The following is a 72,089-nucleotide window of genomic DNA, read 5'->3' on the forward strand; positions in this document are numbered from 1 at the left end:
TTAAAATCCAATTTAAAGGAAGGCTCAGACCAAAGACTGAACTGATCAGCTGCAGATCCTACGCCGATAGTAAGAGCCGATGCATGCTGTCCTGCAGAATAAACACAGGGCAAGTCTGTAAATTTCCCCTGCATTATTATGATGATCATCATCATCATCATCATCATCATCATTATCATTATTATTATTATCATCATCGTCGTCATTATTGTCACTGATAGTGGTGGTATTATTATTATTTCACTGTCTGAGTGCAGAGTGGGCCGGCGATGGCCTCCCCGGCGCGGGACAGGCCGGCGTTATCACCGCCGATCGCCAGGTGCATCAGCTGAAAGGGAGAAAGCAGCTTCCACCAGAAACAATACACAAAAGAGCAGAGAGGGAAGCATGCAGTGCTGCACACACACACACACACACACACACACACACACACAGGGACGTGTGTGTTTGTCTGACTGAAGGAAATGCAACAATTCTCTCTCCTCATAAGTGAATCGTTAACTTATGTCCACATAATTCGTGTGATATAATAAACCTAATAACTAAATGATAGTGTAGTTTTACTGTTATTATGAATATTACAATTATTATTATTATTATTATTATTATTATTATTATTATTATTATTATTATTACTATCGCACCGTCGTCAGGGTCATGCCAGGCCCCTGCGTAAAAAAATAAATCATTTTTCTCTTTCTCGTCCTCTTGCGTGTGTGTGTGTGTGTGTGCGCGTGCGCGCGCGTGTGCGCGCGTGTTGTTATTGGACTGTGCTGAGCTGGACTGTACTCTGCTCCAATAGCATCCCAATGGCGGTGAATGGGGGACTGGAAGAGAGAGGGGAGGAAAAAAAAAAGAAAAAAAAAGTGTAGCCATGCATGCAGGAGTGGGAGGATCCACTCGCTTCAATTCTCGATCTCAGACTTTTTCGCCGCGACAGGAGCACAACCGACCAACCAAGCGTCTCTGTTGCTTCCAGCGAGTTACTGCCGGGACATCCACACACACACACACACACAACACACACACAAACAACACACACACACACACACGCACACTTTTCTGCTGTCTTTGGATTTGCTGTCAACTTTTTTCTTCCTCGTGTGTGTGTGTGTGCGGTGGGTTGTTGTTGTTGTTGTTTTTTTTGTTGTTTTTTTTTGGGGAGGGGTTGTTGTTGCTCCTGCTCCTCTCCCTCCGCGCTTGACGAAAACCGCGAAGCCATTTTTCCCTGCAGCCTTCTCCCGTCGGCTCGAGGACGCAGCAGAAGGCGCTCGCTCGCTCCTCCGATCACAACAGGTGACTGCTCCGCGACAGTTGTCCACGCGTACTGTTTCTGCCTTGCCTCCCCGACACGCCGGGGACCCGTGTCGCCGGCTCCAGACTGCCACCTTCCCTTCCAACTGTTGCGAGCATCCGATTCGACTCTTTTTTTTTGTGGTCTTTTTTGCATTTTGATCTGGTTAACTTTCACTTTGTGCACTCGTCCTCCTGCGGGCTGCGCGTCAGACAGTCAACGGGTCGTCCTCGCGTCCCTCCCTGCAGACAGCTCTGCGTGCCGGGGACCCCTTTTTTTTTTCCTTCTTTTTTTTTTTTTTTTGTTCCCCCTTGTCACGTCTGACCGTGTTCTTATGGATATTGCAACAGGTCTGGTGTCGCTGGAGCGCCTCTCCGCGGGAGAACAGTCCGAGACTTGCATCATGCTGGACGGCATCAAAATCGAAGATCACCCCCTGAGATCGGGACAGGCCACTCTCGGAGTCATGCTCGGTGAGTCTCGCTCCTTCCGTCTGCATCCCTTCTTCCTATTTCCCTTACTGTACGCGCCTCTGCACATCACTCGGATCTGCATGCTGGTCGGACACCAGGCTGTTATTCCTGCCTGGATGCCATTATTTCTGCAGGCATGTCCACTTGCTGCTTTGTTTTTATGTTTTAGTTTTTTATTTTTTATTTTTGTATTCTTTTACCCCTAACTAATAAGTCACATTGATGCATACAAATGGATAAAAAACAACAGAGACAGTGATGACAACAGTGTCAAGGAAACGCATCCCGAGCGATTGGCCTCGCTGGAGAGAGAACTATCAAATTCCTCCATTAAGACCTGCTCTTACTCTATTGAATCGGATCAGTCGCCGTGCACCCCTTTTTTAATTGATGGCTTTAAGCGCCCAGTGTTGTTGGCCTGCGTAGACTTGTGAAATCAGACACCGCAGCACCGCGATTTCGGGCCTTCATCTCGTTTCCTGACGGGCCGCAAACTCCTCATCCCGTTTTTGCAGGGGCTGACTGTCACCATCCGTCCGTGTGTGAGGGATGCCAGCGGCCCATCTCCGACCGCTTCCTGATGCGAGTCAACGATTCCTCGTGGCACGAGGAGTGTTTGCAGTGCACCGTGTGTCAACAGCCCCTCACCACCAGCTGTTACTTCAGAGAAAGGAAACTTTACTGCAAACACGACTACCAACAGTAAGCTGCGTTTCAGGGGGGGTCACACTCCTGCTTTCCTTTTTGCATTTCTTTGCATTGCTTTGGTTGGTGTGCAGTGATTTCTTTTTCTTTCTGTTTTTTTTTAAGAGAGAGACAGTGTTGTGTGATGGCTTTGGCTGGCCCGAAGGCCTCGCGCAGCGTGCGTGTGTGTGTGTGTGTGTCACGGTACAAAGAAAAAATGTATTATTATTATTATTATTATTTTAATTTTACAAGATTTAATCAAGTTGGGGGCAAGCATAGAGATTATTTACATAAAGTAACCTGTTGTCTGTTGCTTTTACAGCTGTGATTTAATAGCAAATATTCAAATCATACAAATCAAAAAGCAACATGAATTACTGGAATTAAAACAGAACTTTCGAACTGTTTAGAACGACAACAACACAATCTGAAGGACGGAAATGTGCTCACGCTGGATGGAGGACGCACGCATTGGCGGCAATGTATTATTATTGTCATATGCTTGGCTTTACTATTGTCGCCATGGCCCAAATGATTTCCCCATTCGTCACTGCGGAAGGATAATTCATAGCACGCACACGCGCGCAAAAAAGAAAAGGAAAAATCGATGTGATTCCACACAGGCCCACGAATGAGCAGGCGTGTAAATCTCGCTTTTTATTCCGCTCTGTGTCATTCGGTTCCTGACGGCACCTTGTAGCCTTCCGCCCTATATATCAGCAGCCGCCGCTTCAGCTTCATTCTAAATGTGGAAAACATATTCCAGCAGGTTTCTGCAGAAACTCAGCGCAGTTTGCATTCGCTTTCCGATCCTGATATCATTCCCCGTACTCTGTAAATCACATCTGTAAATCACTCGACTCCCCCGAAAATAACGGAATCGTATATTCGTTTTCTTTCTTTCGGTTGTTAACATTTTTATTTGTATTCTCATATTTAATTTAGGCCATTTTATTCCATGTTAATATTCATGTTTGATTCGGTGTGATGTATTTTAACATTCGGCATATGAATCATTGCAGCTATTTAACGGTTCAATGAAAACAATCTGCGCTTTTGACTGCAGGAATTCGGCCTGTCTACCTGCGAGGCTAAACACGTTGACGTGGATCTAGTAATGGCAAATAATCAAAGCTTCAGCCCCGTGACTCTCTCTCTCTCTAACACATACACACGAAGATAAACACACACACACACATATATTTTTCTGAAGCATTTATAATTTAGTTTTAAATCCCAAGTGGAAACATCTTACAATGTTCTGGGTCAAAATGCTGGAGTGCGATTAATACAGCAGATTAATGAATGCAGATTTGTATAATTCATACCAATACAATATATATATATATATACTCATTTTTTTAAGCAGAAGAATAAGCTATTATTAATATAACCACTAGGGAAAAAAATCATAATTTTACAAATTATAATAAATGAGAGGAATGTGGGAATTGCCCCTTCCGTGCTTCTGTTACAGTGAATTATAAATAAAGTTTAACATCCACAACCAGGCCTATGACATCAGCTTTTTTTCTTTTTTTAATTCAATCTCAGTTGTGGCAATGGCATGAAAATGTTTTCAGCATGAGCAGCCGTTATCAGACGAGCGAGATAAACGTGTAAATTGAATTAGTAAATTATCACATGAAACCAGCAGAGGTGGCAGATAGTAGTGAAGCAAGGTAACACAAATACAGCGATGCTGAGGGGTTTGGTGTTTGGCCCTCGAGGGCCCCGGGGTGCCCCTGTGTTTCTCCCTTCGCATGGGCGCTTTTTCATGCTTGTCACTAAATTTTCAGCTTTATTGTGTCCGGCCTTTTTAACAATTCCACTTCGATTACTGGGACATTATGGCTCTCGGCTAGATACCTTGCAAGCGACAAAGAGTTACATCTATCGCCGTGCGTGCCATTCATCCAGCTCGGTGACAGCAGCGCATAGTCAACTGATAACAATGGAAAATTCATAGCAGTAACCAGGGGATACCAGAGTCACGGCGTCACGGCTCAGAGGTGGCTGGAAGCTGAGACAGTCCGGCAGAGAGGAGGGAGACAGGGATCTCGTTCTCATGCCTCACTTAACACTGTCCTGGTTTTTTTTCATTTTCTTTAATTTGAGAGAAGACCACAGAGATAAACATGAGGAGAATGACAGGATTTGTTTTGCTTCCAAATAATGCTCTTCCCTGGCAGTTTTGGTTCTGGTTCCATACTTGGATTCCATCTGACCATTTCCCCCCCTTTCTGTGCTTTCAACGCCGCGAGCTTGTGTGTGGCAGGTCCGAACACCCCGGCCAAACACAGCTGCCTGCTGGGCGCTGTCCTGCTCTCACACACTGTTAGTCACCACATCTTTTTTAATTCTTCTCCGTCCTTCTGCCACCCTGTCTTCCTCATTTTTTTTCTCCTTTATTTTGAGCTGGTCAAAAAGCTAGCTGGAGGGTCCCCCCATCACACGGCGGTCAGAAGTATGTCTTTGCTCTCTTTTTGTTTATTCCATTTGCATTGATGGGACACTTAAAAATGTAATTGGCACCTTTTTGACTTTTATGACACCCATTTAAGATGCATTTGTCAGCCCACAAACTGCTCTGGGCTGTGAAGAGAGCTCCTTGCCATACAGAGGTCTACGTGCCTAATTACATTCCTACAGCAACTGATTCATGCCCCGTAATCAGCTCTCACTTAGCTATAATAAATCAAGGAATTGTCAAGCAGTCTTTTTTCACACCTTTGGACCAGGCTTAAGTGCAGACGGGGGAAAAAAACCCAATTGTGAACTGTATTATTAAAACTCCCACCAACACACTTCAACACACCTTGCTCTATATTGTGCAGTAACAATATTGAATTTGATTTGCCTTCCATCCCATATTTGCCTCTTTTTATTTCATGCAGCTGACCTGATCCTCTTTTTTTTAATATTTTGGTATTTTTTGTAAACCAGAATAATTTTAGTCGGCTTACAATTTGGGGTCCAAAACAACCCCAGGCACACAGATGCCATCGATGACATATTTTCAAAGAGGGACAGTCAATTTAAAAGATATTCTTTTGAAAAGAGAAAATCAGGGAAATAAAGCTCAGCCTTTTGCGAGGAATATTTCAGAGCGAGTGTGAGTGGAAATGAAGGCACATCGTCAGGGCTGTCAGTTGGACGGGAGCCGTAGCCGTAGAGGAGGAACAAGCTTGAACGAGACGGGTGGTATGTAAGAGGCAGAGTGGAATTACACCACCCCGAGTGAGTTTGTTGTGCCCTGGTGTTTGGAGGTCAATTATACATCATTAGAAAGAGCGAGATCTTTTCCCCAGAGGGACCTTTCCCCTAACCAAGCAGATGCTTTGAAAGCAGCCATGTAATAAGGCCCATCACTTGAGTGAAGTGTTGGACAACACCCCTGTAATGGACTGCCTTGTTAGAAACTGCCACGGCCACAAAACATAACATTAACCAACTATATTATATGCCACGCTGACTACTTTTGGGTCCTGCTTTTTTTCTTATGTTCCTGACGGAACATAGAAAGTCTATAAAGTTTTACTATTTTGGCCAGAATGTTATTTTTTGAAAAACGGTCCATTCGTGCCTCATCCAAACACATCGGCATTCCGATTTGTCCAGATTTCCCCAAAATTCACGTGCCGAGAGCAAAATGGAATTCAGGTCACGGCGGCGTGAGCAGTATGAAAAACACAGCAGCGATGGAGCCATAAAAGCCGAGCTCCCCGAACCTGTCTCGCCCTCCGAGCGCTGGACGATCCCCCCGTGTGCTGAGAGGTGCTTTTTAGAACTGTTTGGAGTGCCCTCCTGTGAAATTGTTGTTTTTTAATTAGCTCTGCTTGGGACGCTGCAGCAGTGTGTGTGTGTGTGTGTGTGTGTGTGTGTGTGTGTGTGTGTGTGTGTGCCGGATTGGTGCTGACGACTGGGTTTCTGTGTTAGCTCACCGTGTGTGTGTGTGTGTGTGTGTGTGTGTGTGTGTTTCACTCTCTAGGACACTCCCGTGTGGCCTGGCACTTTGTGAACACTCATAAGCACAAAAAATAAAAAAAAGAGAAGAAAAGAAAAAAAACAAACTAGGATGTTCTTTGTGTTGTCAACCCAGACGGGTAGTTTTGCAGCTAACCGTCCTCAGTCCTGCTGAAGCATTTACAGATCAGACGCAGGCTGATCTTTGTGGAAGACTTTCTGACTTTCAGCTACTTTTCTTTCCTTCTTCTTTTTTTTCCTTCTAAATTCTCCCTAAAAAGGGTAAAAATGTGTCTTCGGCCGCCGCTCTTAGGTAAATAAAAGAAGACCTCTACAGAGAGACAAATCTAATGTTAGAAACACTAAGCCGGATAATATTGCTTCAGCTTGCTGGGATTTTTTAGTGCTCGGCGAGGAGCTAGCTGAAGTTGGCCCCGTTCCTCTGCAAGGAAGTATTGGGTTTTATGTCAACATGGCTCGGCCTGTCCCAGCAGCATACGAGGATGCATCATCTGTCATCTCATGGTTTGCTAACTGTTCACTCCCTGGTACATTCGGGCCCACTAAACGACCTGTTGCACTGCTTTTTTAATTGCTTTCGAAGATTCAAGATATTTACTCTCACAATGGTTACACCGCAACTGTTTGAAAATCACTGAAGCAAAAATCCTTTATTCCTTCTTTATTTTTCCTGTTTCTGGTAGTGTGATAAATATTTGATTGAAACGTTGCCATTTTGCATGTACCGTACTCCTGAACATGCAAATTTTGTTGTCATACATTTTACACCAGAGAAAGTAGTTACATTATTAAATCAGGTGATTTCATGGGGGTTTATTTTCATATAAATAAACCTCAATGGGGGTTGGGGAGGGATGGCGTAGTGTTGTTTGTGTGTGTGTGTGTGTGTGTGTGTGTGTGTGTAGCAGCCGTAGCAGCAGTTGGAACACAAAGCACTTTGCAGGACGCTATGGGAAGCCACAGAGGCTCAGCCACGGTAATGCCCATCACCACTTTAGAAGCCAGACTGGTGGCGAGGGATGTGGAAAGAGGTCTCTGTGGCTTTGTGTGGGGGAGCTCTAGTGCAGGGGAGGAGAAGGATCTGCAGAGGGATCTGCCTGGTGTGCTCACATTACACTGGATGATAGCGGAGGGGTGCAGAGGAACTCAAGCATGCAATTTGTTGGTAGCCACAATTTAACCTCATCTCCTAAAGCCGGCTGTTAGGCAGCCAGTGGGACATGTCAGTCAATCAGGAATGCTAATCAGTGACGGTGGAGAGAAAGCCCTCGGCTCGGCTCGGCAACGCAGTGATTTTCATTACTGGCTCCAAGTCCTCGGGCCTTCAGGTTTATTTTCACAGCATGACAACTTTTCATAACAAAAAGGAAGGCAACCACAAACCATTAAAGGCAATTTACAAATTAGATTTTGGCTAAATCTATGAAATACTGCAAAAAAAAAAATAAAAAAAAATAAGGCTTCTTAAAGTAGCCTACCCAGGAATACAAACACTCAGCGAATGTTTTCAATTTCAATTTGCCAGATTACATGTTTAAAATCAGGAGACCGAAAATGTTTCAGTGGCTGGATTCTTCATTCATTTCAAATATTGCCTACGGTGTGTTGGTGTGAGTATAACATTTGCTCATTTATTTCTGCACATTTGCAGTATATTTCAATTCCGGATTCCAGATATGTTTGTCTCCTTTTGCTGCTGCGGTTTGGAAAAAGCCCGCACTTGTTTCTTCAGGCAGCCTGGTCAAATGTGCATGAGAAATTGAGACATGGCCTCTGCCGCTGGCTCGCGGCATCGCTGCTGGCCCCAGCAGTGTATATGTGATCCCACTCTGGAATGTTTTTCCAACACGTAGGCTTTTCACGGATACACTAGAGAGGACTGGCATCATAGTGGCAAGTGCTGCATTCAGACTGTTGTGTGCCCAAGGCTTACTCTCACACTCCCGTCACACATTCTAGCTCTACATGGGAATGGGCAGAGTTGGGTGTTTGTCTAAATACACCCAAGGATTTTGTGAGGGTGTGGACACGTGTGCGTGTGTGTGCGTGTGTGTGTGTGTGTGCGCGCGCGCGCACTTGCTTCCTCTCTCTGTTCCTTTCTTTATTTGTCTCTAATCCGAGCTCTTTCCATTGCCTCACATTCACTCTCTATATTTTATAGCTACATTTTAGCACCTTGTCTTCGTCACCACTCACCACATGTCTGATTTCCAGCAGTATAGATTTTTGTACAGATACTGCAAAATGCAGTTCTTTGTCTCTTTTTTTTTTTTTTACCCCTTTTAATCTTCATCAAATGAGATTAGACCCCAAATGCTGGTATTCCTCCCCAAAGTGACTGACAGAGATTTGCACTTTTATCATTAAGTGTGACACTAAGCTGGTCAGAGCTTTGTCTTGAATGGAGGGTCTGACGGAAACAGGGGCTCCTAATCCTTTTATTTGTGTCAGGCCCAGAAAGAGGGAAGAATGGGGCCGGGGTGGGATGGGGCCGCAGAATGCCATGGCCCTTAGTCCCCTCCGGACCCGGCCTCCACAGCCAAGTGAGCATGAGACTCATCCTATGTGGTCTATGCACACAGGCGCATATATACACCCACACAGGCTTGTGCATCTTACAGCACAGTGCGCTGACATGCTCAAGCACATGCACACAATCAGAGATACGTTGTCTCTTGTGCGAGTGCATACATGTGTGTTCACCCACTGGTGCGTGCACACGCGCACAGGCACAGTGATTTCTTGCGAGCGTGTACCTGGTCACAGTCACAGCAGAGCATGTGTCCATCTATGAGTTCATGGATGGCAATAGCAGGAGGCCCGGTCTAGGATGAGATTAATAAAGTTTGCCGGTTCCCTGGTCGAGGTCCAGCGCCGGGCTTTTGTCTGCGGCTCATATCGGGTTGTGGGGTTTTTGGCTCCCTTTGTGTGTGCACCCTCGTGGTAATCCATCTTCAGCGGGAGTCCCCTGGGGCACTTTATTTACTCATTCAACTGTTTGGAAGTCTGTTAGACTGCAGATCAGATGCAGTGAGACCAATGTGATTACTTTAACCAGCACTTGCAGATTCCTGCCCAGCATCTCCTCTCACCCGGAGCTGGTGCGCTCTACAGGTGGGAGGGAGGGTCCATGCTGGCTCGTCCCACCTCTGTCTGCTCGGTTTGCCAGCGCCGGTTTGGGTGCCTGCCCAGTATCTTCTGTTTCGGAAAATTCTGCATTAGGTACTGAAACCTCCTTTGCCCACACACTGTAGAGCTGACTCCATTATTTTACCATTAGCCCTGTGTATTTGAGTTTTTGATCTTTCTATAAGTTCTAAAACCGGTTGCTGACAGAGTTTTTTGCATTTGTCAGGTCTTGTTCTCAGCAGATCATAAGTCAGCACCAATAGCAAGTGTGGTGTCACAGTGTAAAAACATCTATGTTTTATTGCAAACAATGAGAAGGATTTGGTTATCCATCCATCAACATAAACCCAGAACTACGTATTTGGGGCTAACCCCCATGTTAAACCACTGCAGGCTGTCAGGCGCTCTGAATTTACTCTCTGTCTCTTCCCCCCGGTTGTAGCTGGGGAATATTGTTGAGATCAGCCGTCATGACATCTACAGCAATGGCTCCCTTAACTGGCTGTTTAGAACCAGCCGCTGATTGGTGATGGCTGTCCTGGCAGGAAAAATAACACCGTATGAAAACAGTGCAGATTGGGTTTCGATGCGTCTGACTCACTCCCGTCCTCTCTGACCGGCCCCCCCACGGCAAGCCAGCATGATTTGTGCATGAGGTCCCGTGACCCATGGAAGCTTCAAAAAGCAGTGAGGGGAAATATTTGGATGATCCTGATGGGGGAGTGGAGACGTGGGCAGGAGGGAGGGAGGCAGAGAGGATGGGGGCTTGGTAAGAGCAGGGCTGAGCGGTGTAAGGCAAGGCAGATGTGGAGAATGTGCAGTGCAGCCGTGATGACAGGGCAGTGTGTGTGCGGAGGAGACGCCCGCCCATCCTGGACTCCGTAGTCCCCAACACACCCCCGCACTCAACCAAATCCTGGCACCACCAGTGACGCTTGGGAGACACAGGGGCTTGAAAAGAGTTTGCAGTAGAAGACACTTTTTTATCATCAGGTACCATGCCATGATACTGATTGTCTGTCAATCCCCCCCCCCCCCCCCCCCCTCCTGCTGCACTCCCCCAATCCCTTCTCCTCTCCCTTTACCTTTCCTCTGCAGGCTGGATATTAATATTTCCCAGAAAGCTGCTACAATTCGTCTTCTTGGGAAATTCCACAAGTCCTGAATGCTGCAAAATGATCTGGTGTCTCTGAAAGGGATGGATAGGGGGATAAAACATAAAGATTTTTCAAAGTGTTTTTTTTTTTTGTGCGAGTGTGATTTCTCAGTGCTCTCTAGGTGGAGATTTCTATTTGGTTGTCCTCGTAAGAAAAATGTGTTGCTGCAGGTGAAAGCTGAGTTGTTTGCTCTATACTAAATGGCCTTAAGTATTGTTTGATTCCACTAGTACATTATTTATGCACAGAATCTGCCCCTGGTGCCAGCTCGGTGGAAACCCCACTGAACAGCATTGGTTGTAGGAGGCTGAGGTTTAATGCAAAACCCCAACTCAGCAGTTAAAAAAAAGCAAAGCTGTGGTCTGAGGCCACTTTCATCAGTCTTTGGCCCCTTGCGCTTGTCGCTGCCTCCTCCTGAGAGTGGGTGGGTTGACTGACCCCCTGGGTGTCTGTCTGCCTCAACGTTAGCCCTGCAGGCACAGCCTCACAGGGGTGCACCATCCCAGCCTCGGGCCAGAGTTGCACTCTGAAACCAGAGATCCAGCTCTGTGTTGTGATCCCAGCTGGAGAGACAGCTCTGGCTCTGAGCGGAGCCCTCTCGCAGCGTGACGCCGGGGTCACCGGTGGCCTCTCAACCCTGCATCGCTCCGCTGTGCTTCTGCGTAGCACCGGCTCGGACTGTATTATTTATTAAACCCGCGGTCTTCGTTTCTTCTGAGACGCTGTCTCACGACAAATAACGGAGGGCTGAAGTTTTGATGAGGTCATGTTATCAATTACACGTTGCTTCAGAGGCTACACTTCCCAAATTGTTGGTTCTGTCTGCGCAATTTTCTAGATGAATGTTTCACATGACCAGTTCTGTCAGTAATATCGCTCTGCCAGTGAAAATGCAACGGGGCCGTCATCTGTTATGTCTATGTGGGATAGTTTCTCTCTTAAACTTTAATGTGTAAAGTAACCAGAAAATCTGGGCTTAGGAAAGATGCCACATTGAGTGTTTGTGGTGTGGACGTGTCTTCGTGTCTGTGTTTTTGCAGTTTCTTGAAACAGTGTGTTTATCTCATGGCATCTCATACGTTCCAGCTTTACTTTACATTTAATCCAATGTTTTGCATTCCTACGCGAATTTGCTTGCATGTGTGTAGCTGTATGTGTGTGTACTAGTGTGCCCACTTGGCGTGTGTGTAGGGGCTCTGTCACTCGGCCAAGCATCGGACATGCTGTTGGCAGGCGACACAGTCTGTGGATTCTCCTCTTGGTCGCGCTGCTCCGGAGGCAGAAAGCGATGCGTGCCACCCAAACCACCAGTCTCCCCCCACCTCTCTATCATCAGCCGAGCGGCCCACTCCCTGCTCTCCTTACTCTCCTTTCCCTGGGCCCCAGAGCCTGAGCTGTGGCCTGTGGATGAGTGCTACATCCTGGCTGTCAGCACAGGGGTTAGCTGGGGATTGGCCTGTGGTGGAAGTGCAGTATCGGGCCCTGTCTGTCAGCTCCTCGTTCCACTTCCTCCCGCCCCTCAGCGACGGCGGCAGTCAGTGGCGCAAACATACGCCGAGCTGTGACTGACTCAGGTCCCTGGCTTGAAAATGAAAGGATCGCCCTCAGAATGGGCATATTCATGGTCATGCCAGTGAAAAGGCGCTGTATAAAACCCTTTAAGTGCTCGGGTGTTGTGTTTTTAAACAGACCGCGAAAGCTTTGACAGATGGTTTACTATTTCGCCCAGTATTTTATTTCAGGTACTTTTAACTGTCGCTTTTTGACTTCCAAGGAACAACTACTCAACCACGACGTGCACAGTATTTGCATACAGTTCCAGCTCCATTGCAAGCGTTTTTTTTGTGGAAAAACCCCGTTCCATTTATCACATTGATAAATGTTTGCAAAATGTCACTCAAGATACTTATAAATCTTGTAGGTCATATATTTTCTGCCAAGATACTGATTTTGTGCATATACATGGAGCCATACCTTCACTCTGTCTGTGGATCCCATTATCTGATACACCCACAGGTACATACATGCTTACACACACACGGACACATCTGCACTCCACATGGTCGCAGACCGGCCTACATATGTTGGGGGATTTGCGTCTATAATCAGATTAATTGGTCCATCTCTCCTTGGAAACATCACATATACACATGAAGGCCTCTGGTAGCTTTCAGCTGGATGCTGCTTACACTAACCAGAAGCCAGGCAGCAGGCGCAGGGTCGGCGGGGTCACAGCAGGCTCTCTGGCATCAGCATCTCTTTATGGCTTACATGTTAGAAAAATTATTACAGCACTTTCCGCCTGGTTCTGTCTGACAGAGTAGGAATTTGTATGTGTTCCTCTTGAGAATTCCACCTTATTTAGGCAGCACTTTCTTTTGGTTAAAATTGAGAGAGAGAGAGAGAGGATCGATGTTTTTTTTTTCTCAACATAAACATGAAAGTTAGTGTTGCTTGGCAGAAGCCTCTGCCTCTTCAAAGACAGTGGCAAAACACACTTGGCCTTTGCAACGAATATTATAAGTACATTAACCATAATCCTTAGTAACATTCTCCAAGCTCCATGCGGGTTCAGTGCCTCAGTGTGCTGCGTATGTTTTTCTTGCTGCCCACAAATATGTCTACGTGAGGTACTAGCAACACACATGCTGCCATCCATGATCTTATTTTAGGTTTGTGCCTCACCACAACTTATACATAGGAATATTTAATTCTCGTTGCCTACGTTTCAAATTGCATGAATCACATCATAACTTATTAATGACCTAGACTTCTGATTGCTGACATTCTAATAATTATCAGGCATTGTGGGGGGACTAAGGGTCATCATAATTGGCAGCAAGCAGTTTTAAGGGTCATGTTATGGAGCTTTAGGGTAGGGATTTCCGACCAGGAGCACTTGAGTAGCCATATGTGGAAAAATGAGACTGTCCTCCCATAAAAAAACGACCCCAAAGGTCATTTGTGCAAACAGATTATTACGAGCCATAGTTAACTGTTTATCGTTAGACTGGCGGTGTGTCCAGGAAATGCCCCAAAACGGCAGGTTCATGTTCATGCGACAAAGCCCTCTAGTGGCCATAATAGTTAATATGGCGACAAAGTCGCGGTGGATGGATGGGTTGACAAAATGTTGGACTTTAACAAAGGAGTGGTCTCCAGTGCTTGTTTCCAACCAACGTCAACGGTGTTGCCTTTAACCATTGTTCTATTACATCTACCGCTTTTTATTGTTACCGTTATCAAAGTTATCAACCTTAATGACTGCTAACTTATTTTAACCCAGACCAAATATTTAGTGTCTAAACATAAGCAAACCTTGACTATGGCAATGTCGCACCATGAACGTGTTTTTTTTGACAGTTATCTGCAGCTAATTGAGGAAACGCATACAGTATAAGGGTCGTTTCAGAGGGTCGTCGTTCAGGTTGGAGGACTTGTTGGGAAGGATTGTGGAGAAGACCAAGAAAAAAATGAAAAAATTTGAATTAAAAGTTTGATTTTAAAAGATTATATAAACATATTGAGTCAGTTACACCGGAGCACTACATTTGCAACTCAAAAGCAGAGAAGTTGAGACAGTTGCCAAAGTACTAAACAGCTTTGAAAGAGCTTTTGCAAACTCAACCAAACCAATCAATTGTATGAAAATAAAACTATATATATACATTTATATTTACCCACTTTAACATCTTTAAAATATATGAATCCATGACAGGTAGGGTGATTTGTGCGATTTGTAAATCACCCACGATTTACAATAAAGGGTAGAAATATGATATTTTTGCAAACAAGCACCAAATTCCTCTCTAATTTAATGGAAGAATAGTTGTACGACTTTAGTTTAGTGTGACACAGAGCAAGTAGATGTGTTTTATATGCAGATAGTGTTATGTAAGCTGTCGAACATAAAAAGACCAAATTAACTTTCACATATTCCCTTATTATTGTCCCAATTTTCTCTCCTCCTGCTCAGCCTTATGTGGTAGACCCGGCGCTGCTGGCACTTAAGCCCGAGCGACACAACCCGTTAAAACACATTTTGCAAATACTGCTTCACCCAGCTCTGTTTTTTTTTTTTCACACATTTTGGTACTAATAAGCTGTGACACACCCAAAACAACCACGCTCTCAGAGAGTACATCGAATGTGGAGCGGCGGGTTGGTGTCCTGGGGAAGCCTGTGGTTCTGGAGCCAGAGAAGGAGTCGTGCCCTGCCGTCCCACAGAGATGACAGGAAGATAAGAAAGAGAGGTGGCCCCTCCGCACAAAAACATCTCACCAGGAACTAACCTAACCTGGGGGAGAGACAGCGAGCTTCAAGACTCCTGTCAAAATCTATCCTCGCTGTGAGAAAATGCACAGGAAGAAAAAAAATAATAAACAGAATGTCAAAATGCGCAACAATGGACAATGGAGAATGAATCATAGAGTAGCCATCAGATTTCTGCGTAACATGTTCTTGCGGTATCGCAAGTATCCATATCAAGTTTGTACTACAACAGCATGCCTGTGTGTCACAACTTTTCCTTCTCTCAATCAGCTGCCACAGGAATAAAGGGGCGGGAGAAGGACCAAGTATAGGCGACAGACTCTTGGCAGACACAGCCTCTGCAGTTATGACTTAGAAAACCGCTTATAGTTTGCAATATCTGCGAGGCGAAGTGAAAAGGTAGCCATTTCTCCTAGACCATGCGTAATGAGGGAACCATAGGGAAGGAGACACTGTGAGCGCTTTCTGGAAGCGGCACTAACACGGGGATCAGCGGCATTAAAAGAGATTTACACCCTCAGCCCTCAAACAGTTTTCTTGTACTCAATGGTTCCTCTTTTACAGATATTTCAAGGAAGTAATAAACTGCGCTGACAAGCATTCGAGTGGCTTTGAAACATCCCTCATGGGCAACAGAGCTCCATCACTTCTATCCCGGTGCCTTGGCTCGGCATCATTATATCCTGTAGAAGTCGGCCTTGTTTCTCTCCAGTAACGGTATCTGGCCCCACCATGGATATTATGATCAGCCCGTTGTTGTTTATATCAAAGAAATGTTGTGTGACCGCCTATAATACCTCAAGTATGACGCGCTCCCCACGGGTAAGTCGGTGAAACATTTATCTCATTGTGAGTGGTGCTTTTGTCGTGTGGTTAAGGCCTACAGACGTTTTTTCCTGACGATTAAGTTCTTTTGAAGCTGTCTGCATGGTCCAGAATGAGGCCCTGCACAGTGTAAGATGTCATACTCCCACTGTGCTGACCAGCATACTCTATGGGCCTTGATGTGCCCATAACATTTAATGGTACTTTGGCAAATGCTAATGGAAACTCTTACTTTGCCCTAGCAATCACATTTAGTTTCCTCCTCTCTGGTTGCCTTTTATTTTTATTTACCATAATTATTCTTTTTGTGTCTTTGATATACTTCAGTATAAACTCGTGGCTGAGAGAGAAGAGAGGAGAGATTATGCATTATCTGCTAATTATTAAGATTAAGGGTGGGATAAATAAACCAGAACGAAAGGGAACATTTGTCTCGAGTAAGACACGGTTCCCTGCGTTCTCCTACCCCTCAGCATGGATTCTTTTCTTCCTTTTTTTTTTTGTAGTCTCACTGGGATGGCAGAACATCACAGATTGTCCTTTTGGATTTGGATCTGGGAACTGGGTTGGTGAGGTGCTCAGGAGGAGGAGGAGGAGGAGGAGGAGGAGGAGGTGGGGGTGCAGGTCGTGCCGTGGCACGTTCATGTCTCGGTGTGGGGTGAGGAAACATCTCGAGCTCAGGTTCAAGAAGAAACAGCCTGTTTCTGATTAGTCACTGTGATCTGCAGCGATAAACAATTCCTGTGGTCTGCTGCTCGCAGAGACATCACTGGCAGCGATTGAGTGTTTGCGGGTGGTTTGTGTGTTTGTATGTATGTTCAGACATGCAGGATTTGAGTGTGTGTGTGTGTGTGTGTGTGTGTGTTTTAAATAAAATATTTCCAAAAATAACATTTAGGTGATCAGTATTTTACCAAAACTAGCATGAATTCAGATTTTTCTGGTTAGATATGGGCATCGCTTATATTTGTCAAAGCTAGACAATGGAATAGTGTGATGGTCTTATGGTGCAGAATGACATCAGAGTTGTAATTTGCAATCCAAAACACAAGGGTTTTGTGGTGACTCTATTAACTGTAGTAAGACAGTCACGTGTTTAAATGGCCGAGGAGATAAAGAAGAAATGCATGATATTTCTCCAGGCCAAGTCTACAGCCCACCACAGACCAAAACCCCAACCGGAGGAGTGATGGAGGAGTTTTAAAACATTTCACTCAGAGGTTCTGTTGTCCTCTTTGCCCTTGCTGGTAACTGGCAAGTTTATCTGTTGTTGCACTTCCGCGCAGATGCTTGGCATCGAGCCTCGGGGTGATAAAAACGTCTTCAGAAGGTAAGTGTTTATGGTGAGAATCCATAAGGTTAGCAGGATCAAAGCTCTGTTGAAGGGACATTAAGCAAAGAAACAGGAACAATAAACAAAACAGCCAGTTAGTCATACTCTCAGATTTATGACATCTAGAGACCATGTCAGGGAGAGGCAGCTTTCTGTCAGACTGTTCTTTCGTTTTTTTTTTTTATTGCTGTGAAAAACAGCCTCCAAATCCCCCCCCAAAAAACAGGCCTGTTAAGCCAAAAGAACAATAGCAGGGAGGAGGAGACGGGAGGCATTTCTGATTCCACGCAACAAATATACATTAGGTCTTCTTTTTTTTGCATGTGTTATTTGCTTTTTCTTCGTCAGGATTGAAATAAGACACTAGAGAAAAAAAAATCTGTCCGACTTTTTCATTCTCAGTGGATTTTGGAGGTCGGGGGTGAAGGGGAGGGCGGTGTCACGAAGAGAAGTATTCTTGTGTGTGGCTCAGCTTGGGCTCTGTCTCTCTGGCGCTCGTCGGCCGGGAGCGGCTGATTGAGTTGACTGTTTTAGCTGAGTATGTTCACAAGTGCCCCCTGAATCACCCCCCCTCCCCCCCCCCCCCCCCACACACACACACACACACACACTTCAGCACCAGATTACACCGGGGGCAAAGGTAATAGATCTGTTTCACTTTTTGACCTCAGGGAATTTTAAAAAAAAAATTCTTGTTGTCATATTTTTTCATACGATTTCCCATTTAAATCAGGGATTACTATCAATTTCACCTTCTTCTCTTTTTTTAAGTTAAATTCTATATTTTTTTTATGTTTTGTTTTCCTGTGTGTTCACATTCAAAGCAGGGAGTACACCTGGGCCTGCCATTCCCGTCCTGTCCGGTCGTTTGCTTCAGGCAACAGCTTTAAGTGGGAATTATGACTTGGGAGATAAGTATGGAGATAAGCTGGTCCTTGCCTGCAAGATGTATGAGGTGTCTGGGCAGTGTGAGAGGTGCACCTGACCTGGAAATGAATAGCGTGAAGGTGCAAGTGCAGCGCATGAACCTCCTTTTTCATCTGGCCCCTGTCTTGTGAGCGCAACGCCCCAGATCATGACTCAGATATTAGAAGGTGCAGACATTATGTATTTTGGGGGGATCGTAATATTTTAAATGGTGTTTAGGTCAAATGGTGTTTAGGTTTGTTTCACTTATAATCCCCCTGGCATAGTATTTTAGTAGTTTGCTAATGCAATAATAATTTTCATTATTGCCATTTAATTCTTCCCCTATTAAATCTGCAAGGGAACATTGAAATAAAATATAGCTATGTTGTGCCCCCCCCCCTCCAATCTCCCACAAAAAAGCAATCTTTTTTTTGTAAAATACTAAACACTCCCCCATTTCTGATCATCCTCCCTCCACAATAATTATCATAGTCCCTAAATGTTGTAGCAGTTGGCTTTATCATTGTGAAACCTGAACTTTTAGTGTCTTAGCTGCAATAACTGCACGTAGACTTCGGTGAGAATATCTGATAACTTTAATTTCTTCAACTGAATTATTGAAAGAATACACATTTGAAGTTGTTTTTTTCTTTTCTTTTTTTTTCTTTTTTTCATGAGAGAAAGTGATTTGGTTGCTGCTTCACTCAGGTGTGTGGGAGACACATTCCTCCTGCCTGGTATGTTAATTCACAGCTCCGGGGTTTGTACCATTCTTCGCTCTTTGAAGTTGCTCTTCACGTTGCCTTCTCCTCATCAGGTGAACTATTGGCTGCTTAACATTTTTATTTATTAGACAATCACTCACATGTAAAAGATGATAAAGTTGACGTGTTACATGCAGTCGCCACTTTTGCACGTTGAGGAGAGCGCTTTGTTAAACAGCCCAACAAATTTGAGCTTTAAATTTGATGACAGTTTACATGCCAAAGGAGTTGGCTCATTGGACGGCTGCCAAGACACTAAAAAGAATCCAGACCAGATCAGTGCGATCTTACTCAGTGTCAGGGAAGCAAAGTACTTACAGGATTATTTTGTGTTTACCTATCTCTATCTGCTCTACTCTATTTTTTGACTCACAAATCTCCCTTCAATTCATTTGATTCATTTTAACACTTGACATGTTTCAGTATGTGTGAGCACATTTATGCTGGTTAGCTCCCTGGAACATTTCCTCTCAGCTGCCAACATTGTTTTTTTCCCCCTTCCTCTTCTTGTCTAAAAGTCTCCACTAAGAATCATTATCAGGCTGTTCACTAATGTCCAAAAAGGTAACCTGCTGTTATGATTGAAGTGGGCACTGGTGGATTGACCTGCTGCACAAAGAGTTATAGGTGGCCGGTCAGCTTGTCAGTCAGGTTGGGTGGTTTTTTAATCATTTCATCTTTGCTGGGGGGCTCTCCTGAGACCCCTGCAACGTTTAGCAGTCTGCAGCTCAGGACCCCGGGGCTCGTCTAAGCCCTGCCTGTATCCGAGCTGCCATTATTAGCTCTGCTCTCCAGAGCACGCCGCTCATCTGTCCCCTGAGAGGGCTGCTGAGAAATGGAGCGCGCTGGCTGGGCGCAGCAGCGGAGGGCCAATAGCCCGACATGGAACAGTAATTACTCCATTGATATTCCTCACACAATAACACTGTCATCTCTCATTTGCATAACCTCGCTCGGCTCGCAACGGCAGATGAATGCATATGATCTTGACAAGAGGCAGCAGGAGTTTAGACGGCATATGAGCGCAGGGGTTTTTTCACCTCCGTCTATGGTGCCAGTTTTATTTCAAACGCACGGGATAAACTGTTTGATTATGATTGAGTTAGCAGAATGGAAAAGGAAACCACCTTTCTACAGTTCTGTATGAGCTCTCTGGCTCAGTTGTCTTTGTGGTTTTAACATATAAAGAACAAAATGGAGGGAGGAGGCTGTGGTGTTTAAGGTTTAGTACCAGAGTATGTGCATGTGCGAGTCTGCCTGAGAGTGTCTGGTGAGGGGGTGGGGTGTCAGTAGTGGATGTCATAGGGCCCTGTCTCAGTCCTTGGTTAATGGCCATTGGTCATAGGCTGTCTCCCCTTTATTTCTTTTGCTCTCCTGCTCTATCCTCCCAGGTCTCCCGCTGGAGCAACGCCCTCAGGCACCGCATCATTTATTGCTGTCAGGAGTCACAGGGGAGAGGTGGTGGCGGTGGTGGGGAGGTGGTACAGGACGGAGGGAAGACAGGGAGAAGATGTGCTGCAGAGAAAAAGCCAATGGAGGCGATGGGGAGAGGCAGGCACGCTAGACTGTCAAATCTCAGTCGTTGAATATTTAATGGAGCCTGGAGTGTTTATTTAGTTAGCCTGTCGATTTTTACCGCTCTGTCAATAGCGGCTCCTGTGTAGCCTGCTGATGATCTTTAGTGTCTCTTCCCCCAGGAGAGGCCAGGCACTAAATGCAATTATGGATTTTCCTGCACCGCAATGTGTTTGATATTTTTACTGATCTAATTTGCAATCTGGTAGTTTATTGTTTGGCATTTTAGTGGCGCTCAAGTGGCGAGGCAAATTTGATTTCCCCTCATAATTCTTTATAACTTCATTAATGCTGTTAGCACATTGGCACAGATCTTAAATAAAGCTAGAGAATCATCCCATGGATGAATGCATTCCTCATTTTATTGTCTGCCTGCCCCATTCTTTTCACCGATTCTGGTTCTAATTAAAAATCATCCGGGTGGTGTAGCTACTGTCTTTGTGAAATATGAAATCATAATCCTATTTGAATGGCTCCTCTTCACAGAGGCATGCGTATTCAACCATACACCCAGATCTGTTGTTGGCAGAGAGAAACAGAATCCAAGCAACTTTCTTCCAGTGGCACTCGCCATCGTCAAAGACAAATGAGCGTATTAGCAGCAGAGCAACAAAAGTAACCGAGGCCAAATAATGCGGGTGATTGTCTCGGAGAGACAGTCTGGTTCCGTGTGTTCCAGTGGAGCCGTAGGATTTCTAGCCCTATGACGGATGTGTTAGTTAGAGGGGCCGCATTAGCTGTAATGCTGTTAGCATGTAGCCGTGTGACTGATGTGCTAGTTAGATGCCCAGCAGTAGAGCTAATGGTGTTAGCGTGTTGAGCCTTCAGAGGGATGCAATCGGTTAGGCTGTGATGGATGAGTGTCGTGCCGCGGAGGCCTGCAAGCCTCCTCATTCGCCAAGCTGTCAGCGTCTTAAGTGGACGTGCACAATTAGTGCCGTAATCAGAGACCGCCTAATCTGATGGTAGGCTTAGCATTCGGTTGGGGGGGGGGAAAAAATGGCTCATCTAGCCGCTGGTGAGTGAATGATGAGTCAAAGCAGTGTAAGGGAGACGCTTTCTGAGCCATGCAGTATTCCTGCACACGTACACTGAGAGGCACACGATGACGAAAACTCAATCTCGGTCGAAGACGCATTGACCGGGGGGGGGGGGGCTTCACAATGCTTCTCGTCAGTTTCAGGTTCAAAAGAAAAAAAAAAAATTACCCTTAAAAAAAGGATTGAAGGATCTGTCATCGCCGTAGTTCCCCGGCTGTTGTACGACAGACACTGTTACGTGTCATGCAAAAAGGAGAGGAACACATTCCACTTCAGGGGTAATGAGCAGGGCACATCTCACACCATTGAGTTTCCAAAACAAACAGAGGAAATATCAAAGGCCAAGTAGGTATTGTAGCTCTGCCTGTGATCTACTTTAGATCAACAAAACCTGTTCTCACTCGGCCCGCTGCTGTGCTCAGACACATCGCCTGTCATTAGTGCCGTGTCACCGACTACACTTGGCTGTTGCTTTGTCATATATCTATTGCATCACATCAGTTCCGCTTTGATCTGATTAAATTGACATCTGGAGAAATCAATTTTAGCTTCTTTTTTTTTTAAGATGATTAAAATAAATTACTGATATTTTTAAAATTATTATTATTATTATTATTTTTTATGTTAGTCGTCAGCAAATTACTGTGATACTTTTCCAAATGATGCACAAATAAATTGCAGGGATTTTCTATGATTTGAAGCGTGAGGATGTTTATTTGCTGTGGCCAGTTTCAGCTGATAGCTGAGAGTTGCGGTCGGGGAACGTTTGAGGTCTGGATGCTAGAAAAGCAATCCAATTATCTTGTTGCAAATCAGATTATTTACAGTGAGAAAGCGCTTAAAAACCCTCTGTAGATGCACCGCGCACATTAAACTCTGCTATAATTCTGTCTCGATTAGCCATAAATCACGAGACTCCCCGTATTGTTGCCACATGTCCTTTTTATACGCAACAAAAAATGTTGCTTTCATTTGCAGTAATTCCTGCAATTGCTACCGTTGAAGCCTAGTTTGAACAAGGACTTATATTCTTGTGAAGACATTCCTGACAGCAAAGATCCCCTCTCTAATTGTGGACTGTCGTCAAATCTGCTGCAACTTCTCACCCCCCTCTCCTCCCGCATCCTCCGTGGTTTCAGAGGAGCACGGACCTCTGCTACATCTTAATTATATGAGCGGAGAGGGGAGATGTTTGCAGTCCAGCCGTGTATGAAATTCATTGTCCTTATCAGCGGAGATGAGAAGGGGAGCGAGGACGAGGAGGATTCCTCTTCGAGCAGGAAATGTCATTTCTCTGTAATAGTTTATGATTCATCCCTCCACCTTTGACTAAGTAATGAGGGATGACAATTAGAGCGGGCCATGGGAGTAGGAATCAAAGGGCTGAGATTCCCCTTGGCAGAGTCAGGCCTGTCTGAGTGTGCTCTCTGCAAACTGGATCCAGATGTCGAGCTGCCATAGGCTGCTGCCGCCGCCGCTGCTGCCACAGCCGCAGCCACAGCCACACAACAGCCTCTTTCTGCCAGCCAGCAGCTAGCCAGCCAATCTCTCGGCCTCCATGCTTTCAAACATGACAGGAGATTCTCCGGGCGAGAGCCAGGGACAGAGGCCCCCCCGGTCCAAATAAAAGAACTCCAGCTCTCGGCCCTCACAGAGCCAAGGGCTGCAAAGTATCATTTCTTTGCATGCTGTGATTTATCTAACCCCTCGGTTTGCGTCTCTATCCCCTCTTTGTCTTACCCCGTCCTTCAGAGCTGTATGTGTCTCCCCCTTTCTACCGTGCATGTGGGCTGGCTGGTGGAGGCAAAGCCATGTTATGTGTGTAAATGGGCCTTTTAGTAAGTGTAATAAATTTGTCGATTGACATGAAATTGTTGCCAGAATTCCAACAGATATAAACCGGATTGATTTATTTGTGCTTTAATTATCATCCAACTTTCTTTTTTTTCTTCGAACATTGCAAAAGAAAAACCGCCCATAAATTCGATGTGTCTGTCGGTGGAGAGGGGGTGAGTGAAATCAAAGGGGGTCGGGGGTTGTCAGTCAGCGCGGCGGCTGGATCAATGGTCCGGTGTGGCAGAGAAAGGAGCAGCAGAGCGCCGTTGATATGTTTAACAAATTAGCCCTGATGACGGCAGGTGTGGTTGTGAGTGCGGCGGCTCCGGGGTCAGCTCGTCATATGGTGGCTAACAGACACGATATTGCTGCATGTCCTGATCTCTCCATTCCCTCACAATGGCATTAGGGGCACCCCAGGGAAATAAAGAGTCCCACTCCCCTGTCCCCAGTGCTCTTCAAATTAACTCCCCAGAAGGTTAAGCTCCCTGATTTATAATTATTCAAGCCCACCACCACCGCCGCCACCAGCCCTCTCCACGTCCACTTCCCAACCCCTCTCCTCTCTCTCTCTCTCTTTCTTTCTGGCACTCCTCCTGAGTGGCACTTGGCTTTTTTGTGGGAAAGCCCAGGAATTAGATTAGCTAAGCCTGACCTGAGAGCGCACAGCCACATGATGGGAGCGGGATTGGACTTGATCTCTGCCTGTCTAGCTGTCTCTCTATTCAATCTAGCTGTCTGTCTCTCATATGGCATGTTATTGCTTGTGAGCGTCCCTATGGATGAGACATTTTCAGCCGCAGCTATTCAGCAATTGCATATATGGCTCTCAAAGGAGCGGCAAGTGTCAAGAGTACATCTCGCTCGCATGGACATGATTTGAATGATGCGAGGTGCGATTGGCCTTCAGTTCTCCCTTTGTGGGCTTTGTGACAGTCACCGTGATGGTCTGCTCATTAAATAAGTGCAAACATCAAACAACACATTGGGACTGTAAAGCAGGCGATAGAGTGAGATTCTTTTCCCCTAGCTGAAACAACTGCAAAAAAACGGTCTCCTATACTCTTGCATGATCACATGAGGTTTCTTTGCTCCTAGAGTATTTTTTTTTTTTTTTAATATCTATGATCTTAAGAGGAATTTTGGCGGTCAAAAGCAATGCACTCAACTACTTTTAAAAGCAGCTTCATTTCAAATAAAATGCGCCATGATTATCCATGGTTTTTTCAGGAATTTGCGAAGTTCACTTAAACTCTGGATTTCAGTGGAAGGGGAATTTTCTGAATCAAGGACCTTAAATGTTTTAAAGAACTTTAACTTACTTTGGTGGTTTAATTGAGGCCTGCTGGTTTCACACCTGGAGTAGCAGTGCTGTTGAGGCCGTGTACAATCAACCGTTAATAGTTGTCACAGTTCTCAATCAGTGTAGATCTTCCGTGGAGGAGCCCATACGCCTCTGAAGTCAATTGGGTTCCTCCGGAGGCCCGGGGTAATGTAATGAGGGACCAATCCGACTCCTTTCTGTACAATCGCATAATTAATCTCCTGATTTTACCACTCACCATGTCATTACATATGCCTCTGTGTTTGGTGCATAATGGTGAAGTGTTCTGCGCTTCCCACATGCCTCTGTTTTAGAAATCGGTTACAAAGCCCATTCCTTTACAGCCTACAGAGGGTTTCGTACATCACAACGCTCCCTTTGGGCCCCATTAGGAGACAAAGAGAAGCACACACACACTTCTCAAGCAGGTACCCTAATAATATGTCGGCAATTTAGATAATGACTGGGAGTGAGATAAACCGAAGTGTGTATTACAGGTAATTGGATCTGCAGTGTGTTGGCTACCTAAGTATCTATGGGGATGTGGATTGTGTGCTTACGAGGGGCACGAGGAGATGGATTGTCAATGATAAGTATCGTAAGGTTTCCTAGAATATGCAGTTATAATGGCTGATTTGAGGTATTTCATCCTCCCACGGCCTCGGACATCATCAGAGCCTGAAGCTGGATCAGGGCTGGTTTCGGGCATCTGGATCTGGACTTTACATCACTTCTCCCCAGATTTTTTCCGGGCTCTCGTGAGCACGTCGGGTTAGTCGGAGGATGACAAATACAACACCCTGGGCTGTCACAATGATCAAGTTGGGCGGGTTTTTTTGTTGGGGTTTTTTCTCCAAGGCTACAAAAGTTGGAGCCATAATGAGAGTTGTCAAGGCTGTGAGGTGAAGCACAGAGTATAGCACATGGCGGGAGAAGGGTGTCTATGGGGACCTGGAGAGCTGGAGCTCCTTGGCCTTTAAAGAGATTACCTTGGCAGTGTAAGGAGCAGGTCTCTCCATAGGGTTTAGGGGGAGATAGGCCAACCAGCCCATTACCAATACTACAGAGGACCCTCACAAGCTTCATTAATAATCTGATGATGAATCACTACTTTAATTGGACCTTTATAGCTGTTGCCTAATCCCTAGTCCAACCCTCTCATCTCCTCATCTGGGGTGATAGTTTGTTTTTATTCCAACACAATAATAATTTTCTTTTTAATTGATTACATTTCTGTTGCTTATCTCATGAAGGATGGGTGAGATAACCAGGGATTGTGGCTAATGCGACGCCTCTTTATAGAAGCATTTCTTTCTTCCGCACCAGTTAATTTGCCGTCTTTGTTTAGATATGTCCATATGGTTCAAAGATCTGTCTGTTTTAAGACTACACACAGGGTCAGATTTTTCCCACTCTTAATTAGATGAGGGACGGTCTAATTAAATCAAATTCATTATCCTCAGCTCTAGAAATCAAGAGGCTCTATTGGAAATAAGGTTAGGCTCCCCCTCATCCATCATGGCCTAACTAACCAATTTACAGGCCAGCCTTTTGCATGAGGCATTATTACCTTGTCATAAACACTTACCTTTAAAATGCTCGAATCAAGCCGTGATATGCTAAGCTTTTATCACATTAGCTTGTGCTACTGTGTCAGCCTCTTTCTGCCTGAGATAAAGTAGGCTCCCAAATAATTATATTAACCACATAAGGCGGAGACGGCGCAAACGACTGCTATTTAAAGCTGGCTGATAATTCTGTATAATTAAGACATAGCACAGTTCCTCACACAGAAGAGGGATCGAGGGCTTCTCTGTGGTGAAACAATGAAAAACATAAACAAGCCGCACTGTATTTTTCTCAAGATAAGGAGACTCCACAGACTAAAAAGCATCACGTTTGCCTGCGAAAAATTCCACCTCAGTCATGTCCTCTGCTTTGGCTGCATGTAAACCATGATACCATTACACTTGGCCACACTTGGTCCTATTCTTGCAGCTGCGAGGCACTCTGCATCCATTGTTTTGGAATCACACAAAAAAAAAACTCAACTGATCTATCTGCGGTGACAAGCCATTCATTATATTTCTCGTCTTTCATATTGCCCATAAAAAATGATTAAAATTCCTTTATTTTAATAAACTGTTGAAGCAGTGTTTCGCCGTTTTAATCTTTGAATATTTACATCTGATTATCGCCGTTTTAGCATGTGAATAGTCTGGTAAAGATGTTGCGCTGCTCTTGCTTAAAATTTATAACAGTCCACCATAGGGCCACAAGCCCTTTAAATGCGGCGTGGTGCTGGAGCCATATTCTGAAACACATGAGGCCTGTCCGCCGATCTGTGTTGGAAAGTGAATTAGTAAGCTCCATTCTAAAGCCAGTGATAGCAATGGGCTGAGAGCAGTGATTTGTTGGCAGTGTATATTACAGCCCACGGTCAGGAGGGGAGGGATCAGAGAAGCCTGTGTGTGAGTGTGTGTGTGTGTGTGTGTGTGTGAGGGATAGGACAGGGGGCCTTATCACTCACTGTTTACTCACAGTAAATTGAGTTGAAATAATAGTCTTTCTCTGAGGCCAAACAATGGAGCAGGCTGCAGGCTGAGGGCCCAGGCTGGTGCAGAGCTGGCCTGCGCCACTTCAAAATGAAAGACTGAGCCCGGGGCCATGGGGAGGAGGCTCGGTGGGAGGGGGTTGGTGGCTTTATGTGGACGGCTACACCAGTCGCGGAGCAGACACCCCTCTGACAGACACCTGGGTAGGACAACGGGGAGAGAGGAGCGTGGAGTGATGGTGGTGGGGTGGGTGTTGGTGGGTGGAGTGATGAGGCCTTGGGGCTCTGTCATTAGGTTGGTGGTGGAAAGGAAGAAGACTGCCCCGAGGACAGAGGAGCGACAGGTCCCGGTGGGACAGACACCGCAACCTCTCGTTCCCCTGGGTCTGCACGGGGGACTGGTGGGACATGTCAGTCTGTTAGCCCCCACCCACCCCACTTCAACACGCTCACATAACCTCCAGCTATGGATGAGCTCCGGGAGTCTAACCTGCAGAGAGAGAGAGTGTGTGTGTGTGTGTGTGTGTGTGCGTGAGCAACAGAGAGGCTGAATGAAAGAGAGGCGTCGGGAGCATATCTACATAGTGCGCAAACCCTCCGATGCCATTGTTGCTGCGCGTGTGTGCTTCAGCTGCAATTCAGCTCTGCCTCTTTCCCCCTTCATTTATCATCCTGCGGCATGAAGTGCTGCAGCAGCATTATAGAAACAGCTGCTTTCTTCAGACAACCAGAGAGAAAGGGCTGCTCCCCAGCACACAAAAGATCCAAAGAGGGTGTAAAATTGGTGGGTGAATGCAAACCTTTTTCCGTGCTGAGAGGGCTGACCAAGGGTGTCACTGTGGCGGCAGACATTGTCATTGCAACTGAAGACAAATAAGGATCCATACCGGCCCAGTCATGTGTACAATGAGTGGCAGGGGCACCAGTGAGATTGGCCTTGTTCACAGCCAAATATGCATAACTACAGCTGCTGCCGCGTCACACTCTCTTGGGAATTCATATGCCGTTTAACCAGACCTTGTATGTATGAGTCACCCGAGTTCAGGCACCTGTATCTCTGCGTACTTTATGTCAATTTATGGAGTCGTGAGCTGAAGGAAAGAGAAAACAAGCCCTTCTCGGGGTCATAACGCAGTCACTAAAGGGCTGCGGTAAGACGACTGAGCTGACTGGAGGTGAGCGCCGCAGGGCCATGCAGATGCAATGTCGGTTGGTTTGTGGAGAGACGTGCCGCGCCATGCATCACCATTCTATTCTGTGCCTCAAAGGCTCCACGTGGAGAAAAGGGAATTTTGTCGAACCTGTTCCCATCCAGCTGGAGAGATGAGATTTTACACTCCACCAACCGCATGACAGTCAAATGTTCAGTTTGTGTGTGTCTCTGTGTGGGTGTGTGGGAAAGACAAGGGGAGAGGAGAGAGAACAATCAGAGAAGGCATCAGACAAACTCCGTTGCCAGACCTCCCGGGGCAAAATGCAAGCTTGAATACTTGAAGACGTGAACAAAATTGTTTCACAGTAACATTAGCTGCTACGATGGAGAGAGAATTTCCCTTTCAAGATTAAACACACAAACATGCACACACACAACGCAGGCTGCAGCAAGTCCAGACAATTCATTTATTGTTATTTTAGGGTTATTTGCACCTGGTGTGGAATGTATATCGTAGACAACAATAATGAAATCATCAACAAATATATTATGCACTGCAGTTTTTTTTTTTGTTGTTGTTGTTTTGTTCTACATATTTCAGAAAAAACGAAACAAGATATAATGAAATAGAAGTAGTGGAAGCTAAATTTGCTTCAATAGTCAAAAATTAAACTATTCATAATTAAAAAATATACTGTCGCATCTGTGAGTGTTGTGCTATTCTATGTTATATTTTTGAATCTTTAGCATTTTACGGTGCTTGGTCGAGGTGGAACTATGCTGTTGGGTCATTTAAACAATGCAATATGTGTCTTGTATTTCACATATTCAAAGTTAATATTAATTGTAGCTGTAGTGGAGTAAAAAGGAATTAAATGAAAAAAAAACCTATCAAGTAAAGTACAAATACCAAAATGACGTCTTTGTCCCATCATTTGTCTTTTAAAGCCAACACTGAGGGTAAAACACCATTTAAAAATATATATTTCAGATATGACAATTATTGGTTTTGCATCTGTGATTATGTGTAAATGTATGAATTTAAACCTTTTTTTTGCAAGAACCGAAACAAACTTTGAATAGACATATACTGTGTAATTGGGTGACTTGGGTAACGTGTGTGTCCTGGCAGACCTGAATGTTGCTCGCTTTATTTTACTAACATCTCAGTCTTCATTCCACTGCATCCAAAGTTCACTAGGAAACCTATGGTAGACAAAATGGCGAGCACTTGGCATTTTGGTGAACCCAGTGTGATTCCTCTCTAGAGATCTTCTTTTCTTTTTTTATCTGATATAAATGTATCACTTTTATGTTTGACTCCCTCAGCCAGCCACTCCTAAATCAAATAGGAAAGAATTAATAAATAAAATAATGATAGTTCAAAATGACCTTTCTGTCCCCCTCGACCCCCTTGGAATTTGTAGGTGGTCTCAATAATGTAGCTGATGGTCTTTAGTGAAACAGCAGGTTTTTGGTTTGCTCTGTGGTGTATGTGCGCCCCTCTGTCTGTTTGACACATTCCAACACTGCTCCCCTCTCCAAGGCTCCTAACTACCAGCCAGTCGCCATGGTTACAGCCATACATCCATGCCAGCCCTTCACACTCAAAGACATATTTGTTTGGCTAGTGTAGCTACATTCCCAACAAAAAAACACAGCTTTTTAGCATAACACCTGCTAATCTCGGGATTTAGCTCTTTGAAGAGGATTGCTGATCACAAATTCAAATATATTATTTGAATGCTAATCTGAATGTTAATCCCTGGCTCCCGGGTCTTAAAGCATCCTGTCTTTCAATAGCAATGTTTATTTTTTTTATTTGTTCTCCCTTTTTTCTCTTTTTTTTCTCTCTCACCCCAGCCCTTCCACCCCTTATTTAGATCTATAATCAATTCCCTCAAGCGTAATATAGGTGCAGTCAACTTTTAAAGGGTCAGCATCAATGACATGGATGCTCGTAGAGGCACGCATAACTATCTATATTATTATGTTATTATATATAATTGTTCTGATGAGACTTAACGTTTAATGGTTAAGGTAATCCGGGGGGGGGGGAGATTTCTTGCTATTGATCCTGCTGTAGTGACGTATCCTTCCACAGGCTTTCAGATTCCACCATCATCTGATTTCCAAGATTTAATCAAGATTGAAAAAATGTTTCAGTCGCAGAAAAATTTGGTTGAATATTGTGATTTTCCATTTGTCCTAAAAAAAATAGGACAATGCTATGCAATCGTATTCTTTTTGGCACCATTCTCCTTATATTTCTTCTCTGTTTTCCTCTCCGTTTCTTTACTGTTTTCCTAGATGTTATCTGCACCGCCATGTGTCTGTGTGGCTGAATGTTAGCAACGACAGTACGGGAGACGAGTGGGTGGCTGATCCGGGTGTTTCAGTTTGGATAAATAAATGCAAAGAAGAAAAAAAAAAAGGCTAAGATAATGAAATACAGACTAGACCAAAACATATACATCCTTATAAAAACTGCTCCTGCTTATTGACACATCCGAGTAGTTAACATGGCGTACATTACTTTATAATTGCGTGCTGTAGCTATGTCCTCATCTCTGGCTGCCGTTCTTCCGATGATATCCGCTTCTATGGCGCTGACTTTCGCCTTGGTTAAGACACAGAGACAGACAATCGAGGGCAGCAGGATCACAAACACATGAATGCGGATCTTGTGAACAACGTCTAATTCCTGGTTCCGTCACATTCGCTCCCTCCAAACTAATTTTGGGCTTAGACGGAATCTCTGTTAAGTAAACAGGGCCCCCCTCGTGCAACCTGCCTCATCACAATGATCTCCAGATCATCTCTGCCCATTAAAACCCAGGCAAACACTTTACTTCACACCAATATGCTAAAGATTGGAGGAAGAGTAGAAGGGGGAAAACACACAAGTGCCTTTTTTCTCCAGTCTTTCCCAGATTGTCTCTCTTTCTCCTTTTCTATCTATTAATCCAGTATCTCTCAGGCCTGGTAAACTCCTCAAGATGGACATTGCTTGGTTCAGGGTGGAAAGGGGTCAAGCTCCATTGGCCTCTGCACAGAGCTGTGGAATTTTTCATTAGTGCACAGCTGGGTCACAAGTGGCTCCAAAGCCGTCTTAATATTGTGTAGGCCCACAGATTAGGAGCGGAGAAAAGAAGCCAAAGCATGATGCTCTCCGCCAGACCCTGTCTTTGCATATTTGCAGACTTGTGCTTTAGAACACCTCATATTACTGTTTGTTTTATTTCTTAGACCCAGAACCTCTGGGTCAATAGTAATTATAAAGCCCTCCAATCCAAATGTTGTTTTTTAACCATCCCAGCGCTGAATCTGTAAGATGAGTGCATTTATTTTCTCACAACAAAGAAAGTAAAGTATCTGAGCATTGGGCAAAGCCTCCCCTACCTTTTCACGTCATGATTCAAACCTAGTCTTTTAGAACCAGAAATTGTAATTTGACTGGACACCAGTGATCTGGGGTATTTTTCTTTTTTCTCCAAGATCCTGCATCAAAAAAAAAAGAAAAGAACAAATATAGAAAATGAATCTGTGTATCTGTGGGTTGTTATCGGCAGCCATAGCTCAGTAGCATGTGATCGCCATTACACTTATTGGAGCCATCACTCTCTCTGCTTTCCCAGCTCTTTCAGAAGCGGCAGTCACTCGCGGTGGCTCATCGAGTGCGGGCCAAGCCCTTTAATAGTGAGCTCTGCTCCAACTCACACAGATTAGCAAGGAAAGGGGGGGGGACAAACAGACCCGTAGAATTATTAAGATATATAAAAATGGATATATAAAATGGGTGCGCATGATTTCAATGGGAGCAGTTCAGGGCTTGGTTCTTTGCTCTTTTTTTTTTCCTTTTTTTTTACGGGGGACGCCGTTGTAAACATGTCCCATCTCCAGCAGTGATTGTCCTATCAAGCAGCTTACTGGAGCAACGGAGGGCCGAGAAAAGCACGTTTTAAGAGCCTTCGAAACCTCCGAATTTATTTGTTCAGGGATCAACCCTGCTCTGAGAGCAGGGAAAAAATATGCACGGGAAAAAAAGCCCAAATGGAAGAAAAAAAAGAAAAAAGGGGGCTACATATTTACAATCATAATTTCCTCACCCATGTTATTGCACAGCGTATGCAACCGTATTGTTTGTTCGGCGCTCCAAAAACTGAGCCTAACTGCGATGTTGCACTCGTTTTACATACTCAGGAACACCAGCTGTCCAAACAGCATCATGTGTGCCTGCCTGCTTACTCTTGTATTTAGATGTGTACTTAGCCTCCTCTGCTGCCCAATACACTGTCCTTTTCACTCCATGAGCTTTGTTCTACCTGTGTGGCTGGGGAGGATTATTTCCACGCTGTTTTCCCAGTGACTCATTAGCAGCTACATGCGAGGGAGGAGAAGTGGCCGGTCGCTCGATGCTGCAAGATGTTTCTCGGCATGCCGCTGTTGCTTTTAGAGCTTTGTACGAACATGCGGCATTGACTGTATTGAGCATAATGTGTTTTTTTTTTTTCCATATTCAACCCCCTGCATAAAAACACTGACCGCGAACAAAAAACATTTGCTCTAATGTAGATTAGTCAAATTGTTTTTAATGGTTCATGCATATCGTTTGCATGATTTTAGACTCTTGCTGTCAGTTGGAATTCAGCACATTGGTTTTAAAGTGTATTTGAAGTGTTGCGCAATTTGTGAAACGCACGGCCCCTGGAATGAGATCATTTGAATAATGACTTAAGGGTTAGGATTTCTTTGTGCAGCTGTGAGGTATGGCGTTATGTACAGATATGCCTGGGATGCCTGTCTGGCCGGGGACTCGTCTGAGGAGCTGCTGCGCATTCCAGCACATAGGAGCTCATGCTGCCGTAGAAATGAAGTGGCCATATTTATTTTCACAATTGCAGACATGCGCGACAGATGATCCTGGAAACACTTTGCTGCAGACTAACTGTAACCAGCATCTTTTTACACATTCACTATGGCGCTGCTCAGCAGCTATTACTAAGTGTGTTCCCTCTGAGATGTAGGGCAGGTGCATATGCACACACCAACCCACGGAACACGTCCCCGCCATTATCTTCGCCATGCCAAGTGCAATCAGCTCGTCTCGCTCCTCCCCTGTGAGCTCGCGGGCAAGCCGGCGCTGTGGCTCAGTGCGGGGAGCAGGCAGAACCCTGTGGCCAGAGCTGTGTGATGAAGAAGGCACCTTTGGGCCATTAGTGGTGTACACATCTCCCGTTAATGTGTTTTACTTTTACCTGCTGGGAGTTTAATTAAAAAACAAAGAGCCTCAATTTAAAGGCCATTATTATGCTAATGTAGTAAGCACGAGATGGTGATTAAGCAGCTTTTAGAGCTGACTGGAGCTGGCCCTTGGGATCAGAAGGATGGCACTTTTTATTTGGCTTCATTACTCTCTATGAATCTATGCTCAAAGAGAAATGCTGATACTATGAAACAAGGTCAGCTATTGAGATCACTTATGGAGGCAGTGTTATCACTACCACTGTTTTGCACTTTACTACTCACGCAGACAGAAAGTTTCTTTTAACCTCCTTTCCATAGAGGAAGTGGGAACGAGGGCGCGCCTTAGCTGGATTTATTTAAACATGCAAAACCATTGTGTTGAAGTACAATTTTTTTAATTTTTTTCTGTGGAGTCTACTTTTAATATCAGCCCCTCTGCACGCAATCAAACACTGGTAGTAGCTGAATCCAGGTTGCCATTTTTAGGCCAGTGTGGTCAACACATAGCCTCTAAAGGACAACGGGACCGTACATAACAAAGTCATTTTCGTGATGTTGAGACTAAGTTGAAAGGGTTTGCCAAACATCTGGGCATCGAATGTTTTCCCCTTGGACCGAAGCTCTTGATACTGTTGCTAAGGGCCAGTCTTCACATACTGAGGCGTGTTGAGAAGTGGCTGCTCCACAGTTCGGCGACCTCTGCTGCCTCTTTTGTATTTTCTGTTTGTTGTCATTCCAAACAATGCACCTGAAAAATGAGCAATTCATTAAATACAGGAATTTCATTCAACATATAGGTATACATAATAACTTTAAAACAATTATGTGACACGTGTACAAAATTTGCCCATGAGTTCCATGAGAAGATCGTATTAGGTCCAGATAAATATTAGGCTTCAGCCAGCAGCCAGTCCGCACCTGAAATTCTAACAAATTTACACGTTACAGCTTGAATGTTTAATCTGTACAAAAACCAAATTGTAAAATCAACAAGTTGATGTTTTATAAGTGGTTACGTGCCAGAATACTTTTGGTCACTTTAAAAGTGCTGGTAGGAGAGAGCCAAGCTTGCCGCTTCCATATTTCCAGTCTTGATGCTAGGCTAAGCTAAGTCAACCAACTGCACTTGTATTTACAGACAGTTGTGAGAGAAATATTGAACTATTTGTTTGAATGTTGTTCCATATCTGTCTCCTGTCTCTATGCTGAGGTATATTTAGTCAATCTTCTCCCTGATTTGTCAGAGGAAAGTGCGTTTTTCCCCAATGTCCAAAAATGTCCTTAAAATCACACATCTGGTCCAAAAGCGAAAAAAAAAAACCTTACGGTGTCCGGTTTGATCCCAGATGTAGCTTGTGTCCGAGATGTAGCCAGTTCAAAGAAAAAAAAGGAAAAATTGGAAAAATTGAGCGTGCGCATTTGACCGACTGCCCCACATGCCCTTCATCCTGACCCGGAGGTCCCTGTCTGACCTGCCTCCCAGGCCTCATCTCTCACCTCTGCAATGATTGGCATGTTCACAGGTTTCCTGCCCAAACACGAGGGCCCATCTTCAAAGTAATAGCTTACAGCTGGTGCCTGGATAATCCTCATCCCCTCCGTCTTTGAAGGGATGCGGTGACATAATAGCCCGGGCTATTCTTCCCTAAATTGTTATGGTATTTCTCCGAGTGTTGTCCAATTGAGAAAAGGGGAGTAGGTGCGAGACCGCTGCACGCGCTGCTAAATGTAGCATGATTATCAGGAGGCATAAGCAGCTCTATACTCTTTCTCCCCCTTCCCCCTGTCTCTCTTATTCCTCTGGGTTTCTTTTATCCCACCCAGTCCTCCTGATGCTTATCACTGCAGCAGAAGCATTAAATGTAATGTCTGCAGAAGGGAAATCATTGGCAACATGTGGTGAGAGCTTAAGATGTTGTCACACTTTAAGTTGCCTATAATCTGTTCAAAGGGAGAGTGCATAGTTCCCCAAAGTGCCTGGAAAAAGGAGGGGAAGAAGAAGAGCAGCAGAGAGGGCGAAGTCTCTCAGCGGCACTTGGCCCCGGCTGAAGTGTTCATCAGACAAATAACTGTCGGTCTCTGTTGGCCTTTGTCTTCCTCGTAGTGTTCTGGGTTGTTGTTTTTTTTTCTTCCTCTTGCATTTGCTAAAAACACAGCCTTGTAGCGTTACAAGCCTCAACCGTGTCATAATCCGTCTCGGGGAGGGAGAGACAACCATAGATAACGTAAGAAAGGACAGACAGGGGATTACAGGTATGTGGACACAGGATTAAAACGCGGGACGTAATGATTCCTGTGGGAGAGAGCGATGTGCTGAGACGGGCTCTTTTTTTTTTCCATTTTATGAGTCCAGTCGTGGGGAGGCCTGGGTAAATATTGACAGTTCCCTCTGCTCGAGATGCGGCCATTGATCCACACAGGAGGGTCTCATCACTTGATCTGTGCGCTCAGGTGTGGGAGGAGGGAAAAGTGAGAGCCGGGACATGGGTCGTCATGCTGGTGGTCCTCTTTGTTGTGTCTTTATAAACGGGCTATAGCTCAAAGGTGCTGATCAGCCTGCCTCTGCGACACTGGGGGTCATGTTACCCAAGCAGCCGAACGTCCACAAAGTGGATTTTCGGTGTATACAGGTCTTAGTGTGACGGGTCACTGGGATCAAGTAGAGGCATGAAAGTAGTAAACGATCACCTACAATCACTTTGAGTCTTATTCCAGTCACACCGACAGCTTCCTTGATATCTTTAATATCCCAGTGGAGCGCTACAGAAAGCTGCGAAGTCTCCTTTTCCGGCTAATGCCATCAGCAGCCCCAGTCGATCTGTTTTCCTATATATAAAATCGTCATTTACATCTTTCCCTCTGTCTCCTGTTGGCATGCGGGCCCACTGGCCCGGTCCCCAAACCACTAATCAGGTAATGTCGGGGAGGCTGAATGGCGTGCCTCCCCCTGGTCAACCTTCACTGCTCACACAGTGGTGTTGTTTTAAAGAGCATTCTTTAGGCGCTGAACTTGGAAAGGTATTAAAGTGGGATTAGGCTCCTCCACAATCCACTGCTTGTGTCATTCAGGGAGTTTGTGTTCTCCTCTCCCCACTGCCACCTCCCCACTCCTTCTCTGTTTGATTGTGGCGAGCCGCAGGAGTGGGACTGACTGCGCCTTTCAAAGGAGAGGGGTAGGGTTAAATCCCTAGTCCACTGCTCCCTGCTAATTCTCCTTGTTCCTTAGAGAGGGATTTACTTCTGCTGCCAGCTTCTCAAAGGCCTTCTCTGCCCATCCGAAAAGTCGCCGTTGCCTTCCTGTGGAGGTGTGGTTGCCATAGAAGGGGCGTCATGCATGGCTATTCCATCTGAACCCCGCTGAGAATGGGGACCGGGGACTGAAAACAGGCAGAAAGTCCGGATTAGACCGGGGGACAAAGCAGGACAGGAAGATTCCAGAAGGGACGAATAGGAATTACAGCAGCAAAAATAATGCAAAGTGACAGAGAGGGGAAATAGAAAAATAATGGCTTACAAGATTAGACTCGGAGAGGAGAAAGAAGAAAGGAAAGAGGGCTGAAAGAGAATGTTTTCATCTAGATGAGAAGGTTTAAAAGAGCGGTCGTAGGTGAATGCAGAGTCCTGGACATATCAAAACCGCACTAACAAGTAATTTCCTCAACTTTTTTTTTTTGCTTCCTTTCTTCGCCTAAGCCTGGCGATCATTAGCTAAACATTAGAGTTAGAGCTGGGAACTTGTCTTGACAGATTCATCACCTCTTTTCGCCAATCCCTGCATGTAACATGCTAATCCTTCCGAAAACGAGTAACAAGTTCCTGAATTTTCAGTTTATCTTTGCAGAAATTACTGATGTGAGACTTTTTTTCTCCTAAATGTCTTGTTGTTATGGTTGCGCTCGTCTTTTGTTTTTCAGTGAACAAACTTGGAGGTTTGCTTAGAGGATATATCCAGGCTGGCAGGTCACTTAAAAGAGAACCCTGCTTGTTTGAGCAACATGCCAAAAATTTCTTTTAGAAGAGATTATCCTTCAGGTTTTTCCATAGCTGAATAATAATCGTCTTAACTTATTGTAATAAATGAAAGATTAAAGGACTTTATGAACCCCCCGCGAGTGCTAATTCTGATATCCCTGTTGTTTTGCTGCTTCACGATGGTTAAACAGAAGATAAGATGCTTTAGCTGCCGAGTTCGGATCCAGATACAGGCTGTGGTTTTCATTACAAAGAATGAAATTAGTAAAATAACTTGTCAATTCTTTGAGACGTAATTTAAATAAGATAAAACTCAGCTTTTGCTGATGCAGCTCTGATGGGCAGTATCACAGTAATTATTTTTAGGAAGCAGTACAGACAACAAAAACCACAGTGTCTTGTTTCCCGCAGGCATACAGCTGCGCATACACATGCACTCACATGTGTGAATGTGCACACGCCGCCGTATCACTACTCAATCAGCACCTATAACAGCATTACCATAACAAAACCTTCCTTTGGTTTCCCTCCTCTCATATTTACACATTATATTCATCACTATCGCTCATCCCCGTCCCCAACCGGCAGATGATGTCAAATGCTCCCCGCGCTGCCTCCCTGCCCTGCACAATGAAATAGATGTTCACCACAAATAGATAGGCGGTTGCCAGCTGTCTTCCAGACCAGGGCAAACAAAGAGGCCGCTAATAAATCCAGCTTCAGGGCTGGACAAGATCAACCACACTCCCTGCCTTCTTGCTCCATTTAATGTGGCTTCTTCTGAACGGCGAAGGATGAATTAAATGCCTCTCAGTCTCCAATAAAACAATGCAAACATCTTCCTGAAAGGATATAAAAGAAGATGGAGGTGTTGTCTAGGAAATGGTGATAGAGGAAGTGTTGCACCGCGGAGGCATGATATTAGACAGTAAAATGAGATATGAACTAGATTAGAGGGCAGCCCAGTAGTCAGCAATGAATCATGCTCTCTGATATGGTATCTGATGCATTTAGAGTCTCGTGGATGGGAAAGAAATGTGCAAATTGCCAGGAGAGGTTTGATTGGGCCGAGAAGGGTTCGGTGGTCGCTGCATTAGAACATGATCCAGCCCCTTTTCTTTTTTCTCTTTTTTTTCCGGGGGCCCTCAGACTTTTTAACAGATGAGCTGCAGCCAAAGGAGTCACCTCCTTGGCTGGCCACAGGATCAGTCGGCCAACTTGACTCTTAATCAAAACCCCTCCATGATCGGCTAGAGTAAAGCTTTAGTGTGACTAAATAAAGCCGCACACCTCTCCAATAGAAAAGCGATCGCGTTTAACTCTGACTGAACAGCAACCACTGGGGCGACGAGTGACAATTACAAGATAAAAAATACAGTTCAACACAAGATGAGGAGAACAATTACTCAGGAATTTGAGTTCCACAATTTCCCTAAGAGGAGCTAACGTTAGCCAGCATAAGATAATGGTCCCCATTTATTTTTTCTTATATAAGATAATAAATGCTATGTCATCTCATCAGCACACCTACAACCGTCTGTTTTTTCTTTTCTCCTCACCCTGCAGGTTGTTTGCGACTAAGTGCAGCGGCTGCTTGGAGAAAATCGCCCCCACCGAGTTTGTGATGCGCGCCCTGGAGTGCGTCTACCACCTCAACTGCTTCTGCTGCTGCGTGTGCGACCGCCAGCTGCGGAAGGGCGACGAGTTTGTCCTGAAGGAGGGTCAGCTGCTGTGCAAGATCGACTATGAGAGGGAGAAGGACTTGCTCAGCTCGGTCAGCCCCGATGACTCAGACTCAGGTGAGTCCCCCTCTGCACCCTCTCGCACCGGAGTGAGAGCAGCACCGCGGTGCTGTGATCGCGTGGCACCAGGGTGTTGTATTCTGTATGCTCTGCTCCGTCACTGTGGTAGCCAACATACACATCCTCCTCGGCGCTGAAGAACTGTGTTCTCAATCATGAGCGGGGCTGCAACTGCTGAATTCGTTTGTCCTTAAACCCCTTGCCAGGCATCTGAGATTTTTCAGAGATCCTGCTTGCGGCCCGGGCAGTGAAAACTTCTAACACAGCTCCATCTGCAGCTTTTCAATGGCTGATTTTGTAGCATTCCCAGTCAAGCGGGGAGCGTAGGTTTATGATACAGTAGGAAGTGGAAACAGGACGAGGCCAAGCCGCCCCGTATTAATGGCTTTCCATGCGTGGGCAGGATCTGGTTCTGGAAAGAATTAAATCACTGTATCATGGTGAGTGACAGAGGGATTTGGGGCCTTTCTCCAGAAAACCCTGCGCCTCCACTCTTATCAGCTCTAGTGTTCCTCGCCTATAGCCTCCACACACAATGAGGCTTCTCGCCAAGCCTCACTGTTCACTACCATCTGGCTCACATTTAGACACGCACAAAAGCGGGGAATTTGTCAAATACATCTGTGCCTGTGTCAACTTTTGTCAACTTGTGGGAATATTTGCTCTGCCCCTTCCACATTCGGTTGTGTCCCAGTGTACCAGCGCAGGCATGTCCTTTGTGCGCGTTTCCAAATCTCAAGATGGAGAAAATGTTGACATGAACAGAGGTTAACCTCGGTTTGCGGCAGCTGAAATGTGGGTTTCCAGGGGAGAAATGCATAGTATACAGATCAGAAGCAGATGACAGGAGACACTGAGCCATCACGCGGGTGCCTCTTCTCGCGGCCACATAGACTCCGAAATAATTAATGCTCATCTGCAGCACTGCTGCTTCTGATTTGGACACGGTTGTTTTCATCCTCTCAGAATGATAATTGATGGGTTAGGCGGGCAATCATTTAATTTTCATGTTATGTTTACATAGCTTTGTGGCCTTTGTGGCAAGTGTCGATGCAATGTACTGCAGAATTGAACCGCTGCTTGAGTTGAATTTTGTGGCAGATTCCATACTATATGTAAATTCCAGTTTTTTCTTTTTTTCGTGGCAACAAATTTTACTATTTCAAAAATGGAAGTGAATGTCATTGATTTGCCTTCAAAAGTGTAACATATCACAAGTACATACAACAAGTTCCATATTGTTTTTCAGCACAAAAGCTGATTGAGCTGATTGTAATCTACTGCTCAGAAATCTAATAAAACCAAGTTATTATTCAGTTTTAATGGCACGTTGCCGACTAGAAACATAAACATTGCACCAATATGACTACCTGTAATAACCTGAAACTGTAATATCCTGCTGCTGCTCGTAGAAATCCATATATAGTTTGTCATTATTCTAAAATCAAAAACAGAGCAAAAATTGCATTTTCTTGCCATGTCACGGGGGATGCATTCCTCATATGTGCTTGTGTTGTTCTTTTTCATGTTGTACTCGGTGTAGTATTCTTATCAGAGATTGATTTAGTGTAAATCAGACAAAGCTGAGAGCAATAAATTACACGTGACGCAGTGTCCAGCTCGCTGACAAATGAGCAAAATTCATTGTGCTCTCCAAGCAAGAGCTATAGACTTCTGTACGTCTAATCGTACATGTGGCCCTTTCCTTTTGTAATAAATTGATAAGAAAGTATCAAAAACACATGTGTCTCCTTTGATTATGCACTTGTGGTGTGTGAATCTCCTGGAATAGGGAAGAGTGAAAATATATTCATCTGCAGGCTGTCACTGACTAAAAGGGTGTAGTCAGTTCAAGCCTGTGCCGATGATACTGAAAAATGATTCTTTCTTTTTCTGCAGAGAAAAGTGACGATGAGGAGCTGGACATCAAGCCAGAGAAAGGTATTGGAGGCCAGGGGAAGGGGGATGATGGGAAGGATCCGAGGAGGCCCAAGCGACCACGAACCATCCTGACCACTCAGCAGAGACGGGCCTTCAAGGCCTCCTTTGAGGTGTCCTCAAAACCGTGCAGAAAGGTAAGACAAAGCTCAAATGAATGTGTTACGACCCCAAAAAATAAAAGAAAATAAAAAATCTCTGGTTTGCATTTGGAGCACTGAACACATGGAGATCTAGATGCCGACCACGAGCCCTACAGTAGTTTCGCGAATAAAATTCTCAAATTAAAAAAATCTCCCCCACCTCAGAGCCGAGCTTTGAAGTGGCAAGCAGCATTCTGTTCTGTGTTAACCGAGGCAGGCTGGTGTAACGCAGCCCGCCTGCACCAAATGTCATACTGAGAAAGGAGGACTGCCTCCACAGCCCAGGCCCTAAAACGGGCGCTTTGAAGAGGCAACAATCAAGAGGTCCAAGAGGACCACTGCAGTCCTTCAGCGTTCACTGAAATCCAAAAGGCAATGTGCCTTTTGGGAAATGTGGCAAATATGTTCAGGAGGAAAAAGTATTTCAGTGTGTTGTGACCTTTTTTTTTCTTTTCCCTCTTGTGTGATGCCGGAACTCTTTTGTCTGGATGTGTTCAGGTGAGGGAGACGCTGGCTGCAGAGACAGGACTCAGTGTTCGGGTGGTCCAGGTGTGGTTTCAGAACCAGAGAGCTAAGGTGAGAGCAGCTAACACACAGGATACATTAGACCTTGTGTCCGCGTACAACAGCCTTGTTCCATCTTACGAGTCCAGCTAATAAATCACCACAACTATGTGTGTTAAATTTATCACTGCATTCCTTTCACAAATGCATTTGGGGAAAAAAAGAAAAGAAAAAAGCAAGGAGTTGCAACTCTAGCTCACTCTTGCATCAAATGTCTCCGCCCTCCCCTTTGCTGATTATTATCTTGTGAAAACCTTTGATACTTGATAATGAAGTGCACTCAGATACAGATTTTATGCAGTTCATTCGAGGGTGAGAGCGAGGAGCATCCTTTTTAAATTAAAGAGCGCATGTTAGTTTTGGGAGTTCCTCACAACTCTGACTCCTTCGTTTCAGATGAAGAAGTTGGCAAGAAGACAGCAGCAACAACAAGAACAACAGAATTCTCAGAGACTTGGCCAAGGTACGATACTGTCCATACCCTGCAGACACAACGGAGGCTCTCTGTCTCAAAGCCCATTCTCTGGGAAATGTTTTTGGCTGGATATTTACTGTATGCAACAATTTTCTCATTTAAATTTAACGCACCCTTCGATTCAAATATGTGTTTTGCATATTTTTCATTCACCTGGATGTCTAAGTTTCACTGTGCAAATTCATGTACTACCCAGATTTCTGCCATTATCAAGATTTGGCACCATAATTGTCAAATCATTCTTTCTTCTCAAGAATTATGGGCAGGAAATCAAACATTCAAAACAATTACATGTGTCATAGTTCGCATAGTACTTTCAGCATAATATCGATATAAACTGAACTTTTGTTTTACTTCTATGAAGGAAAATTACATTTTGACAGTTATTGCTTTTATTGCCAAGCTCTTCAAGGAAAGGTTTATCTGTGCAACTCGACAATCAGACAATCATCTTGCGGTGTGCAACTCAAAAAACATTGATGTGAAAATATATTCATAGATACTGGGAATTTCAATAATGGAGAAGGAGTAGATGTAATTTTAAGGTTTTTTTAACAAGGTAATTGAACATTTTTCTGCAAAAAATTTAAAAACACATTAAACACAAATCGTTAGTTTAAGCAGAGAATCTAATATGCCATAAAAAAAAGTCTGGTTGGGGTCTTTAAGTTTTATATAAAGACCATGTGAAACACTGAATCAGAAAATATGAGCTTCTTCCCCTGTGTTGTATTCAGTAACTACACAGAATAACAGGTTACAAACCAGAACATTTGTAATTCTCGCCAGAAGCCAAACTAAATGAATGACGGTCGCCATCAGCAGCTGGTAAAGCTCAGTGGGTTACACTGCTGACTTTGGTCCATAAGCTCGGGGGGGGTTCGATTCCGAGTCAGGGCGTGGCCCAGTGAGGGCACTTAGGCAAGGCCCTTAATAAATATAGGAAGTCGTTTGGACAAAAGGTGTCAGCTGAATGAATGTGACGTTATATAATTTCATTTTTCATAGCCACTGCAAAGGAAAGTGCAGGGGGGATGTGCTCCAGTGATGAAGCCACAAGAGCTTTGTGTCCTTCTCAACAAGCAGTTAGCCGAGAGCAGTGTTTGTGAAGGGAATTATGGGAGAAGCCAGAGGAAAGACTACTGTAGGTTTCCATGGAAATACTACCAGGCAAGCCGAACCACATTACTCTGGATATTCCTCCCTTTATTTTAATCAATATTTTTCACTTTTGGTTTTGCTCTGCAAAACTGTGCCTCAGAATCAGGTGAGCTCGTGAAAATCCCAGGTATTGCTGTGAAGGGAATCAACAGTGCTTTCATCATCCTTGGCTTTCGTCTGCACCGCCCCACCTTTCTGTTTTTACGTGTTCTGTAACGGTTTCCCCCCTGTGTGTTCTCATTGCTTTGCAGAGGTGATGTCCAATCGGATGGAGGGGATGATGAACTCCTTCACACCGCTGGCACCGCCGCAGCAGCAGCTGGTCGCCATGGATCAGAACGGCTACAGCACAGACCCGTTCCAACAGGGGCTCACCCCCCCACAGATGCCCGGGGACCACATGAACCCATATGGTGAGCATCCACCGATTCCCACCCCCTCCAGCCATTCCCCCGAAAACACCCACTCCTGCTCTCAAAACACGCGCACACATGCCTGTCCCTTGATCAACCTCATAGCTCCCTAGTGTGGGACATGTGTTCAGGCCACAGCGCCCCTGATTTAAGCCGCTCACAGAGACGTACGAGCGGATTCTCCTCCCACATGAGATAACACAAGCATTCTCATAAGCTCGTGGGTTTCGAAGTTCATTTTCAAATCTGTTTAATAAGGTTTTAACTCTCCGCCGCCAGTTCTGAGACTTGCCCCGTTACTGGTGATGTTTTCCCGCAAGCGATTAAGTGCAATCCCAACAATGATTGAGGAGTTGTGTGAGCTAATGAATCAGAATGGGAAAACAATAAGTCTCAGATTTCTGTGTGATACAGGGAAGAATTAAAATGCAAACACAGAGGGGGGAGGGGAGGATCAGTCAATCAAGTGTTGGTCCACAGGATGTAACTGGAATAACACATTTCAGAGTGATGTCCTCAACAAACCCCACAGGGACCATTTCCTGAAGTTCATAACTTCCTTATAATTTGCCTCCATTTAGTTTCTTCTCGGTAGTAAGGACCCAAGTCCCTAGTCTCATCACTCTCCTTTGGTTTGGGGAAAAGAACAATATTGGCAAGGCATTAAAAGATATGTCTCAAAACACTGTCCCCATTTTGTGCAACACTATCATTAAGATCCAGAGTGTAATAAAGTTAACTATTCCCTCTAGAGAAATAACATGTTGAGGTTTTATGAAAGGCGTAAACAGTTGCTATTAACCAGATCTTTTAGGAGGATGCCCCTTGTTTACATGCTCCCTCGTAGACCGCAATTGTCCCAGGGAGGGCAGCAAAAAGTGAGCTTTGATGATATCTAACAAAACAGTTCACACAATTGTGATGACACACAACAGCAGTTTCTCAAAGTGACTATTAGTAATTATAATTTCCCAATGCTGCTATGAATCTCAAATACAAGATTGTATTGATTTCATAGTCAGAGTGGGGAGTTGTTGCGTTCTTGTCTTTTGAATGACGCCTTTGATACCCGACCCTGACGGCTACCTCCGTGTTGTCTCTCTGCAGGTAATGACTCTGCATTCCATGACATAGACAGCGACACGTCTCTAACCAGCCTCAGTGACTGCTTCATGGCATCGTCGGAAGTCAACTCCATGCAGGCCCGCGTGGGGAACCCCATCGACCGCCTCTACTCCATGCAGAACTCTTATTTTGCATCATGAAAGAGAGGAGCAGAAAAAAAGAAAAAGTACAACAGCACAGAATAAACTGCCCATCTCAACCTGAAGTGCGATGGCCAGGAGCTTCTACACACACACACGGACACGACAGAAGAAACACCTCCTCACAGTAGCTCCTGGTTATGTGCGGAAGCTTACTCAAAGATAGTAAAACCACTTGTTGTAGGACAGCGCAGATTCCTGGGAAAAAAAGACTTAAATATTGTTAGAGATTACTTGGTGGAATTGCTTATCTGTCACAGGAGATGTGTTACTCTTTCCTTTGTTCACTTAAAGATAACAAGTAGATGTTGAAGCCACTGATTACACACTCTCAACCCAAATAACAGTGAATTTGTGCATGATCAATTGTAAACTTAAACTTTTTGCAAGCCCTCCCTGCCCTGCCCGCTTAAGATGTGACGTCTGGACGGTTTCTTCTCTACACTACATGGATTTCCATGTTCATCGTTAGCATTTTGATCACTTTCAATAGGTTAGATATTGTGTTAATAGTAAATAGATGCAGCATGTCTGCAAGAGTGACTGTACATTTGTGTAAGTAAGAGAGTTTGTGGTGAGAAAGAATTGTTTAGAGGCGAGAAAAAAAAGTGGATAATTTGGTGGACAAAGTAGGATCAGTGAAGTGTAAATACTTTCCCCAGGCAAATTGGATGTGCATGTTAAAAATGGAAAGCATTCTATTTATTTAACTATAACAGGCTCTTGAAGGTACATATTAAAACTGAAAAGCTTTATTTAAAAAGGAGAGCATTTTTTTGGTTGAGCAATTAGTGAGTTCATGAGTGTCACAACTCATCTGTATGCCTTTTTAATATGAAGATTAACCCTTTTGTTGTTTTTTTTTTGTTTTTCTTCAGCCAAGCTGTAAATGAGCAATGTTGCTATTTATTTCGTACAGACCATAAACCTTTTGTTGTCATTGTCATATGTGCATTCTCAAAAATGTTAAAGTTGCTAATTGACCAAAGTTGACTGGTTTGATGAATAAACAATGTCTTTCTCCTGATAACATTAAATAAATGCCATTCAGTGATCATGCACATGGTGACATTTCAAATATCACCTGCTTCAAATTTTCTCAACTCGTCACATCAGTATCCTCATGGCTTTAGTCTTTGGTCCCTGAGTTTTCATCTAGTGCCAGACAACAGATCAACTCATTACATTCGCATCAGTTATACTTTATGTTTAGTGCTACCGTAATAAGCAAACTTTATCATGCTAACACGCCAAACTAAGATGGCAAACTTACCTATTAAACCTTGGCATGTTAGCGTTGTCGCTGTGAGCATGCTGACATGCGAACATGCTAATGAGTATTTAGCGAATGTTAGTATTTAGCGGATATGTCAGTATTAAGCGGCAACCCAACGTGTCATCACCAGCGCCATCTTATTTTTTCTGCAACCGGAAGTAGAAATGGAGACCGAATTGGACGGACCAGCTGTCAATCACGATGCATCCACGCTCCAATGTTTATTTTAATCTGAATGAGACCACAATTTACAAAATGAACACCATGCTGTATTGAAGACTTGAAACTAGCGATTGGACCATAAACTACTCAGTAAATTGTTTACCGAAGTTATAAATCAAGTGAAAAGTAGAGTAATTTCTTCATAGACTTCTTTAGTAAGACGGAGTAAGTGGAGACGCCCTCTGCTGGTGATTCCAGAGAATGCAGTGTTCAGGCACTTTCACATATTTCTTGTCTTATAAATATACAAACAAACTTCACCGTGAATCAACTTGTTTATTTCACATTAAAACCTATTCCAGTTGTTACTTGACTTCAACCAGTGAACTAACAGTCATCCGAAGCTTGAAGCCTCTCCAATCTATGACGTCGCTGTACGAGAATGAGGACGTCGAGGCAGAAACATGCACATGTGGTGAGGGTGAGGTTGGAGGAAAGTTCAGGTGACATACCAGTACAGCTGCACGACTCAAGAGCGAGCCCCACCTATTACCTCAGGGCTTGTCGGGCAGTTTTTTGGAAGTACCATCTGGGTGCTCCTTCATCTCCCCTGACAGATGTGGCCAGGCAAGCTTCCACCCACTGCCTGTGTGGTATCTGATCGTACAGATAAACAGTCATGATGTTCCATGGTGCTATGTCACAATATATTCCCTAATGTCATACGCATGACAGGGTTTAAAGATACTGGCAGAGTATGAGTGCAGTGTGGTACATCTATACACACACACACACACACACACACACACACACACGTATATATATATATATATGTACACATATATATGCTGTATGTGCTATCAGGTCTTCAATCTGACAGCCAGGAGTTGGACTTGTTGGCACCATTAAACTGCTGTTTATCTTTACTTGTTATACCAGTAGGTGATTATGCCTAGAAGCAACACAGAATGACATCATCTTAGTCTAGAACTTAATTGGATGAGATTTGTTATGTAGTATGCATTTGACTGAAAACTGAATCAAAACCAATTGGCAAAAAGGACCTTTTGGTTCTTTTCCTTGTTGCCAGATTCTTCTCAAGAGATATGAAGTACTGTGTGTCTACTGGGACAATGAACAGGTTTGTTTCAGGTTTCTAGTACATATACATATATATATATATATATATATATGGAGTGTGAAAGATGTGAAAGACTGAGTAAACAGATGCAACAATGGCTCCCGTTTACAGCAAACATGGATGGGGTTGCTGTGTTTGTGCGGAACAGACAGTACAATTGGTTTGAACCTCTCCCTTTTCAGGCCAGGCCAGGTGAGCTTACAGAGAGGTGTCTAGGTGTATAAACTGGGGCAGCAGGCTCTGCTGCTCACATTGTAATGGAAATGTAAAAGTAAACCAATGTATTTGCTCAAATATTGTTGTGTTTTTTGGTGTTTTTCTGCCCATTCCTGCGATTGTCGTTGTAGTAGATTGCAGTCGTCCAGTTCTGACATACAATGAAATTGTGAAGGATAACTCCATTGTGGTCCCCTCAGAAAGAGGAGGAACGGGTAAAATGTTGACTGATCTTAAATATGAGATAGGATAAGATAAACTTTATTGATCCCACTCCAGGGATATTTATTGAAAATCAAAGAGGTGGGTAAAAAATCTGTAAAATTCGGAATAAAACAAAAATAGAACATTAAAACATTAACATTAAAACAAAGTCCAGTGGCACAAGATACTTACAGCTTGAATTCATGCAAAACAGGTAAAGCACATGCAAAAACCAAACAGACCAAATGGATTTACACTTCAGTCTGATGTTGCTGTAAGGATCCTGAAAAACTCTTGCAGAAAACTGGAGTGAATATAAGTTTATGTTGCTAACAGAATTTCTCGATCTTCAATGAATAACATTAGTTCAACAATCTCTTTTCACGTAATCTATGACCAAAATAGTTAAACAAGTGCACCGGTCTGCTTTCAACACTCACTGACAACGTAGGAAACGTGCTCAGTCACTTCCCTGTCGAGATTTGAAAGAGAAGATTTACACCCCTCTATTGTTGCTACAGTAAATATGAAGCTGGAGCCAGCAGCTGAGCATAAAAACTGGAAACAAGCTCACCGGGCGAGTCAGAGAATTAGGCAGGTGAGGTAATTCCTAATTACCTCAGATACAAGGGTGAAATCAATCCTCTCATCCATTTCTCAGAAAGAAAGCAAAATAAGCACATTTTGAACTGTAATTATGAATTACTTTTACAAAATATCCAGTGCTCTTCTCTGGTCCACCCAGGCTCTGGGTACACAGTATTAGCCGGAGTAGACAGGGTAAAAAGAAAAAAAATCTGAATTGGCCGCAGGATGCATTTTATTAGCCATTCATAGTTCCACACTCTACATCCTCGTGCCCCTCCGGCTTTTTTCTCCCTTCCTCTCTCCATTTTCTGCAGCTCAGAGCCACGAGTGAATATAACCTATGTCGCCGCTTGTTCGCTGGCACTCGGATGTGAAAAGGGCCAAAGAAGACTCTCAGAGGTTGAGGTAAGTATGGCCTCGATATAAAAACAGTCGTGCTGAAACCCGAGCTGAAGACACACACGCACACATGCACAAACTCACATAGTCAAGAGTTGGGAGTCTGCACTCAGTAAACTGTTCACACATTTACTCTTCTGCCATTCTGGCACCACATAGGAAATGAGTCCAGTGACAATATTTTCGTTAGATAACCAAAATCCCCAATTTTCCACCTGAGACACAATTGAAGGTTTGTGATTCATTTCATTCATGTCTTCTCTTGCCCAACCCTTGAAAAACATAGGGATTGATACCTTTTTTTTTTTAAATTGAGCTAATTTAAAGCACGATTCTCTCAAGCTGCCCCATTGACAAGACCACACAGGTTCTCAGACAGCAAAACGAAGAGAAGGTAACGAGGCTGCGTATCCCCCAAATCCCTTTATCGCGCTAAATCAGTCAGGCCGCGACACATTCTAACCACTTTTATATTTGACATGACCATTGTTTTTGAATTTACTGCACTGGTAATTGGCATTCCCAGTTGTCATTTCTCCACATCACTGTTACTACAATTTTTGATTTATTTTTTTTAACAAACCAAACCCAATTATCCCAAAAACATTCTGGCGTTTGTGGCTTCAGTACAGTCTAGATTTCTTCCCAGGATTTCAAAGAGTTCACAGGAGTTCACAGCAAGTTCCCAGTGAGAGTAGCGGGGGGGGGGGGGCTTTTTTGGGTGTTTTCATTGGGCATTTTCCATGGCGCGTGCTTAATTGTTAAGGGAGACTTTTAACCAGTGTCTGACACATAGTCTTTGAGCCTTGAGGGCTTGTGCATAATCAAATGACAGACTGTGCTGCAGTTTTGACCATAGAGAGGGGTCAGAGCCAAACATCCAAGCTTGCCCTCACAGCGGTGCGCTGCTTTATTGTGTCAGTCAGCAGCACGAAACACTGTCGCCACTGTATGAAGCATTGTTTGCATACTAGGTCAAGTACAGATGTTGGTTTGCTGTTACTTTATGGATTCCACAGTGGGAAACTGCTTAACTGAAATACATACAGTGATACAACACGCACAGTTGGACACTGCTCATGGAGGAGAGTGCACTGGTAACATGATAAACAAACAAATAAAGGTTCACGTCCAATCTTCTACATTCCTTCCTCTCATATCTAAGAACAATTGACCTCTCTGTACACTTCTCTGGGATGTGTAAACAACGGGGGGGTTTTTTTAACCTCCTACCTTTGTTGCTGTGCTGGGAAAAAAGATGGTGTGGGATTCACCTCTCAGTGCCCAGGGGTGCAGATAGAGCCCTGGATAGGATTTAGTAATCCCCACTACTATTGGAGCCCATCTGTTTTGGTTTTCATTTTTCTGCATTATTAGTGCTTATTGGTACATGGTCTAGGAATGTAGCCAGAGTGTTTGAAGTGGAGGAGGAAGGTGATGCCAGGGGCATTAGTTGGGGGAATGATGACCCTAAGGTCTAACACAAGCCAGCACTCCTAACCTCCAGGAGCCTCTCCCTTGATGTTGGAATCCAAAGGCCTGCTCCCTCTCCTATCTCTGACGCCCTGGACTTTGCAATTTGCCATTTCATCTGGCGATTGATTACAGTCACAGTCATGACATCTGATGATGTTCCAACATGTTCCAATATCGCTTTACAAATATTTATTAGTCAAACAAAATAAGTAACGATAAAAAAATGGTCTGTTCTGCATATCATTTGTGTCTTTCATTATCTTTCCAGGAAAAAAAAAAATACTCTTTCTCCTATGTTGAATTTGATATGTTTTAGCAAACTGCCACTAATATTTGACATTGTATAAAAAAACATAACAAGGCCAAAGGTATACAGCCATGGTGGCAGCTCTGTATGCCTGTGTTAAGGCACAGCAGGGCTTTTAATCAGCATTACTAGCTTCTGCTCCACAATAATACTAATATACTGATGTTTTGCCGGATGCAGTTTACTATGGCCACCATGGTTAGTTTGATAACATTTGCTGATGAGCACTGAACACTGAGTACGGCTGAGGATGTTATGAACACCTCAAATTCTTGTGTTGAGCCATTTCACTCCCAACCACTCGTCGACCTCACAGTGCCAGTAGGTGACAAATGAGAGGGTCACCAACTTTATTAGGGTATATCCTCTGGGAGCCGTGTCGCAGCATTCTTTCGAAAAAAGAAAAAGAGGTGAACAAAAAGAAGTCCAGCAGAAGTTAATGGATTAGAACTTTTGCCAAAGTACTATAAGGGAGGCCACTTTAAGATCATTTTAAGTTCAGGCAAACAAGCTGTTTATCTCTCCATTGAATTTAGCTTTTATTTCCAGCTCCACTCCATGTTATACAATGGTGTTATACAGTAGATCAGAATAATTATCCAGTCCTTTACCTCAGATGGTTTATGCTCACGCATGTGTAATTTCCACCATTCTCCTTTAATAAGACTCAATGGCAGCGTAAATCAAACAAGGCCTAGTCATTCGATGAGTAATTAGTAATTAGTGCTGATGTCTTTTTCCACATCATGACATGCACACAAAGTCATACCTTTATGTTCACAATTAGTCCTCGACTTGGCTTACCTACTCGCAAATACACAACAGTGAGCAAACTGTTGTTTGTCAGCGGTTGCATGGATGAGCGTTTGTCAAACTGGAGCAGATAATTAAATCTGTCACTGAGACAGATAAAGGAAGCAGTGGTATAAGCCACAAGAGTTGGACAAGAGTTTGCAATGCAGTTCAGGTAACTCACGCTATATTTACAAATCGTGCCAATAAAGATCACGTTTATACCTGCGCCCTGTCTTTTCGCAAAACATGTTTGGATGGAAAAGAGATTTTTTTTGTTTTTTCCCACAGTAGTCTGAAAACTTGTTCAAGTTTGAAATCACAGTAACTTTCTGTTTTCCCATTTTTTTTTTTTTTTTTACTGGTCTGGATGAACTTGAAAAGGAGAGGAGGCAGTTGCCTCTGGCTCACACACGAGATTGGGCGGCGTTGCCGGGTGCCGTTCACAGCAGGTCTCACATCGCCCCTGGTTGTGGGATACGGCTGCAGGACAAGGTGAGCCCTGAGCTGTAGATTTAAGCCCTGGATGTTTCGACAGAACTCACCTGTGAGGCTGATAAATCACTCGCAGTGTACCCTCAGAGCTGAGAGCGGACAGTAAATCTGAAAGTCAACAGCCAGTGAGAGCTAAACCAAACTCTTAGGAATTCTGTATTTGGCAAATTTCCCTCTGTGTATGCTCTACTTATTATATACTCTTAATGAAGCCAATGAGGGGCTTTCTCACCTGCATTTGCTCTGAAAATATGCCCTAACCTCTGCTATGAAAAGTTATAAAAAGATGTCTGTTATATCACAGGTTGTTTGTTAATATAAATTTGAACCACTTTTTAAGTAACTTCCAAAGACCTAAATAAAACTGTAAATCAGTATTTGCTGCATGTCAACACTGGCTATTGCACTGAGATCGTCTAATGACCACTGGGCCACATTCTGACCTCCTACATGACCCGCTGTAACTTGATAATCAGTGTTTTCAGAAGACAGAGGTTAGTGCTCCTCTGCCCCGATATGACCTTTTGATTGTGGCGACAACCAACATGATTATCAGTTCATCATGACAATTACAATCCATATTATTACATATGAATATCATTCGTCAGTCGTGTCTTTCTGTCCAATCACCCCCCCCCCCCCCCCCCCCCCCCCCCGAGACTGAGCTGCTCTAATAGAGCTTTGATTTGGAGTGCATTGATTAGCCTCATGCTCTCCTCCAGTTAACTGCGGACAATCAGCCTTTTGTTTTTGACAGTTTTATTATAAGGACTAAAACGGACCAGATAAACCGCAGATGAGCAGCCGCCTCCCGCTAGCTTTTCAAAAGGTTAGTAAATTTCACCATATAGATTTTTTTGGTGTCTCCGCCAAATGTCATGGCTTAATTATTAACTGTGGGGCCATTTTGCAGAGAGATTTGCACTTTTACAATATTGTCCAGCCTGGTGAGGTTAAGTGTTGGGAGAGCAAGGCAGGCCATTGTCCTCCCTCCGTGTTTAATGAAGATGGATTTAGAGATGAAATGTTGGGTGTAATAAACACAGCGTGACCTTTAGCGATGGCGAGAAAAACATGTTGATGGCTTGAACAGACAAATAACATGGCTTTCAGTTAAAAAAAAAAAAAATGCTAACTGGTTATTTTTTTGCTGATTGTGAATTAAACTGAGGGAAGCTACATTTCTTAACAATCAATTTTTTTGGTATACATTATTGTGCTATGGTATCATCATTTAAGGCTTTGCCGTAATTGTTGAGTGAAAGTATGTTTCCCCCCCCCCCCCCCCCCCCCCCGCGTCAATAGTTCAGGATCTATAAGTTCTAACTCCAGATTATAACCAGTCACCAGCACCAAAAGGTCATGACCTCCCAGTGTGGCCGTTATGAGTAAATATTGATTACACTGCAGTCAGTCAGCTAAATGGAGCGACCAGAGCAGAACACAGCCGTGTACTGTGTTGTTTTTTTGAGAGGGAGTAATATCTGGCCTAATCCCCGCCTCAGCCGTGCCCTCACCCCAGCCACTGCCGTTCTCTCTGCTGTGCACAACAGCATGTGCGTCCTTGCATCGGGCTCAGGTTTCTCTGGGCTCCTGCTTGGTTGCAGTCCGACCTTGGCAGCGGCGTATTTGAATCGCCTGCTGGAACTCTGGAGTCCTCATGCTCAGGCTTCCTCGGGGGCACCGGCTGGCCGACTCCCAAGATGGTATGGCAGTATTTGAGTTCACATGTTCTTTCACCCCCACCTTCATACATGTCATCGGACTCGCTGTGCCCGCCTCAATGAAAGCTCTCTGTTGACTTCCTCTGCTGACAAGCGAGACGTGACCAGCGCCGTGGCGTTGAGCGTTAACCACTGAGCAGGGCCATGAAATAGTATAAGTAAAACTCTGTTATGAAACTGTTAATGTTGCCAAACTCGTGATATCACCCATACTGTGGGTTTCTGTATTAAATGGAATATTTGAGAGCAGGTATTCATGTTTAATTAATATGCAACAAAGATCCCTGTGTTATTTAATTTGTCTGTTTTAAAGGAATAGTACACTTGTTTGCTTGATACCACTCACGTGTCTGTATGTTAAATAAAAGGCTTCCACTAGTAGCTACAGTAGAAACAGCGGGAAACAACACTGTCTTCCTCTAAAGCTAATTTATTAACAAAATACATGAGGTGGGTTAAATTCATACAGAAAAAAGGTGTAAAAATCACGAGTTGCAGTTTTTCAGGTGGCTTGTGTGTCTGACTATTTCATGGTTATCTTGTTATTACCCTGAGGTTTCCACACAATCAGTGGAGACTCCAAATTCTTCTGGGATCTGTCCAAACTATCTATTTCTCCCTTTTATGTTAAGTGAAGCTAACCATCTTCTGGCTGTAGCCTTATATTTAACGGTCATATGTGAGCGTAGCATCAGTCTTCTCATCAAACTCTCTGTCAAATGTAAAACTGCTTCAGCTACAAGTTGTTCAATTTCAGTTTCCTATAGCGTACACAATGATGAAATGGTTTCATGATTTTATAAATCCCAACACAGAGAAAGGATTTGGAGCCGAACAGCAGCGGTGGCGTCAACCTTCACGCTGAAGGAAGGGCCAGATTTTCTTCTTCGGGTGTTTGGGAACTGGAGGCTCTGGAGGATGCAGCAAGCCCTGACAGAGAGCTGCCATTGCGCACAACAGCAACCTACCCACAAACCATTGCCTGTGGCTTGCCCTTTGAAGGTGCAGGTCTCTTCTTGACATTTCTTGTCAACTTGCCTTGGGAACACTGGAATCCATCCTCTTGGTCCAAAGTTTGTGTTGAGACTGTCTGGGATGTTGCAGAAGATCAAAACTACCTCAATGTCATTCAAGTGAGCTACAAAGCCATTAATCCTCAAAGTCAATTAACCTTTCCAAAAAACTGGCTCCCAAATACATTACTTTGACATCTTGACGTGTGAAGTTGAATGTGCTATGATGCAACATCTTTACAGTTCATACTTGACAAATATAGATTAGTTTATACAAAACACTGGCAGGTTGCGTTTTTATTCTCTGGCAGGCTAACACGCCAGTCTTCATTCTCTCTTGTAGGCCGCCTCAGCAGACAAACACACACCAGTGGTGACGGGGTACATGGCATATTTGTGTCACTCCAGCAATTGGAACAGAACAACATTAATAGACCACGCGGGTTGTAATACAATTAAAACATAAATATGCAAAGTACACAGTGGAGCCTCAGCCATGCTGTATCTGCAGAGACAGGTGCCAGCCATCTTTAGTGTTTACAGCAAAGATCCTCCAGCAAATGGCATCACGGCGATCAGACTGGATTAATATGTCACGTCTGAGAACACAACTTCAGCCTTCAACAATCTAAAAACAGGTAAATGATGTCAGCGGGAGGAGCCCTGGTCTAAAATAACAGACTAATCTGAAGCAGATATGTGGAAACTACACATGTTTCTATATAAATTACAAAAAAAAAATGTATTAAAAGGGGGACATCATCCTTTCCTTCTCACAAATTGAAATTAGGTAATGATCATCGTCTGTCCTGTTATATTTCTTTGATATGAAAGGAGGTGCGAAAAACATTCTGCATGTCTGAGCAGAGAGCGTTTTTAGCTCCGGGGCAACGGCAGCATGCTGGAGATAGTGACGGCTGACAGAGTCCTGTCTGCCGGAGTGATTCTGGCCCTTTGACATGCCCCGTCTTCGTGCGAGGCGTTCACTCTCTCTTTCCTCAGTTTCATTCTTTAGCAGTCCTGAGTTCAATTTGGCTGATTGAGCTGATCCAGTTGCTGCCCGGCAATGTCTACAGATGTACACAAATTGTCTGTCAAGGGGCGACTGTTCAATAATATAGCCTTTGCAGCCTATGCCCAAGGACCTGTAGGCCATTACAGGGCCATTACCAGTGAAATCCTTGTCTGGACAAGTGGAGGGAAACTAATGTGTTGCTGTGACGAAAGGTTGCTCATTGCGAGGGTTGCAGCAAGAGCCGAGTCGGGGAGATAGGATCAATTGCATATTGAGCTTGTGGCTGTGAGTGCAGCGTGTGTTGCTTCCTGCTTAAAGCACTGATCCTTTAAAAAAAATGTTGTTGTTCGGGGAATTTTTTAAGGTGTGTGTTGTGTAAATGTATTTCCTCATAAAGAAGTTTGAAAAAAAATATCGGTGGTGATGTAATTGTCAAGTTTGTTGAAAAAAAAAACAGGGTCTGCAAAAACATTTAAAAATCTAATGAACATTTAATGACTCATAGATTTGTTTTACATGCTTCAGACGTTAGCGTCTATGATGAATGTGCTTCAGAGTAAAGATTTACACAGTAGCTCATACACATTAGTGTTTGGTGGAGAAACGCTGCATTATGTTGACAGCTGCCGACAGTTAACAGTAGAATTACGGGTTAGATCATTAAAAAGGTTTGGATGACAACACATCCTGTGTAGAGTTTGTAAAAACTGAGGTAATGTACAATTTTCTTTTGCAGCAGGGATGAGACAAATTGGGTTGAATTTGGTTTTAATCACAATGCTGCATTAATGCACTGTAGATAGTTTTTCATCATAAAAATTTGCTGTCTAGACAGACAGGCTTAATTCTGGACTTCCACATCTGTCTTTATTTTTCTTTGGTTTTTAACTGTCTATCAAAATGTGGTCTCCAAAATTAGCTGGGTGTTTCCACACTGCACCCACACAAATCTTTCCAACTACAATAATACATTTACTTTAATACTTTTGTCTGTGGTTAACCAATCTCCTTGATAGTTTTGGTAAACATCGACATATACAAATACTGTATGTTTCAGTTATTTTCGTGCCCTTTTATTTTTTGGTAAAAACCATAAATTACACTAACAAGCAACCAGTGATGAGCCTATGATCAACTAATACTGGAAGATTTAAAACGCAGCCCGTTTTCAATCTCACATAATCAAAGGGTTAATCAAAACGAACAGCATAGCAATAAGAAATATGTCTACATGCTAAATGGCCGTGATATTAAAATGTTAGCATTCACTCCTCTGCGGTGGAGCAAACATTTTCGTTCGGAGGGGGAGGCTCTTGTGTCTTGGATTAATTAGGCGGAGGAACTCCCAGTTTGGGGAGCTTAGCATGTGCAGGGTGATGTTTTCTTCTGAGTCTTTTCCACAGGGATAGGTTTGCACTCATCTTTGATAGTTAACCCCATGTGACCCTTCCCTAGAGCCAGTCCCACTCCCACCTCACTGCTCCTGCTTCTCATTAGAGCTTGTCCACTAGTATGACTGGGTCTAAGTATAGGCCACCACCCAAGCCACTGACACACTGGTCTTTCCAAAAGACATAACGTACCCTGTGCGTGTGTGTGTGTGTGTGTGTGTGTGTGTGCGTGTGTTTGTGTGTGTGTGCGTGCGTGTGTGTGTGTGTGTGTGTACTAGTAATAAGCAGCTTTATCGGTGAGTAAGATGTCAGTATTAGATTCAAGTAGGAAAGAAATATTAGTCTACTGTCAGATTAGTATGCATGCACATATTTTTCTGTAATGAGAATTCAACAAATTAAACTGTTTACTTTGGCATGTGGCAGCCTTAGAGTGCCGTGATAATATTTTACTGTGTTCATATGAGCATATACATTTCTTCTTTTCGATTTGATTTTGATGGCTCAAATTCCCCATAACACAACTACAAACAAACACATTGTCTTTGTAATATATCACTTGCTTATAATTCCAAAATGTTGTTGCTTGCAATTTAAACACATGATGCATACTTGTCAATTGTAAATGTCTGCTGTCTGCACAAACTCCATATTAGCAGATCGAACTGCATGAGATAAGGTGTTTTGGCAAACATCGGAGGGGACGGGGTTGAAATTGCAGCTGAGTCATTACCCTGTATCATTGCTATCTATGTATGATGAGACGTGAATTTGTATGACCTCCCCGGGGCAGCACAAAGGGTTGAATTCAAAGCAGGGCACCCAGGGGCCAAGCTGGCGGCAGGCCCAGCTGAGGAGCACCAGCCAGCCACCACCTGCATACTGCTGCTCGCCCAGTCTCCCTGGATATGAACCCCCCGAGCCCTCCCTCCCCTATTTCAACAACTACCACCCCCATTGCTCTGAGAGGCCTCATCTGCATCCCAGTCATATCCTACTCCGACTCCAAATATCAGCCCGGTCCATCTCATCTGTCCATCAGCCAGCCTAAATTCTATGTGATGGCAACACTGTGGCATCAGCTGTGAACACTCTTTCATTCTGTTCATTATGTCACCGTGCGGTCGCCAAGCGGATTTTCAGATGTGGCAGTGACACTGATTTGTACAATTTCTTTTCTCTCTCTATCTCTTGTCCACAGATGCCAACCGATCTACAGATCAGGATGTGATGCTGACGGCCACTATTGCCATGTTGCTTTATTTCTGATTTTACAATATTTTATTTGACCATTTTGTGTGCAAAATATTCAGCACCACCCCTGCCCTAATCTCACAATTTTGCATCACTTGATAATGTGATGAATGTGACTTATCTGATGTTCCTCCTGAAAAACACACAATGTCAGTCATTTTCCTTGACCAACCTACGGCACTGCATTAAAACAGGCAGGTTTCTGTCTCACCAAAGTTGTTTCAGTCAAAGGACGGCGGCTGTCTGAAGCGAAGTGAACTTTGACACTTATTTCAGCTGCTGGATCAATACAAATGTTTATACAATATCCCTGCCCGAGAGTCTGAGTTAACAATAAGGGTTTGATTATTTGCCTTTAACCTTTTCATGTGTTCAGCCTCCACACAGCTTTAGTGTTTCTCTCTGGCTCAAAGAGTCACCAGTGTGTTTGTCTCTCAGTTCAATAGTGCCCCCTGGAAAATAGTTGGTGTACTGCAGTCAACAAAGCTTGAAGTGGGTGTGAAAAGATGGCAGCCCCCTGGACCGATCATTTAGTCCTCCCATCTGCCTCCACTAAAGTTCTGGGCAGACAATGATGACACTTTTAATTCGGACAGTTTAGGGCACAAGGCTGTGAAGATGACCCCACATCATTTCTAATAACATCAGGATGATTTTTGTTAAATCATTGTCCTATTTGCTAATAACACAGGCTCTACATAAGCTCAGTTTTTTGTCTGTCAGCCAACCCATATAGTTTAAATTTTCACCTTTGTTATGATCACTGTTTGCAATTCATTTCCCGTCAAACTGAGATGTCACAACCCATGTGACCCCTGCCCTTGAGCAAAAACAATATCAAAACATTGAGATGGGGGGACAGCGGAGCCAGACAGAGAACACTGGGATGCCAGTGCCAGACAATAAAAGGGCGAACCGGAGGATGGTAGAAATTCTCCTCCCAGCTGTAGACCTTGTCGGATCCCTATCCTGAATTCCTGAGCTGTCTGGAGGAGCCCTCGGGGCGAGTAGAATAGCGGTGAGCATTGTGGGAGTCTGTCCTGTTTCTGTAAGCCCAGGCAGGGGGTCCGAGGATAAGGGGGGCGGTGATAACGCTGCATTTTTGACCCCCTCGTGCTCCTGCTGTCTCTGCCCCTGTGTCTGATTCACGGGGCGGCATCGGCAGCCCCTCAGACCTGTCTCCTAGATTCATGCCAAGACTAATTCGCTGGCTTGTTGTGGGCGACAGTGTTTGACACCATGCATCAGTTTCCAAGGTGGAATAATGGGAGAGTTCACAGAAGGTCAAAGGGTTAGTGTGCTTTACCACTGCTCTAACCTTGATCATCAAAGTAATTATGAGGAACTGAGAACATGCCCGGGGCTATGAACGTGGCCGAGCAGAAGAGCTCGATGTATGCTTGTGTGTGTATGTGTGTGCGCGGGTGCGAATACATGTTCATATGAGTGTGGATGTCATTGGTGTGTGCACATATTTAAACACAAGTTAACACCCAAACACATTAACCTGGATTACACTGATAGTGTAACGTAAGAATAAGTAATGACACGAACCATCCAGGTGTGACAGTTTTAAGACTAGTGAGGACATAATCCGAAAACAATCTAATATGATATAATGGCATACTGCGACACTACATTTGGTTGGGAAGTTTTTCCTCACACGTGAAAGAAACAGCTCCGACCGAAAAACCAAATCCTCTCCATTGCTGCCTCAGCAGAAATGTCAAGCAACCGGGAGTTCTACACACACCTGCATTGCAATAAATTTGTGATCGTGTTGGCGTAACACACAATACCAATTAAGTTAAAATACACAACATGGACATGAGTCACATTTTTAAGGGCAGACACTGACACGAAAGAAAAACGTCACATCGCTCCAAATCTTTTCGAGGCTGTCATACTGCATGAGAGCTGACATGGTCATATCTTGTGTGCTCATCAGCATGCTGCTGTTATTGTCGGAGCGCAGACCACAGCTCTGTAGATGCAGGACCAGTTCGGCGTCCGAGGGGGGATGGGGCGGTTCTGGAGGCGATCCATTATCAGTAATGGGTCAGGGTCACACAATGGGGACACTTTGTAAGATCTGTTGGGGATGCACTGCGGTAGGCAAAGGGGTTGCTTTGATCACAGTGCGCATGTTCACCAGAGTGTGCCATGTCTGTAAACTGATCTGCTCTGTGACATTTCCCTCCCATAACCATCTCAGGATCTGTATCTCTCATCCAAATAAAAAAAAAAAAATCACATAAAAAAGAGAGAATATTGCCTAAAATTGAATGGGACTTCAAGGGTCAAAACTACAGACCCGTGTTAGTAACAAGCAATGCAGGTCATATCTTTGTCTTTGTTATTGTCTCTCCATTGTATCAAAGATAAATGGGCTGTTAACAGTTGGTGTGTGTGTGTGCATGCGTGCATGCAAGTGTGCATCTGTGTGTCTCAGATACGAGCCTGGACAGCCCAGTGTTTGTAGTTTTTGTATTCCTGAGGGCCCCTGGTGGGTGTGTTCACTTTAAAGGGCCCAGTGAACTGTGAGGACTTGAGACATGAGACTGTGCCGCCCAACTGGCCCCAGGACACGGGTTCACTCAGAGAATGTGAGCTGAGCAGGGGAACTGGGCCGAGACGGGCTCCCACAAACCTGCGCTCCATTCCTAAAGACAGCGATCCCAAACTGAAAGACACTGCGGTTACTTGTTTTGATGTGATGAACATCTAAATCTACGATATTTTTCATAGTTAGTGTCTGATGTGCTGGTTTCTTCACATTTTATGTGCACATCTAGAACAATCTGAGTCAGTGTTGACAGTGTATTTCATCCAGGAAAAACCAAAAAAGTCAAATGTAAAAAAATATATCAGCTTATATCATCTAGATCATTACACGTCTACATAGATGACCTAGGTCAAAAGCAGCTAGACTCATATGGTTCTTTCAAGACAACAACAACGATGAAAAACACATTCTCGTGCCGCTGCACTGTGACATGTTTCTTCATTATGATAAACATTAGTGCTGTAGTTAATTTTAAGAAACCAGAAAGTATTCACATTGAAGAAGCTGAAATCAGAGAATTTTGACTCATAAAAACTACTTAAACTGATTACTCAATAATCAAAATACTTGTCGTTTAACCTAGTAGTTGATCACTAATCGATTAATTGTTGCAGCTCTAGAAGAAACCACGGTGATCAGCTGTTCAAGAAAAATACTTAGTAGCTTGTATATAAAAAAAAATACTAAATGTTTGTGATCTGTTTTTAAGATTTATGTCTGTAATAGGAACCAGTGGACCTGGGAAATAGGGCAGGGGATTTGAAAAGCACGAGAGACTGAGCAATACATTGTTGGTTTTAGTCTTTTACATTTGTGGACAAGAACAAAGATATAGAATATCACCAGATTTATCCTTTAAGAGTGAAGAAGGCACTGAGATTAAAGACCAAACAGCAATTCTAGTAACAAATATTGACAATTTTTATTTGGTGTCACCTTCTTTTGACCATAATACATTATTTCATTTGTGGAAAAAATAAAGGAATTATAATCCTCTGCTCTGTACAAATTTATGGCAACACACCACATAGATAGGTATGACATTTTACAGGAAGACAATTGTGAAAAAACATAACATCTGTATTCAAGAGATTCAATTATTACCTTATAAACACCTACCAAAACCAATGTTTTGTATATAAAATATTTCTATTTAGAGCATACAGTACATCACATTTCCCATATACTGTGAAAAATATCTGGATAGAAATCATCTTTCTTCTCTCAGCATCTTCGATCAATGTCATTACTTCCACTAAATCACTTTTGAAACTCCTGACACCAGTGTACAGGACGTGAGATTTATTTTTAGCCATGGAGATGGGTTGAGGAAGCCCTTACAGATCGTAACCTCCCGGGAGAGAAGAACAGAGAGTGCAGAAGTGAAGCGAACCCCAGCTGAGTGTTGATATCAGGTTATGATGTTTGCTGTTTTAACATGAGCCTCTTTTCTCTTTTCTACTGTTGTTTCTTCTCTTCTTCAAGGGTAGACAGGCAGACAGGGCCCGGGGGCTGTATCTCCCCAGCTGGGATCCTGAGTCAAGCTCCAAAGAGAATAATACCACTGCTGTTGATGTTTTTGGTGCATTTCCTTCGCTGGCGACTCTATTTTACATGACATGACTTTGTTGTTGTAATTTAGACTGAGGCTTTAACCAGTTCTGTTGACGGCAGTTCATTCGAAGGTCAGAGATTGTAAAAAAAAAAACCACTGTCAGTGCAAGCTGCTGAGCATGTGTCATTTAAAGGTATAGATTTATCAGTGGGTGAAAAGAAGGAAAACATTTTTTTTCTATTGTATGCTATCATTTTAAAATGATAGACAACAATCAATTTGGAGTAACGAATTGTGGCTTAGGATATTTCATCTAAATGATCTTGGAGAAAGAATTGAGTACGCTATAATCTCTACAGTAATAGGACACAATGACTGAAAAAAACCCAATATCAGCATTTTCTTTTATGGTAACAGAGCAGCATTCAGCTTGTGCAGCGGGTGAGGTCTGAAGGATGTCAATTAAAGGGCTATTTAAATATTTAAGCAACAAAGTTTGCAAGTTGTCCCTTGGGTGCAGTTAAGGTGGGGGTAAAGCAGCCTCAGCTCTCCAAGGAGCTGAATGCCAGGCAGGCTGCGTGGATAGTTGTGAGGCATCACGGCTTGGGTTACAGTGTGAATTAAAGCTGACACTAAGAAGCGCTCCTCACAATGACCCGCAGAAAACAGCAGACAAAAGGCCCTATTTTAAAGCGGGACAAAGGGGAGGTTAGTGGAGATACCTGAGCCCGTGCTGGCCTAGTCAGCATGTCTGTGGAGGGACGAATGACTGGTGCCGCGGGACCACCACAGCTATAGACCCGGCAGAAGAAGAAACACACCGAAGAGCGAGCACATTCCTGCGCAGCCAAAACCCGAGAAAAGGCGCATGAGACAGATACAGTGACGCATGCACACAAGAATATATCCTAAGCACAAGCTGTAATTTGTAAGACATCATTTTTGGTATTAATATCAGCGTTGTCAGGGGATTGACTGGCAGTGTGCGGGGTTTCTCTGGTCACACAAAGACACACACACATACACACACACACACAGACACACTATACATGATTTTAGAACAGTTTAAAACAGAAAGAGATTGTCAGTAATTTGTTATGTTCCCTGGAGGACGCTGTCATCTGAAGGAGCATGTTTAACCTTTCAGATCTTTTCAGAAATATAATTGTCTCTGCAATGAAAATCAATCTTTCACGCTCACTCAATCATTACTATAGATTGTTTGTGATGAAATTTACATCAACAAAAATTTTTAAAAAATTCTGTGTATCTCACAACCCCCCTACCACACACACACACAAACACACACACATACACATACACACACACACGCACACACACTCTGCCTATGAATGCCTGTGAATGCTTGTGAATTCCACAAGAGTTTGTGCTATCTCCCTTCATCTGCTGTCACCATGCTCCTCAGCATACTTTCACCTACATCCTAATCCCCCACTTCACCTGAAAGTTAGGATGACAGCTCTCTCTGCATGTGTGTGTGTGTGTGTGTGTGTGTGTGTGTGTGTGTGTGTGTGTGTGTGTGCTTGTTCACTTGTATGATTTCAACACCATCCACCTGTTCTAGGAGCGGGGAGACTGACTGCAGGTAGATAGGAAGAAGAAAAGTAACTGGGACCTTCATGCTCAGTTACTCCCATCAATTAATTTGTTAATGCACCTATCAAACTATCAATATTACCCCTATTTCCAAACAAAGCTGTCTTCGTGATTGATATACTGGTTCACTCTTTTTTTCATACAATGGGTCGTTTGCTTCCGGCCGAGGTGACAGCATCCTGGTTGAAGTAATTACTCAATGCGGACATCTCCCATGGTGCAAAGTGTCCAGACCACGGCCGCATTCCTAAACTGGCACTCTCAGGGTTGCAGCTTACTCTGGCAACAAACTGGACTCTTCAGAATATCATTTGAACTACAATATTCATTTCACTGCATGTTTACATTTCTCTCTCTGTTGAAGTATTCAGGTAACACTCGTGGCACTTTTTTGAAACACAGAGACGGAGCTGCAGTCTTTTAGACTGTTTACAATTAATACAATTAAAGTGTTATCAAGCTAACCACTTTGGCTGGGTAGGAAGGTCTGCTTTCACATCGTGAAAATAACAAGACTGTGACACAACTTGCCACAACGGAGGTGGTAAAAGGTGGAACGTAGGGATTTAAATATGGCGTTAAAGTAGTTATAAAACAACAATTTGGGGGGGGGGGGGAGGCATAAGAAAGTGTTTCTTTTTAAATGAATGATAACAGATGATGAACGTCAGTATGTTTGAATATTGTTTACTGGCACCAGCCTTTATCAGAGAAATACCGAAATTTAAAACACTGGCTAACACTGTGCATGTTTTCAAAATATGTGTCCTTCATAGAAGTTCACTTCATAACAAGAGAACATATATATATAACATCGCAATTTCCCCTTTGTATATTCTCAGAATGTTTCATGTGCTCCATTAAAAGTGCATTTAGGTGCCAATGTATCCTTTTCCTGACAGAAATTGTCACCGCTGCTGGTGCTCCATGTCACAGTATTGTCTCTGGAAAAAGGTTTAGATTATGTTTCAACATTCAACATATTTTGTAGACAGTAATATCAAAATCACAGAATAGTATGTAATAGGCTACTGGTTTAACTGATACTTTCTTAATGACATGCATTCTTAGATGTAGGTTTGTATTGACAAAAGTTTTAATATTAAATGCACTGCGTGGTGCTGGGGCTGCACAGTCAGACAGTGTAGCCCCAGCAGGAAACCAGCAGCTTATATGTCTCCGGTCTCCACTGATTAACATGGATAACTCTGACCCACAGAACGGGTGAGGATTCCTGTCTAATTGAATTACTGTCAGTCTCCTAGCCTCCAAATATTGTCTTGAACTTATACCCCTCTCTGTTGCCAGAAACTATTTACACTATATACGCTGTAGAGTGTTTTTTTTCTCCCCCTCTCTACTTAATTGCAATTTAGCTATAGGTTCTGGTACAAAACATGATTGCGTTCTTCCTTTTTTTCAGCAATCACAATATCGCTGTATGTTCTTGTACTGCACATCTGATCCATGGAATAAAAATGTATTTGATGTACTGCAGCAGTCATAAAATAAAAGACAAATGACAGAGGACTCTCATATATGATAAAAGGACAGTACATGCTGTTTTTGGGAGAGAAAATCAAAGCAGGTTTGTCTGAAGAAGCAGTCTCTTGCGTAGCAGGCATTTCACCTGCTGTGTTTGCTCCAACTATAATGCTTTAAGGGCAGATCATATAAATTCAATATGTGGGAATAGAGTACTTAGATATAGAGCTCTGATCTAGAGGAAAGGGCGGACTGAAGATGAAGGGCAAAAGCTCATCTTTGAGTGAGTTCCATTCTTATGTATGAGGCCAAAGTTATGACACTCATTGCATTGCTCTGGAATGAGGTGCAGAAACATGGCTGCCAGCTCTTTTCCCCCTCAGGCACTTCAAAACCCAAAGGCGTGCCGTTTTATGCAAGCTATCCATTTTGCATCATAGAAAAAACACAAAATAAGGACCCCTCGGCAATACAGATCCTCAGCAGACAGACACCCTTGTTAGCACCTAGTTACAGTTCCCTAAAAAAGTGCATTTGACTTGGACATTCACGTCACACTGACATGAACGTTCTATTAAATATAATATCTCCAGTGTCCGTGTCTGATTCAAAAGTGGACAGTCTGCAATTTATAGCACCATTGACCCTCATTGCTTTGCTGCCTCCTCAAGAGAACCTGCCACAGGCTGCGTGCCAAATGCTTTAAAATTTAAAGAGGTGATGAAGAAACTATCCAGAGGAGACAAAAACACATCAGGTCTGCCACAATAAGACTTTTGTCTTCCTTCCTTCTAGCCTCTTCTTTCCACCTCATCTGTTTTACCTTCACCACCCATTGCCAGCAATTTAACCTTCTTTCTCTATAACAACTACTGGCCATTGAAACATATGGTTGTGGCTGCATGGAAACCCTGGCAAATTCAGATAAATATGATGTGTAAATGATGAACAAGCCCCCTTGAACAGCTTTGCCTTAGCACATACTGCAGGATTACGGAGGTTAATGGGCAGAAAAAATGAGATTTTTTTCTTCTTCAGGCTATTTGCTGCAAGCAGAATACCTGCATTCTTTCCAGGACTCTGAATTTGACCTCAGCGTAAGACTAAAAGGGTATCCAACTTCTTCAAAATGTCAGAATGCCACATAACTCTATTGTTTTTGACATGTTCTCTCCAGAGACGCTCAGATAAAGAAACACCTTTCTAAAAGTGGTGAGGCTGACATACCTTTCTAAGAGCAATGAAGGAAACAAAAACGCCCCTATTCTCAGAGCAGCTCTCTGGTTTGTCCACACTTACTGGTAAAGTGATAAAGTACTGTGACAATATCTCTGGAGTGTCTCATAAATGCTTTGTATCGACCTTAAAGCAGTTGCTGACCACAAACAGAACCACAACCGGGGGGGATAGGATATGATTTTCTGTGGTAGGCATACAGGATCACTGTCTTGGTGCTCGAAGCTGAGACAGCAGCACCTCACGTTTCTCCGAGCCTTCAGCCCGAAAAGCTCTCCTCTGCAGGATGGATTGGGTTCCAGGACCCTCTCCTCTCCTGGGACTGACCCAACCCGGGGAACAGGGGGCTTTCATGGGAGATCACAGGTGCTTATATACAAAATGGCAATTTTCTTCTTCCATAATTCCATGTTACTGCATTACCAGATCTTATCGTGAGGCCAGTATCTCATTCCTGAGGTTTTAGACATTAATGAAAGATGCTTTGCCTCTAGCCACTGGGGGCTAAATCAACAAGCCTAGGATTCCTGTTGGCCTTTGTAGGGGAATACCAAAGACACACAGCGGATTGAGCTGAGGTCAAAAAACAAAGCATGGAGCTGAAGATGGAAATGCTGCACCCAAAACAAGCTTGTATGCAATCTAGTGCAATGCACGCCAACCATTTTTCCCAGACGTACTCCCATTCAAGTAGCAACCATAGCCCTTTATTGACACCACCTGTTCCAAACACGTCTCATTTGAACTTGGATGGTGAAACTATCAATTATATAAAAGTGAATATAGTTACAATAATGTTTTCATCCAATTGAACTGCATTTTCACTTGGAGCAGCAGAGGGTGAATGTTTAAACATTCAGTGTGTTACTTTTGGCTAAGTATTTTGGCCATTTATCCTTTATGCTACTTTAAGCTAACAATTCTACGTATTTTAACCACTTATGCATTAGCCTACTTTTAGCAATCTATTTCAACCATTTGTCCTTTAAGCTAACTACATAAACCTTTAATCCATGCAGCTATTTTTAAGCAAACCTTTAGCAACTGTTAGTTGTCCATTAGCCTACATTTAGCAATTCATTTCATTTATCCATTACTTTTACTCACCATCCGTTTCTTTTAACCTGCTTTAAACAAATTCATTACTTAAAACTAACTGTTAAGACATCTCTGGTCTTGTTATCGTCACAGTTGCAACTTTTAGCTTTCAGTGCTATAGCCAACTCAATCTGCATCAGAATGAGAATCAGAATCATGTTAATTGCCAAGAAGGTTCACACAATTTGCTTTGGTGACTAGTGCATAACAAACATAGTAAATACAAAACAGAAAAATAAGGGGAGGATAAAGCACATTAAATAAAAAATAAAATAAAAACCTATATTTAAATATATATAATGTTAAAATTACTTCCTGTGCTTGTCTTCCTTACACCTGCAGAAGTACTCTCAGGATTACAAATACTCCTGGTTGGGAATGATCTTTGGCACATTATGCAAGCTGACTTCGTAATATTACCCTTTTTATCTGTCCTGGTTCCAACATGATAATTATCTGGTGCTGTCATATTGTACACTTACGCATATAAACAACTAAATATTCAAATGAATGTACTGGATCTATGTACACCGTGGTATAATAATACAAAATGAATGGCACATTATTTTTTTCATTGGAGAATTGAAATATTTTTATAATTACTTTTTATGCCCTTAGTGTGCCCTGGAATCAGACTAAACCAACCTCAACAATGTGTCGAGGATATGTAATTTCAGCCACTTAGGATCATTAAAAAGAGATCATATTGAATATCACTTCTAGCGAGAGAAAGAGAAAGCGAGAAAGAAATAAAGAAGAGATTTGTTTGTTAGTCAGTTCCGACCCACTCAATCTCCTTAGCCTTTGTGAAAGAGGGGGAGAGAAAGGGTCGGGGTCAGCTTTCTGTAAATCTTCTGATGAAATGTTGACAAAACAGCCAATTTTCTGTAATTTCACTGCAGCCGTCTTTCAGCAGCTTACTCACTCAGAACCCCTTCATTTCAAACAGCAGCACACTGCGACCTCTGACATGCATCTCGTCCCTGACTTCTTTGGCCTGGCAGAAAGACGCAACAGTTGTGCCTCTTAGGTCAGGTGGGTGCAGTTTAAGAAGCCAGCTTCATAAAGGAAGCCTTTGTCTCAAACAGGCTCTCTTGGGCCCCAGTAAAAGGATAAGAAATGTAGTTAATAGCTCAGGAGTGGCCTAATCATCAGCTGCCATTACTGCTCCAATATCAGCAGAGATGACAGACTTATCAATAACAAAGGCCCAGCTGAAGCCTCCACCGCTCTGTCATTTTGATCTTTGCTCCACTAATCAGAGCTTTCATTTGAGCTAAGCACCGGGCAGCACACCTCTCATTCTCTTCATGCTGTGCCAGATATCACTCATCTTTACAAGCCACTCTGTATTCCCTCAACCCCAGGTCACCATTTCCACAAATTGGCTTAATTTCTCAGGCAAATATATGGCACATCTGAGAGCTCATTATCCCTGCAATGCAAGTGATTATTGTACTTACTGCTAAAACTCTCTTCGCTTTTAAGGTTTTGTGTGGAATGGCTTTGGTTGGAGCCCAACTGCGTTTTAAAATGAAATGAATATATGTCAAACTGACTATCATTGTAGTATATAAATATTTCATTAGCCTATGCTGTGTTGGCGCATCCAAAATCATAAAACAATTTTTCGGCACGCTTTCATACTGTATGTCCAGTATAAAACGCAGAGATTAACAATGTCATGTACCTTTCGTGTTGTAAAACAAGAACAAGACATATTAATAAAAGGCTGCCAATCATACTGTATATACAGACTAAATGACTTTCTGCCATTAACCTCAGAGAGCAAATTACCCTCTTGTAGAATATTACATAGTCTAAAGGGGATGATGTATATGCTTTTTAATAGTAATATACATAGTTTAATGGCAACATTTCTCTTGTTCATTCTGCCACAAAAAGCTCCTCCATCAAGGAGAAACCCGAGAGGGCCAAAGAGGTGCTCCTGCACCTGGACGAGCTGGCCCTTTCATTTACAGTCATAGTGAGGATCAGGCACTGACTGACTCAGACACCTGCTATTGGGAAATATGTTCTCCATCAGTGAGCTATAGACTATTTCTGGACAGGAGCACTGGGAGACCATTGTTCTCCTCAGCACTGACGGCCAAGGTATTCTGGGACTCTTGGCACACATTGAAAACAATGTGTTATTCATGTTAAGCTTAAAAATTTGGGCTACTAATTCAACATTACCAAGCAAACTGTGGTTAGAGTTGCATTTGTTGACTGCGGCATAATTGCTTGATGGCTTTTAACATTGTAATAAAACAGCAAACATTACATATTCCATATAAGAGTCTCACATACAATGTGATTTTTTATTAAATATTTTCAATTGGTGGGAAAATAAAGGAACTACTATGTCAGAATTATTTCTATATGTAGAAATAACGTTAGATTTATTAGGGTATATGACCCGAATCCCACACATTTCCTTTTCAGAAAAAGAATAAATACCTATCTTTCATATTAAGCATAACCTATGGTCTCAGGTTTAACATAAAACCCTAGAGCTCCTTATTCCCTCAGTTTGATACATGATCTGCACTCTTTTAACAAATCATCTGGTCTCTGCTCCTATACAGTCTTATACAAGGGCAGGGGGTTTGGAGATTTTGCAATGTCATCTGGGATTAAAAAGGAGCAGCCCATCAGAGCCCCAGGCCACACCACCTGGAGCCCCTATATGATCCCTGGCGCTGCACCACTCAAAACCAGCCCCATTAGCCTACCGCCAAATAATTCCTGGTCAACCAAATGCCACTGAGCTAACAAAGCCCCATTTCAGAAAAGATTACAACTTCAACAGGAAACCCTTTGATTATGAGTTTGTTTGAAATGTTATCAATACCATGATCATTCCTGCGGATCAACCAAACCATCTCTAATCACCTTACCTTGGCTGCACCTTCAGTTATGCATCAATCTCCTGAAAAAAAAAGGAAGAAAAGAAAATCACTGTCGAGAATAGAAGAGTGACTTGTAGCACATGCAATGACAAAGTGATTCCTTTCTCTCAGTTGATCACCCACCTGCACACAGATTAGGTCAGATATTCACCTGAGCTGCCAACCTGTCACTCACACTCAATAAAAAAACAGAAACACACACAGCGCACATTCATTCCCCTCCACTACAAGTATTACAGATAAAGTGCTCCTAGCAGAAGACAGCGGACAAGAGTTTACCTTGTCCCTTTACCAACAGGCATACACGCGAAAAATGATCAATAAAAAATGTTGAGTAGGATTTTTAAAAAGCACAGCATATGCACTATTTGCAATCACCTATAATAATCTAAAAATTAAATTAAATTAAATTGAACAAAATATAGAAACTTTCACATCTTGTGGGTTTATAGCCCACACAGTTCAATATAGAGTATAGAATAATAAGCCTCGTTGCTAAACAAAAAATTGATTGATCATAAAATATCCAATATTGTAAATTCAGATTTTTATGTAGGTGCTAAATGCTTAGAAATAATTTCACTTGCAGTGTTCAAGATTATATTCAAAGCCCTACTGTATAATAAAGAGATTACTACAGTAAACAAACCTCTTTGCCTACATTGGATGATAGCCAAACACTATTAACCCAAATTTTAAAGTTATGTTTTCTTAAGATCCTGCATGGAGATAAAATTTACGGTATTTTCCATTGTGTTCTTTTTGTGGTTTTCTTGGATTAATTGAAGAACATATGTCTGCACTGAGTTGAGCATCATGATGAAGAGGAGGATAGGGTTGGAAAGTTGAGGTTTCCTCATCACTCTAGTCTC

The 72,089-nt window shown here is 43.5% G+C and overlaps 1 protein-coding gene across 2 annotated transcripts; it reads left to right on the plus strand.

Moving 5' to 3' along the window:
- The first annotated feature begins 866 nt into the window (after positions 1-866).
- lmx1bb (LIM homeobox transcription factor 1, beta b) lies at positions 867-46,351 on the plus strand. Of its 2 annotated transcripts, XM_035640986.2 has the most exons (9): positions 869-1,296; positions 1,645-1,767; positions 2,283-2,469; positions 39,098-39,330; positions 41,233-41,408; positions 41,913-41,990; positions 42,375-42,441; positions 43,866-44,027; positions 45,135-46,351. In XM_035640986.2, exons 1-9 carry the CDS (start codon positions 879-881, stop codon positions 45,290-45,292), a joined length of 1,602 nt encoding a protein of 533 aa, XP_035496879.2. In that variant the 5' UTR covers positions 869-878; the 3' UTR covers positions 45,293-46,351. The 2 variants fall into 2 exon arrangements, with proteins under 2 accessions (XP_035496880.2, XP_035496879.2); XM_035640987.2 differs by having other exon boundaries at positions 867-1,767.
- Positions 46,352-72,089: the final 25,738 nt, after the last annotated feature.

This window comes from Scophthalmus maximus, chromosome 19, assembly GCF_022379125.1.
Source record: "Scophthalmus maximus strain ysfricsl-2021 chromosome 19, ASM2237912v1, whole genome shotgun sequence".
Classification (NCBI taxonomy): domain Eukaryota; kingdom Metazoa; phylum Chordata; class Actinopteri; order Pleuronectiformes; family Scophthalmidae; genus Scophthalmus; species Scophthalmus maximus.

Bases quoted from the DNA above. Each gene is read 5' to 3' on its own strand.
- lmx1bb (XM_035640987.2), top strand. From the start codon at position 879: ATGCAGGAGTGGGAGGATCCACTCGCTTCAATTCTCGATCTCAGACTT. The intron at 41,991-42,374 runs GTGAGAGCAGCT...CCTTCGTTTCAG, and splicing joins TTCAGAACCAGAGAGCTAAG to ATGAAGAAGTTGGCAAGAAG. The intron at 44,028-45,134 runs GTGAGCATCCAC...GTCTCTCTGCAG, and splicing joins GGACCACATGAACCCATATG to GTAATGACTCTGCATTCCAT.